At 41.1% G+C, this 72,089-nt stretch overlaps 4 protein-coding genes and 1 long non-coding RNA gene across 6 annotated transcripts; 1 reads left to right on the forward strand and 4 right to left on the reverse strand.

The window, feature by feature from the left end:
• Positions 1-16,474: 16,474 nt before the first annotated feature.
• faslg (Fas ligand (TNF superfamily, member 6)) lies at positions 16,475-19,071 on the reverse strand. The gene is made up of 4 exons (XM_051377212.1): positions 18,779-19,071; positions 18,114-18,156; positions 17,942-18,004; positions 16,475-17,486 (listed from the first exon to the last, which is right to left on the reverse strand). The coding sequence occupies exons 1-4, from the start codon at positions 19,055-19,057 to the stop codon at positions 17,068-17,070; spliced, it is 804 nt and encodes a 267-aa protein (XP_051233172.1). The 5' UTR covers positions 19,058-19,071; the 3' UTR covers positions 16,475-17,067.
• On the reverse strand, positions 18,989-24,381 carry si:dkey-86e18.1 (uncharacterized protein LOC557342 homolog). The gene is made up of 6 exons (XM_051377211.1): positions 24,219-24,381; positions 23,962-24,002; positions 23,684-23,758; positions 22,908-23,097; positions 21,422-21,982; positions 18,989-19,645 (listed from the first exon to the last, which is right to left on the reverse strand). Exons 1-5 carry the CDS (start codon positions 24,283-24,285, stop codon positions 21,423-21,425), a joined length of 933 nt encoding a protein of 310 aa, XP_051233171.1. The 5' UTR covers positions 24,286-24,381; the 3' UTR covers positions 18,989-19,645; position 21,422.
• Positions 24,382-27,589: 3,208 nt separating this feature from the next.
• caiap (CARD- and ANK-containing Inflammasome Adaptor Protein) lies at positions 27,590-34,103 on the reverse strand. Its single transcript, XM_051376863.1, has 4 exons — positions 32,505-34,103; positions 32,211-32,394; positions 30,271-30,493; positions 27,590-30,194 (listed from the first exon to the last, which is right to left on the reverse strand). Exons 1-4 carry the CDS (start codon positions 33,676-33,678, stop codon positions 29,445-29,447), a joined length of 2,331 nt encoding a protein of 776 aa, XP_051232823.1. The 5' UTR covers positions 33,679-34,103; the 3' UTR covers positions 27,590-29,444.
• A 1,112-nt stretch (positions 34,104-35,215) lies between these two features.
• LOC127350349 (uncharacterized) lies at positions 35,216-40,381 on the forward strand. Its single transcript, XR_007880552.1, has 2 exons — positions 35,216-35,251; positions 40,116-40,381. It is a non-coding gene; the product is annotated as an uncharacterized LOC127350349 (long non-coding RNA).
• jun (Jun proto-oncogene, AP-1 transcription factor subunit) lies at positions 36,269-38,391 on the reverse strand. Of its 2 annotated transcripts, XM_051376865.1 has the most exons (2): positions 38,198-38,391; positions 36,269-37,936 (listed from the first exon to the last, which is right to left on the reverse strand). In XM_051376865.1, the coding sequence occupies exon 2, from the start codon at positions 37,883-37,885 to the stop codon at positions 37,010-37,012; it is 876 nt and encodes a 291-aa protein (XP_051232825.1). In that variant the 5' UTR covers positions 37,886-37,936; positions 38,198-38,391; the 3' UTR covers positions 36,269-37,009. The 2 variants fall into 2 exon arrangements, with proteins under 2 accessions (XP_051232825.1, XP_051232824.1); XM_051376864.1 differs by having other exon boundaries at positions 36,269-38,391.
• Positions 40,382-72,089: the final 31,708 nt, after the last annotated feature.

Genomic DNA, 72,089 nt, shown 5'->3' on the forward strand with positions numbered 1-72,089 from the left:
GACAATCCTATAATGACCATTGCATTTTAAACTCAGAAAAGCATGGGAAAAAACACAAGCACAGACATCTCTCATGTAAAATAACTAAAACTGTTATATATTTGCCAGATAATAATGTTTTCCTTTAGAAGCACATTGTTCATGTTAACACGCTGATGGCAAATACATTGGCATATGTTAGCTACTGTCACTTAAGACATTAAGCACAGGTTATCATGAGTATCCTATTATTATTCTCTCTAACCACCAGGGAAATATATTCAACATAACCTTTTAAAGGAGCTATAAGAATTGGCCACCTGTCAAATTCCAACTCAAAACAAATTGGGAGCAGCCTTATTCCAGAAAATTGGGTTGTCCACCTATATCATATCCCAAAGGTCTTCCTTCTTTCAACAAACTTAGTAAATATAATAACACTGTCAGTTATACAAGCTACCTTTATATAGCTAAATAGCCAATGTTAGCATTAATAGCTGTTTACTTACCAGTCTAGAAGACTTTTTCTCCAGTGGTAGAAAGCAACGTAATGTTAACTCTTGTTTTGCTTCTGTGTCTATCGGTTCTTTCTTTGCTGCCATACGTGTTTTTTCTCTTTGGGGCAGCGTTACTACAGTGACTACATTTACATGCACACTCATTTTCCACCATTACTCCAAATATGGCACTATTTCATATTTGTATATGTTGTAAGCAACCTAATTAGGCCATATTTCAAATGGAGCATTTTCTGATTAGGACGAGTGAGATAAGCCAATATTATTCAGCTTTTAGGAGCTATCTTTGGCATGTATATGGCACATTTGGCTTATGCTTCTCATTTGGGGGTTTTACCGCAGTTTGCCTCTTTAAGGTCAGCTCTGTGCGTTGTAAACAAACGAACTAGGCAAAAGGAGAAACATATATACTTTTAAACATGATAACAGACTTAGATATCAACAGGTCTCCAGATATGTACAAATACTGCAACGCCAACCTTTGCAAGAAGTTGGTTGAACAAATGAAAGAGGCAGGCTGTGTTTGCATGGTCGAACAAGTACGCAACTGGTCAAAAACTCTGAAATTAATAAAGGCAAAATGTCCCAATGAGCTCCAGTTCCTCCACAGGACGTCCAAGTATGCCATTAACAGTTAAGTTAATCAAAGTATGCACAGCAGCTTTTAAACAGGAATATCAGTGGAATATTCATTTTCATTTGCCATGTAAACAGCTTAGTAGGAATATTGTCTTTTTCAAAATAAAAAAGGGCAAAAACTGGAATATTTCGTGTGTGTAAACATCGTCATTGACTCGGACAAACAAAACATTGGCTCTAGATAGCGCTGTTCATGTTTCATTGCAACCCTAGTTTCAAAACTTTACAGATTTTCAAACTTGGGTAGAAATAATATAATAGAAATCACCAATCGTCTTGGTTATTCTTTACACTGTTCCAACAATCACCAACTCTGGCTTGGTCAGAATAAAACCTTAATCCCCAAAGTTAGATGTGTCTTCTACTGTTTTCTCGCTGCCTCTCTCTGCCTGCTGGTCTCTTTGTGCTATTGGCTTTCGCTCGCTCAACAGTTGCTGGTCTATGCTGCCTTGATACACAGCAAGTAACAGCTTAATGTTTACTGGCAGAAAGGGAAGGAAAACAGTATTACAAATATAGTGTATGCTTTTTTTATGTGGCCCTTTTCAGGTGGCAAAATAGGCCTATGTTTTGCTGCTGAATCCTGTCTTGAGGGAGATGTCAATCAAAACGTTATCTGCCACGCTAACAGAGTCTCGATAAATGGCCTAAACAGCAAAATTTGCAGTTTCTTTAAACTAGATTTTATAGTTATGAACTATTTTTACTTACATTTGTGTTGATGCTTAATGAGATGACTTTGATATCATATATGGATTTTTACTGTTTAAAGCCACATTTCCAGAGGCTTTAAACATTTGAGAGCTGCTGGCTCACACCGCTGGTAAACTGGTAAGCCTAAGACCATCTCTATTATAAACCCTGTTGTGTCATGTTGCAAAGATTTCCCAGATAGTCCGTTTTCACTTCAATAGCAGCACCCTCTTCCTGTTATAGTACATTAAGCAGAACTAGGAAATATAGCATGTGTGGCGTGGTCTGGTTGTTTATGGTAATTATGCCACAGACAGATATATCTTTAACATAACATCACGTTGGAAGTTTGCAGTGATCTTGCTTTGCAACAAGCTGGACCAAAAAGTAAAAACTGCTTAGTTATTTGCAGAAATGATTGTTTATATAATCTAATGATCTGCAACCTACATTTCTGGTAAATTCATACTTTCCATTTCATTCACACAGGGAGAAGATGGGCACATTTCTTGGACAATACACCCACACTTTTTGGTACTGTGCTCCCAGAACAGCAAGTGTGATGGCTGTGGGGAGTGGAGAGCAGTGTGGAACAGGTTTCTACTGCTGGTTGAGTCATTATGAACCCGTTTATGCATCAGAGAGGACAGTGTCAGAGGGACACTGAGAGTGAGTGTGTGTGTGTGTGTGTGTGTGTGTGAGAGAGAGAGAGAGAGAGAGAGAGAGAGAGAGAGAGAGAGAGAGAGAGAGAGAGAGAGAGAGAGAGAGAGAGAGAAAGAGACCTAGATAAACATCTTGCACCTTTCTATGGAAAATCAAAAAGTGTTGTGTGTGCATGTGGCAGGGGTGAGATGAAACTGCAGAGAGGATGCTACCATAGGCATCGAAATTGAGAGAGAGACAAAGAAAGAAAGAAATAAAGAAAAGGAGAGAGGGGGGAAGAGTCACAGACAGAGAGAGAAACAGCCAGACACCCAGAGACAATCGGAGACACAGAGAGAGAGATAAGATTTCCCAATGTATGGACAGGGACTCCCCCAGGCTTACTTGTCCCACCTCCACACTGGGCTGGATAGGCCTTATCTCGCATCATGAGTGGGCTTTTGTCAAAGCTGTTTGTCTACCGCTGGCCGTGTTTATCGTCGCCTTCCCTAAACAGACTCAGAGACCTTCATGATGGCATGGGGAATCCCCCCTGCTGCTCTCTGCCAGTTATCTGTGCACTTCTCCAGCTGCATTAAGCTTCATAGACATGCTATAGGCATTTGTGAGCAATTTATAGAGATTATAGTTTAATGCATACTGTACAATTCCAGGAACCCTTCTGCTGACTAAAACAATAAATACTGGTGGACCCCCTTAGTGATGTGTATTGGTACACAGTCAGAAAAAAGGTACATTCCCCGTAACAATTGGATGCTGTTATGTGCCTTTTATTTGGGAAAGTGTGGTCTCATTTTCACATAAGAGATTTAATCCAGTCTATGAGTGCTGTCTTGATAATAAATTAAGTAGACTTTGAAAGAACCACATTAGATCACATGACAGTAATAGAGGTCAGAACCTCTATTGTTTGCAATACTGGTAACAGGACAGTAAAGGATATAAAAAACAAACAGAATACAACAATCAATTTACTATAAAATCTTGGACATTATATACCAAATCCATGAATATGAGCGGCATGGCTGGCTCTTTCTACATTGTATTCAATACATAATATTGTATATATACTGCTTAATGCCCTTTTCATTGTACACATACACTGTTGGCCTTGTCATCATTTTCATAACTTTTTTGCATCTTATCTTCTGGATACACATCCAGTCCCTCTCTAAACTTGGCATGTTAAATTTACTTTTAGGGTTTTAACATCAGTTTTCTACATTTTCCACAAATCTATTGAGGCAGTCACAGCCAGACCTTTACACATTAAGTACACAGGCCCAACAATTGCAAAGTTAAAGACAGTTTTCCTGTTTTCAGCAGCTAAAACATTGTCTTTCTGGTTTCAAAGTCTCATTCTCTCTACCAGATTAATCCAGTATGAATGTATTATTTTTACTACATGTCAAGTGTAATATATCACCACAAAGGACCCACAATGCTCAGTAGGTCAAGATATCAAAAATCCCATTTTCCCTCTTGGATAAACACTAGCAATGTAGTATTCCTGTAGGTGGCTGTGATATCAGATCTTTATAACTCTACTTACATGTACCTCTGTTTCTGATTTTGTTCCATATTACCCCAACAATACTTCATAATAACCCAAAGACTAACACTGAGGTTGATGCAAGTAGTGCTCATAACCCCTGGACTTTAAAATCAAAGCTTACTAAACAAAAAAAATAGAAATCAAGAAAAAACCAAAATCAGTTGAGCGCTTACATTGATCAGCCATAACATTATGACCCCTTGGGCACCCTGGTGGTCATAATGTTCTGCAGCCCCATACAACAAACTGTGATGCACTGTGTGTTCTGACACCTTTCTATTAGAACCAGCATTAACTTCTTCAGCAGTTTGAGCTACAGTAGCTAGTCTGTTGGATCAAACCAGATAGGCCAGCCTTCACCCCCCACGTTCATCAATGAGCTTTTCCTTCCTTGGACCACTTTTGATAGGTATTGACCACTGCAGACTGAGAACACCCCACAAGAGCTGCAGAGAGTCGTCAAGCCATCACAATTTGGCCCTTGTCAAAGTCGCTCAAATCCTCAGGTTGCCCATTTTTCATGCTTCTAACACATCAACTTAAGGACAAAATGTTCACTTGCTGCCTAATATATCCCACCCACTGAGAGCTGCCGTGATAACCAGATAATCAGTGTTATTCACTTCATCTGTCAGTGCTCACAATGTTATGGCTGATCGGTGTATATTCAGATCTACTATTTTATTTAAAAAAAAAAAAAAAGATCCTTGTGCCCAACCAACCTTACAAAGCCTCACTTATACAGTATTGCATTAACCAAGGGCTTGGTTTCTGAGCATCACCTGGTCACCTTTTCTTATAGCAGCTCTTAGTGATGTCATCTCTTTAATGACATACAGCACAGGGGACAAGAACTCAAAAACACTATATACTATAGGTTACACTCTGATTTTCTATGTATCAATCTAAAGGCATGAATGATTGTTTTTCTGTCTGTGGGCAAAGCAATGGTCTTGCTGTGTGAGTTTGGTTGTTTGTTACTGTGAAGACAAGGCAAGACCACGTGTCACTCACACTGTTATGAAACTCATATTAACTGTGTTTGTGGAAATTTATTACCTAGCCCTGAGAGAAATGCTCTCCTACTCAGGATGCATGAATCACTCACTCACCTAATGGATAATCTTTTTTTTTTAGCATCACAATCCACACAAAAAGACAAATAACAGTATCAGAATTGTTCATTGTTCATCATCAAAATTTGGAAAGTCTAGAAAAGCTACACGATTAAATTATTTTATCCGATTCATGTTAGCGGAAGGCTAAACCAGAAGTTAGCAGGCTCGGCTGACAGAAGTCTCTGGTGTGTATGATGTGTGGGTGCTGGGGCTGGTGGGGGATTCACCAAGCTCTGCGTGACTGACTTGGTGACTTGAGTGACTTGAAAAGTCAATTATATTTAGTGAGTGACTGTACAAACTCAAGTTAGGAACTAAAGTTGAACCTCCAATCACTAGTGAGGAAAGAGGAGTGTTGCAATCTCCCCCTAGTGGAGCCCTGAGGCATTATCAACAGGTTGATGCACCATTAACCCACACAGACCAGTCTCTTTATCATCTGCAATCCTATTTTTGCATCACTGACTTTATAGTCTTTGTACTATCTGTACCACAGTGACGCACAGAAACAGACAAAAATGAAGTCCTCAAAAAGGAATACTGTAATAACGGAGACAAGAATTAAAATGAGCTTTTCTCCAAATTCAATATTTTTGTTGTCTTTCACTTCTGCAGCATTGGCTTTCCCTCCCCATCTTCATTTTCATTTCAAGATGTCACTTGTTCACTACTTAGTACAAAAAGACTATATGTAAGACTAAATGTACTGCTGTCTGTCATTAATTATCCAAATGTTCACTTTTTGTAACAAGATAACTCTTCAATGAACTGAACAATATTGTGAATAATAAATTATTCTGGATATTGCCGTTGTCTGTTTCAACACCCACATGTCCGACACCAAGTAGGTGGCTGTGTAACCGACACGAATGACACTTGACATCCTAACAGCATTGTGGAGAGGTAATCGGAACAAAGTGTATCTCACAATTCATCAGTTCCTGCTGTCAGTTTATTGCTGGCAGTAATTCACCTGTAAGGTTGTTTGTGGACTAACAATAATCAACACCTCAACAACACAACACTTTACTACAATTCTAGACAATAACATCTATATTGATAAAAAAAATATTTATGACAAATACAGCTATTTCTAAATACATAAATTACCCCGGTGTCTCCCAAAGCTGAAGGAAACATAGAAAAGTAGACATGATGTGTGCTTCTGAAGAATGAGAAAGGAAAATGTTCTAGAAACAACATTCTAAGTGTGGGTTACATTTAGCTTCAGGAACCTCAGATCACACAAGAAAAAAATAGAATGAGCGTAAACACACATAAAAAGGGTAACAGTAAAATAATTCACTGCAAACAGTGGGTGCGCACTCTAAATAATTTTACACCTCAACCTCCATGTGCTTAGCATGTTAAGACATGTACTGACAAGACTGCAGATGTTTTTTTTGATCTTACAGTGGTTCCCACCCTGTGGGTGACCAAAGCCTCATAAGGGGTTGGGAAGCCTTCTTGATTTTAAGGGTGTAAAACAACTTTAAAAAACATACACAGTAGGCCTACAGTTGAAACCAGAAGTTTACATACACTATATAAAAAGACACATAATCTCTTTTTTCTCTCTGTCTGACATTAAATCAGATTAAACTTTTCCTGTTTTTACCAAAATTATTTCTACTTGCTAAATGCCAGAATAATGAGAGAGAATTTTTTCAGAAGTCAGAAGTTTACATACATTTCATTAGTATTTGGTACCATTGCCTTTAAACTGTATGACTTGGGTCAAACGTTTTGGATATCCTTCCACAAGCTTCTCACAATAGTTGGCAGGAATTTTGGCCCATTCCTCCTGACAGAACTGGTGTAACTGAGCCAAGTTTGTAGGCTGCCTTGCTCGCACATGCCATTTCAACTCACTTCAGTATTTCCACATAATGTGCTTTCCTCATGATGCCATCTATTTTGTGAAGTGCACCAGTCCCTCCTGCAGCAAAACAACCCCACAACATGATGCTGCCACCCCCGTATTTCACAGTTGGGATGGTGTTCTCAGGCTTGTAAGCTTCCCCCTTTTTCCTCCAAACGTAATGATGGTCATTATGGCCAAACAGTTTGATTTTAGTTTCATCAGACCACAGGACATGTCTCCAAAAATTAAGGTCTTTGTCCCTGTGTGCATTTGCAAACTGTAATCTGGCTTTTTTTGGTTTCTTTTGGAGTAATGGCTTCTTCCTGGCAGAGTGGCCTTTCAGCCCATGTCGGTACAGTACTCGTTTCACTGTGGATAATGACACACTCTTACCAGCTTCAGCCAGCATCTTCACAAGGTCTTTTGCTTTTTTTCTTTGGTTGATATGTACATTTCGGACCAAAGCACATTCAACTCTGGGACACAGAACCCGTCTCCTTCCTGAGCAGTATGATGGCTGGACATTCCATGGTGTTTATACTTGCGTATAATTGTTTGAACAGATGAACGTGGCACCTTCAGGCATCTGGAAACTGCACCCAAGGATGAACCAGGTCAAGTCCACAATTCTCTTCCTGATATCTTGGCTGATTTCTTTTGACTTTCCCATGATGTTAAACAAAGAAGCAGTGTGTTTCAGGTGTGCCTTAAAATACAAATTATTTTAAAAATACACAATACAGACAGAGAATTGTATAAAAAGCTCCCTAAGCAGGAAGTAATCTGCTCAAAATTCATCCAAATAATTTATTTTACCCAAACTTCTGGCAGTTACTGAGTTCACTATTTGGGTTCATTGTAGAGTTTTGAATATGATGTGAAATAAAATAATAGTCACTTAGTCAGGGGTCGTCAGTGTACTAAATGATAGAAAACAGGTCCCTTAAGGAAAAAGGTTGGAAAATCACTGCCTTATATAACTGTTAAATATATCTTTATTTGAAGACATACCTTGAGCTTGGGGAAATTATGCATTAAACTATTTTCTGATATTTTACAGACTGAACAACTAATTGGAAAAAAATAACCAACATAAGGAACTAACTATTTTTTCTGTTTTCTGGCCTGTATAAAGATTTTAAGTGCTTGTTGTCTTGGCTTTTGGGTCAAGCATGGACCTTCATCAAGTGCTGGTGTGTAGGTGATGTGCCAGGTGGAGTGTAATAGGTATAGATGATACTTTGGCCCTCTCTGGTGGCATAAAGATGAATTGACGCTTTGGTGCAACATTAGTGAGTCCCATACATGCAGTTCTGTGACATCGTTTCTCTAGTTTCGAGCTTAGCTCTGACCACCTCTGGTTGAAGATGCATAACGATCTTTTTTGATACCAATTAGTGAAGGTTTCCAAAGTAGGAAAGGTTTTAGATTTACATATGATTTGTCCTCCTTTTGCAGCATGTGTACTTCTGTTTATCAATACTGGAGTACAGTATGATAGGAACATTAGCACTAGTGCATGGAGGAGATACCAACTTGAATACTTTGCTCATCAATATGTGATTGAAATGTTGAACCTTAATTTTTTTGAGCAGTGAAAAAACACAAAACAGTTACAACTGAACTTCAGTCTGTTTCTCTGGTGTCTCCTCAAACAACAGGTTGTGAAAGTGAAAAAAAACATGCAAAACACACAGAAAAGCAGTTATCTAATAAGATGATCTGAGCTGAATAGAGACAGTTTAAATTCTTGGTATAAATGACATTTAGGTCTGGTCTGCAGTGCTGACTATAGAGGTTAATAATGGCTGATCAGAACATTTATTAGGAGGATTTAGTTCAGGTCAAAGGTTGTATATTTTTGCATTAGAGTGTGTACATACAAATGTGACAGGAGTGAATTTCAAAGGTCCAAAAGTTAAAATGACAAAGGTGATGGGCAGATAAAAGCTCCTTTTTACACGTTTCTCACAAAATACACAACAACTACTTGGTCACTGTTAATCAGATGATCTTTTATGCATTTTAAAAATACTGTTAGCAGACTGAAATATGATAGGACTGCATCACCTTGCGTTAAAATACCAGTGATCTCAGTCAAACCTTTTTGTGTCTTAATACTAAATATAAGACCAACAGAGATATGGAAGGTATAAATTATCCTGTCCAATATTTATTATAGAGAAAAGGGAGACTGCTGTGATATGTAAGTTTACTGTAAAGGAGCAGGAGGATATGACAGAACATCATGTGCAGTTGAAATAATTTCTCTAGTTTCGAGCTTAGCTCTGACCACCTCTGGTTGAAGATACAAAACTATCTTTTCTGATACCATCTAGAGAAGGTTACCAAAGTACGAAAAGTTTAAGATTATCATATGATTTGTCCTCCTTTCTGCAGCATGTGTGCTTCTGTTTAGCAGTACAGGAGTACAGTATGATACGTACATCAACATTAGTGCAGTCATTTTCCACTCCTGCCAAACTCATTTTGGATGGTGAACAAATCATACTGTATGGTGAGGTTGTAGCAGCTGAAGCCCTTTGTGATACCAAACATGTGACTGAGCCTGGTATTGAATCTATGGCTGAAGTGGTATCTGACTTACTGCTCAAATAAATGAAGGGAACACTCAATCATCCCACTATAACACCACATCAGTTAAACTTCAGGGATATTATCTGTCTATTTCAGAAGCACAAGTGACTGTGAATCAATTTCACCTGCTTTGGTGCTAATGAAAGTGACAACAGATGCAATGGAGAAGCAAAAGCAAGCCAACCCCCAAAAAGGGAATGGTTTTGCATGTAGTGGTGATAGATAATTGCTATTTCCTAGTCCTGCCTGATTCTTCTCTAGTTTTCTGTTTCTCTAGTGTCACAGTGTCACTACTGGTAGCATGAGGCGGTACCTGCAGCCCAGTCAGGTCGCACAGGTAGTCCAGCTCACTCCAGGATGGCACATCCATACGTGTGGTCACAAGAAGGTTAGCTATGTCTCCCAGCAAGGTCTCAAGAGCATGAAGGAGATACCAGGAGACCGGACTTTACACAAGGAGAGCTGGACATGGCCGTAGGAGGGCCACAGCAGGACCGGTACCTGCTCCTTTGTGCCAGGAGGAACAGGAGGGTCACTGCCAGAGCCCTACAAACTGACCTCCAGCAGGCTACTGGTGTGCATGTTTCTGTCAGAAACAGGATCCATGAGGGTGGCATGAGGGCCAAACATCCTCTACTGGGACCTGTGCTCACAGCCCAGCACTGTGCTGCATTCACCAACCGGTGCATCTGACGCCACCAAGAACCATCACAGACTGTCCAGAAGCTCACTGATACCCTGATCCAGGCCTGGGAGGAGATCCCCCACAGGACTGGACAGGAGTGCATACAGGCACACAGGGGCCACACACACACTACTGACTCACATTATGAGTTACCGTGATGAAATTCACGCAAGTTGGACCAGAATGCAATTAAACATTTGTATCCCTTTTTTTCGGTGGCATTTTGATACCAGCCTTCAATGGGTTAATCATTTAGGTTTCCACTGACTATTATTTCACCATTTTGTTTCTGAACAGTGTACATCAGTAAAGATTTTCAATTTGTTCATCAAGATGTGATTGAAATGTTGAACCTTCATTTTTTTGAGCAGTGAATAAACTCAAAACAGTCACAACTGAACTTCAGTCTGTTTCTCTGGTGTCTCCTCAAACAACAGGTTGTGAAAGTGAAAAAAACATGCAAAACACACAGAAAAGCAGTTATCTAATAAGATGATCTGAGCTGAACAGAGAAAGTTAAAATTCTTGGTATAAATGACATTTAGGTCTGGTCTGCAGTGCTGACTGTAGAGGTTACAGTTTTTCTCAGTCGCTTTGGTGCATTTCTCACATCACTATTTACATTTGCACAACAGTTAATGCATTTCTCAAAACAATTAGTACAAACTGCAAAATTTAGTTGATAACCTGCAAAAGCGTGTCACTCAAAATGGAGAGCTCATTCCTCAAAAGCAAATATTCATGTCAATGAAAGTGTCAGTGTCATCAAGATGAAAAGTCATGACACCATTGTTTATGAACAAGATAGTCAAATGGCTTTGACATGTTTTCATTATGACAGTTTACTCTGTAAATGTTTTCCAATGCAAGAAAGTCAGATCTTGGTGACACTACCTGAAAATGCTCAAGACAGCACTATATACTATTTGCACAGCCACTACAGTAAAGTTAGACATTACTCTATTTAGTGAGGTAACTGAGTACAAGACACTGAATATGTATGTTTCACATTTTTACTGCATATGCTCTTTGCAATTCTAATTTGTTCACAGCATTGTGCAAAAGAAAAAAATACAACCTTATTTACAACAAACATAAACTCCCTTTGGGTAAACATTATTGCAGTACATATTGGAACTGAACATACAACATACATAGTACTGTAAATCATTCATGCACATCTAGACGTTTCTCTCTGTCTGGCCACATAGTTTCGTCTACATCACAGCGAATATCATCTCTTGCAATGCAGCGAGGAAAGTATCTCCTCGAGTGGCGAATCCACCCTCTGCAGGACTCTGCTGTGATGTCATTACATGCTGCATCCATGGCCACTAGCAGGGCCATTTGGGTATGTGGATGCCGGTCATATACCTTCCACCTCCAGGAAGAAAAAAAATCCTCTATTGGATTTAGGAATGGTGAGTAGGGAGGGAAATATTCCACCAGCATCCTATCATGTGCTGCAAACCACTGTCTGACGACATCTGAGTGGTGAAAATGCACATTATCCCAAACAACAGCATGCTTATTCAGATGGTCTCCAGTTAGACCCCTCTCATTCTCAGGGATTATGTCCCTGTAAAGAGTGTCTAAAAAAGTCAGCAGATGTTGTGTGTTGTATGGACCAAGACCAGGGATATGGGTGAGGACGTTTTCTGAGATGGCTGCACACATAATAATATTCCCTCCTCGTTGGCCTGGGACATCAATGGTTGCTCTCTGTCCAATGCGATTCCTTCCACGTCTTCTACCTTTTGCCAGAATGAAACCCGCCTCATCAAGGTATATGAATGGGTGCAGCGGTTCCCTGGAATACAGCTCCAGTACACGCTTTATTACAGAAGAGGGAGCGAGAAAACAACAACTTTTCCTGTGTAACATAATGCATTTTGGACAACATATTGTACAGTATGCACTGTGAATACACATACACAGAACTGTCATGTAAGTGTAGTGCATGACACTACACAAAGTAAACAGTTTACAGCACTGAACATTAGAGTATGCATAGAACACATACATGTTTTACCTGTACATACTGGTGATGGATCTCCTTCACTCTGTCGCTGTTCCGTTCAAATGGCACATTGTACAATTGTTTCATGTGCATTTCATTTCTCCTGAGCACTCTGTCAATTGTAGCGATTGAAACAGATTCAATATTCCCAAAGACGTTGTCATCCTCTATAACAGCACTCTGTATCTCTCTCAACCTTATGGCATTGTTTGCAATCACCATTGCACAAATGGCTTGCTCTTGTTGCGGAGTAAAAAGGGGCCCTCTTCCACCTCTGCAAGGTTGTCTTGCAATCCTATGTGGTGCAGAGTAAAATTACAGTAAATATGGCAAATCTTTACTGTAACACTACTGTACACTACAATACACTAAATCTGTGATGCTGTAAAGCTGTAAGTCTAAATGTAAAATGAAAAAAGTGACAAGTTCTTGTCCCATTGCAATCTTCATGTATGACACAATGACAGTAGTGCAGTGCAGATTGTTTGGTGCTCAATTACTGTCCATTTATACACACCTGTTCTCCTGACGAAATGTTTGAATAATTGAATTTACAGTGGTTCTCCCAACATTTGGCTGCACCCTTCGACCAGCCTCAGCCATTGTGAGGCCATGATTGACAACATGATCCACAATTGTAGCCCTGATTTCATCAGGAATCCGCCTATGTACTTGGCCTCTTCTTCCTCTTCCCCTGTTTTGTCCCCGTCCCCTTCCCCTTCCTCCCCGCACCCTCACCCCTCTTCCATGAGGCTGACCTTCCATTTCTGTGTTACAGCATTGTAGAAATGGTACACACTATGTCCTGCTTGGTTCACATATGCTTGTGAAGTGGGGGTTTATGGGCTTCAGCTCTGAGTGATTGTAGAGAAGTGGCTTATCATTGGTTGCAACTAATGCTTCACACACCCCTTCTCATCAGTGGAAGCTGAGGTTCACCTGAGAGAAATTGTTCAATTTAGGAGACATTTTCAGGAAAAAAAAATTGGCTTGACAGATTTTGACAACTGGTTCAACATTTTTGTATGTACTGTCTCAAGCAATGAAATGAGGACTACTAGTTTTATATGGAATGACTATTCAGCATTCACAAGTATAGTTAATTTTGACTGACATGACTTAAGCAAATGATAATGTTATAAAACAGCAGAGAGTTGTATGAAAGCAATTGATGCATGTCCAAAAGCATTTGCAATTTGTTGGAAGGAATGAGAAACTGCTGCTCTGATGTGCTCAAAAGACTAAATGTTGTGGAGGTTGAACTAACTGTTGTGCAAATGTTAACAGTGATGTGAGAAATGCACCAAAGCGACTGAGAAAAACTGTAATAATGGCTGATCAGAACATTCATTAGGAGGATTTAGTCCAGTTCAAAGGGTGTATATTTTTGCATTAGAGTGTGTACATACAAATGTGACAGGTGGGATTTCAAAGGGTCCTTTTTACACATTTCTCACAAAATAAACAACAACTTCTTGGTCACTGTTAATCAGATGACATGTGATGTGACAGGAACTCTTCTTCTTTTATGCATTTTAATAGTACTGTTAGGAGACGGCACTGAAACACGACGGGACTGCATCATCTTGACTTAAAATACCAGTGATCTCAGTCAAACCTTTTAGTGTTTTAATACTAAATAAAAGACAGCCAGAGGTTAGGACAGTTGGAAGTTGGAATAATTGGTCTTTCAGATAAAACCTTTTTTTCTTCCTTTGTGTCTTACAGCTGTGGCCTTGCAGTTGTATTGAATGCAGTTCATTAAATATTTGATAGATGGTGCTAAAGAAAAGGTGGAGATGGTACTCAGCACGTGTCACTTGTCAATCTGAGAGACTCTTACTCACAAAAATATGTTACACCCATATGTGACTGTTGAACAGCTCATTTTGAGCCCACGGCACCAGGCCTGCTCCACTCGTCTAGTTTCAGGCTTTCCAGTACACGTTGCAACCTGGCTGCAGCATTAGTGGCTGAGCGATAAAGTCGTCTCTAAGTCTGCATTCCAGTTCTAGGTGCTGGATGGGGTTGAACTCAGTACAGGTGTTCAGGTGAAGGTACCAGTCAAGTTCTTTGTCTAAAACATCACAGTATGATGTCGCATTAAGATTCCCTTAAGAGCCTTGAAAGCGTATTTTCTCAATCACCTCCTTACTATGCGTCACTAAGATCCTACACAAACAGACTATATTCTGACAAGGTGTAGATATACGTTTGTCCTGTTTTCCATCAGAGATTTCAGTATTTCTGTTTTTTTTTCTGAGCTCGTCTCACTGGTTTCAAGTGGGTGGAGCTCAGTCATGTACTCCAATGCACAAAACAGAATTTGATGAAGAATCTGATGACAGTTGGTGGGTTGTTGGGTCCCTGCACCCAAATGTGATAAAACTCAACCACGCAGGCCTGGTGAAGCAGACTAACCAGCGTTAAACAATACTTTGATGTTATTCATTTCATCAGGAATATTTAATGTTGTAGAGAAATACTTAAGTTTGAAACCCAATTGTTGGGTAGTTTCAACTGAAACTAAGAAACTAACCAGGAACAAAAACCAGGCCCAGAGTACACAGATGTATCTAGAAAGGGGTGTCCACATACTTTTTCCACTACCATATAACTGGAGGCTTTGTGACATTTTACCAAGGCAAAAACTCTGAATTGTGTTTCCGTTGAATACAACAAGAGAACTAACTTTAAAGGATATGTTTAAACTTTCAAAGGTGCCTCAAAACAATACTCACATGCCCAAACACAGATCAGCCATATCATTTCATTATTATCAAAAGTGGTCCAAGGAAGGAAAAGCAGTGAACCGGAGACAGGGTCATTGCCGGCCAAGGCTCAGTGATGCACGTGGGGAGCAAAGGCAAGCTGCTGGAGGCTGTTTGATGCTTTGGGCAACGTTCTGCTGAGAAACCTTAGGGCAACACGTACTTTGGTGGCAAAAGGGGGACCAATATTAGGCAGGTGGTCATAATGTTATGGCTGATCAGTGTATGTACATTGAAGCAAATTTGGTTGCTGTCATTGTTTTCTACTCTCCATACTGGCTCAGTAGAGAGCCTATGGGTATCTTAGAAAGTTACAGTTTTTTCCAAATTAAAAAGTACAAATAGACTCTTTATTCTGTCATATTAGTTTTGTTGAACATTGGCGCAAAAAGGACCTTGAGCTCTTACATTGTATTAAGGAGGGATTGCTTCACAGCCAGTATGAACAGGGTGAACAATAACCATTTGACTGTGCATAGGCATGCCAGTGTTGTTTTTTAAACCTATACCCATTGAATCAGTGTTTCAAATCGATGTTTATGCGTATTATGAAAATGAGCCATGGCCCAGAGATTTTCTGCGAGACTTACTTTATTAAACTTTATGCAAATGTTGCAACAGTGTTGTTATGTTACATTTCATGTTCAGATGCTTTATGTGATTGCTTTGCAAAAATTATTTACCTTACATTTGGTGAAAACCGCAGCAAATATCTTGCAGCTATGTACAGGTATCTTATTGATCTAATTTTGTGGTATTAAACTTCAACAGGAAGCCTATTCAGTGTGGCTTTCACATATTATGGTCTGACTAAGCTCAGGCAAGTGAACTTATTTATCAAATGGATATTTGTGTAGTCTCAAAGGATTACAACATTAAACACAGTTCATCAAGATACAATTTAAAGCCCTCGCAGGTCATGAGACTAAAATGAACATTTAAATGAAAAGTTTATCACGTGAATAAAAAGAAGCACAGACTCTTTCACAAAAATCAACCTGCACACAGGCAGGACCCTCGCGATTTTCACACAGGAAGGAAACGCACGTCAAACCAGCTTCTGTTTTGTCCCCCCCCATCTGTGCCCAGCCTGCACATCTTCTCGCGTTCAACTAACGAATGTTTGTGGTGTACAGAAAAAGAAACAGTGCAATGAGGGTGTTAAACTGCAACATTGCAAGTGCACTGTCTTGTGGTCTGTAAACTCAATTAAACTTTTAATCAAGGAGAAAAAGTATTTTTCTTCCTGACATTTGAGCTACTTTTGAGAGTTTAACTACATCCACAAAAAAACAAATCAGGTTCTGTGTTAGACTTCTGCTGCACCTCAGTGGAATATATGGAAATCAGTTTCATTGTCAGGAGGAGAACCCCATTTGAGTAGGTGTCTTTATCTCAATACTTTCCAGTGGTCATGAACAAAACTCATGTAGGTGTTTATGGCATGACAGACTACTCAAAAATACAACACTTTCAGATTTAATCATGACCAAAAACATTTCCTTGTTTCACAAAATGAAAATCAACTTAAATTATCTCTTTATTTACTTAAAAACAACCACCATTTAACACCTTTTAACTTCATAAGCACACATTTAGACATCAGATCCACACTAGAATAAATATTTTTAAAGATGCTACCACTATATCATTGCATTAGTGTTAACTGACTCTCTCAACTTGTATAAAAGGCACAATATTTTTTTATGTATATGGGTGGACACTTCAATTCACTTCACCAAAGCTGGCAATAAAGCATGTATTTCTCTTGGCTTTGACATTACAGACCATTTCATATTATGATATTCAGTGCAGTTATTATATGACAGGAATCACATTCAACTTATAGTAATCATTTGGGTAAAGTGATGAGTAAGATTCTGCCTGAGACAGCAGTTTACATTCTTTCAGTGGAGTAAAATTAATATACACAAGCAAAAAAAAAGCCAATGACCCCCAACTCTTCAGACCTTGTAGAGACCAAAGAAGTTGGCATAATGTGCATGGCTAAGATAAATAGGGTGTGATACATTCACAAGGACTTTGTCGTATTTCTGCAGCTGCAGGGCAGAGCCGAGGTAACTCTCTGTGGTCCAGGCGTGTCCCAGCTGCTTGGAGCAGAAACCTGCTCTGTGGGCCTCCATCAGGGTCAGAGGTGAGGGACGCCCTTCTCTCCTCACAAACACTGTATGAACAAACGAGGATGTAGGGGAACAGTCCCTAAAGATCAACTCCACTCGTGAGTAAACGTGATAGAGACCGGTCTCATTGACTTGCAGAGCGCCATCTTCAAACCGGTAAGCCGCTCCTCCAGAGGTGAACGCCCGACCAGCCTGTGACTCCCATCGCAAAGTCTTGGAGAATCTGTCTTTTTCAATACGCCCTGCAAATGGACAGAAATTATATCGTTCAGTCTATTTTGAGACCACGGGTGCCACCTCAATTTGGTTAACACATTCATAAAGATGAATTTAAATTTTTTTTAAAGTGTTAAGTGTTAAAGAACAGGACTTAATGTATTGATCAGTAAAAAACAGGCTTAAGTTAAAATAACGGGAAAATATGTGAAGATTGGGAGATAAAACAATTTATTGATTTATGATGATAGATATTTTTATTCAACGCTTTTCTAATGTGCCACAATAATGTAATGTTTTTGAGTTGAAATATCCTTATTTGTGGGCTTTTCCAAGATATTTATATTTGTTGTTTGCCACCCCTTAAAGTCTCCAGGCCACCCTTGTGCCACCCCATGAATATTTCTCTAGTGCCAACCCTGTTATGTAGAATAGAGTATCTCACAGTATGGGTTATATTTTTATTATTATGTTAGGTTACCTATCACGTGCGCTGCAGGTCTGTCGTCCTTGTCTTCTTCTTTTGACTGAGGTTCATAGATACCTGAAACAACCGTCAGATTAGAGTCACATCACCTCCTCTTTTCCTTTATTGGGAACATTTTCTTTATGTTTGGAATAATTTGTGCGTGGGGAAACATGTTTACACTTACCAATTTGCTTCTGAGGCACACTAAAGTCCGTCTCAGGTTTCACCTTTAGTGAAAGAAAAGAGAAACAGAGGAATCTCAATACCACATCACACATCAGAAGCGGTGCAATCTTCTGCGAGCCCTCTCAGCACAAGTCAGAGAGAGAGAGGATATCCTGTCTCACTGGACTGGTGACCACAGATGGAACGATTTAGTCCTTGGTTTGCATTTTTAAATGTCAGAGCAGAGCTGAGGTATATGGACTCTTGTTGACTGATGGCAAAGTATCAAATTAATTATTAAACTTTGCAGTGCTGTGTTAACTTTCCAGCTTGGTTTTCCACTCTCCCACCTTACACCTCCCTAACACCCCCCAGCAAATGAGCAAGAAGTCACACCTTTTTTTTGTTGGCCCCATTAAAACCGTACATGAAGCAAGCATTTCACACAAAGTAAAACTATTAGTCTTGACATTATTATTTATTGGCATCCACTGCTCAATTATAACTTATTTTTTCAGTCATCACTAAATACTTCTTGACCTGCTTCTAATATTCTGCACCCTACTGTCACATCTGTTTTTAACCTCAATTCCTTTTCCACACTTCCATAGTCATTATTAGCTGATTAATTCAGTAGAGACTCACTGAATTCATCTCTGCCCATCACACCCAGTGGAACCTTACCTCTTTAATCTCTCTCAGTTCTTTCTGCATTTTGAAGATCTGGTAGGCTTCTAATCCCAGGGCCGCAAACACAAGCAGGAATAACATCAGCACGACCAGGGCTGCCCCGGGGCTAACTCCCATACAGCCCCGGCTCTTCCCACGGCTCCTCACCCTCTCCTGGGCAGGCGGGAAGGCCCAGCATGGTACAAGACTTGGTGGCTGGGCAGAGTGCTGTGGACCTCCGCCTCCATCCACAAGGAACACCTGTGGGAACGGGTAGCTCTGGTCACAGCTCATGGTGCAGGTCCTGCCGTGAGACAAATGGTTTGTGCATCTGTTGCCTCTGCACGAAGGAGGTGTCTACTTTTTGTACCTCTGACTTAAAAAACCAAGCTTCAGCTGTCAAGACTAACCACCCACAGGTTCCTCCCACATCATACCGTGGACTGCAGACAAGTTACTTATCATAAACTCACACAAGAAACTATCTACCCATCCATCTATCACTCTCTTCTGATCTGCACTGCTGCATGGCATTTATTTATAACTACAGAACTTTATTACACTTTGGCTTTTTTTTAAAGTTCAACATTGTCTTTGCACTGTGGACTACACACCTTACAAAACTGCAGCTATGTCTAAAGGAAGAGGTTTCAGCTGACCCAACCTCACTCACCACCATCATGTCATCCACAGTGAGAGACCTTTTCACAAATTCCACAAAAGGAAAAGACTGAGTAATAACAAATACAGTCACCTGCAGCTTTTGAGATGACTCTATACAACCTGACATGTGGCCCACTAAGATACTTTTTAATGTTTCACAACGCAATTTCTTCTTTCATTCTGGGGTGTCACAGTGCCTCTTCAAATCTGGACCACCTCCTGAAAAAAAAAAAAAAAAATAACTATATATATATATATATACACACACACTACTCACAAAAAGTTAGGGATATTCCACTTTTGGGTGAAATTTATGGAAAATGTAAAAAGTTGATGCTACAGTGATATTATATCATGAAAGTAGGGCATTTAAGTAGAAGGTCAAATGAAGATCACCTGGAAAGGTTATAGTGCATTTTATGTACATTCTGAAATTTCATCCGAAAGCCGAATATCCCTAGCTTTTTGTGAGTAGTGTATATATATTTATCTTTAGTATTCAAACAGGTCAAAACTGCTTTATTATTCAAATGTATTATTGTTGCATATTAGTCTTTATGAGGCACAGCGTGTTAGTAAACAGTGATACAGCAGTTTCAATAGCACATAGCGTATTCTTAGTGGGAAGATGCTGTTGCCACATGAAAAGAACATATGTGTCTGCTTTCCTGCTGGCTGCTTGTGAAGAAGTTGGTAGCGAGAGACAGCGATACTTTACAGGGGTGAGAATTAACCCTAACCGATACCTCAGAAATGAGCTTACAGGAAAGCCGAACATGCTCACCGCTTTCCTGACAGCTTGGTGAGGAGCTAATTTCATTGTGGTCTTTTTTTTGACACATTTGGTTTGTTTCCTAGGATACAGAGCAATTACACTCCTCCTTCATTGTGGTTCAACAGTTTCCAGACATCATAAGCTTAATCAAGATAGAGATATGTTTAATATTATTTGGCACTGTTAAGTGGGCTTTGGTAGTTTTTGATAAAGGGCAGCTTTCCAACCGCATAGAAAGATGCCCTTGGAAAGGAGTTGCAAGAAATAACCAGCTGTACAGCTGAGCGGGCTGCTGTAGTGCCATATCATGCAGTAAGACTTTGGCAAACAGCTTCTTTGTGAAGCTAAGTCAGTGTTGTATATTGCTGTAAATTGCAATGGTAATTTAGGGTTTTGTGTGTATTTTGGTAAATGCAAAGGCCTCGGCTCCGTCCACTATTGTATAAGTTTCGTTTTGGTTCTCCAGGCCCCTGCAGAGGCAAAGGGAAACACACCTTGCAGTGTGCATTCAGAGCTCTAACTAAAAGGGTAACTGCGTCAAAGTTAACCAAAAACTGCGCATGGTGTCTGCACTCTACAAGCTGATGTGTCTGTTTCCCAGAAGTGTCATGCTGAAAGCGGTCCTCGCAGCAGCAGTGGCAGTACAGAGTAGGTTAAGTGGGAGGGTGGGGTTTTGGGGTCTAACCAGGCTATGTTCAGTGTTGCTGCTCTAGTTAATGTAATGAGACTAAAATGAATCACTGACTCAGCAAGTATCTCTACCAATAACTGTCTGTTTCTCACACAGTCTCCCTGCTTTCTGTTGCATAATGGAGGTAGTTGTGGTCATGATGACTGATTGCACAAATAGAGTAGTGCCTGAAAATTACATTGAATTTCTGATTACTCAAGCCTTTCTTGCAAACATAGCTTTTCCCTTATGTAGCTCAAAGTGGGGCTTCAATTCAATATCAAACCTGAGTTTCCCTCAATGACATAATGACAAATCATGATTCACAGTCCTTGTGTCGGGAAGAATAAGTTGCATTTTTTACAAAAATCTGTCACATCTTAAATATTACAGAAATTGTAGGCCTCATTATACTAATATGCTGCGCTAACAATTTTCTGTCCATATGACCGTCCACCACAGGAAGCTTCTGAATGAACACCAAGCAATGAGAGGATCCATAAAGCATTTCATTGTTATGCGTTATATTTATATAGTTATATCAAAATACATCATGTGTCACACTCCTCATCAGAAGAAGAATAACAGTCTAGTCCCAGGACATGACCCGTCCTCCCCTCTGTTGTCCCAGTGTTGAATGATTTCCCAGGTATCCTCTCTGCTGCTTTACAGTCTGACTTGCGGTCTTGGGCGGGGCTTTTCTGTCCAACGACACATCCCATTGCTGCCTTGTCATCCTTCTCTGTGTCTGTGCTCTGGGTTGAAAATGTTTTCCTTAATGAAGCGTTAACGAGGTTTGGCAGGCCAGACTGCAGCACCCTGGCTAGGCTCTGTGTTTGAGAGGACCCTGTCTGAGTGGACGGCCCCCTGAACGCAGCAGCGGCCACCGCCAGCCTTGTATGATCGAAGGAGAGGGGCTGGTCCTGGTCTGTACAGACTCTCTCTGAGGTTCCTGAGATGTGGGGGAAGGGGCTTTGAAACCTGGTCTGTGAAATGCTGAGAGGTCTCTCTGAGGTTTTGCGACATCCTGTCCAACTGCAGGCCCACTCACTTTCACCATCTCTGCACTGACTGCTACTATCAGGCGACTCATAGGGCCGAGGGTTTTTCGCTGTAAGTGAGAGTGAAGATACACAAAGAGATGAAATGTCGGCGACTGGTGTCTTTAAGGAACAGTTCATCCAAAATGAAACAGAAACATATAATAGGACATTAGAAGTAATTAATTAAGGTTATACAGTTGTATAATGTTTTCTTATAAGTATTTTCTTCTGGACGTTCCCAAAATTATTTGGAAAAAAAATATTATATAAAATATTTTGTGTACAGGCAGTGCTCTGAAGTTCTGGATTATTAATAAAACCATAAAACTACTCCGAACAGTGCTCTCAATAAACATTGGATCCAATAGTTAATCAATTTTATGCACTCCCAAGGCTCTCCTGCTTCAGTTATCTGACAGACGAGTCTACTGCCTTCATGCGTGTCTTGGAAACTCTAAATAAATTACTGTAAATACAAATTGTTGCATTTCCAAAAAGAAAAAAAAATTGTTTTTTGGTCAGTTTCTAGGATCAGGTGGAACAGAGCTGCTGGCGGAATGAAGAGAATTTCCCAAAACCAGGGCCCAATAAAAATGAAATATCCAAATACATAGTGAATCTGAAATTGATATTTTGAGAAGAATTTAATTTACTGGCTTGAAGATGTTATCTAATATCCCCTCTGTGTGTGCCAATGTCACATCTTGCTGTCATCCAATATTCCCAACATTCCCATTACCCGTTCCCATTTGTTTCTACCTCTTCATTGGAATATTTAACTACGCTAAACATGAAGCCACTTGTAATTCTGGTAACTTGCAATGTGTGATCCTGGCACACAACCATCACCTGTATACTGACTAATATTTATGTTGATTAAAAAGATTCTTGATTATGATTCTTTAAAAGAGAGTCCAAACAGGACGATGTTGGCTAACACATGTTTTTACTGTCTGTATGACATTAGGTACAACATTAATCAAACACACTGACCGATACTTGGAGACTCTTGTGTGTCTGCTCTCCTCTTGCAGTATGCCCGAGGAGTCCATGGGTTATGTTTACAGGAGGGGTCGAGGACTCGTAGTTTGGCGATGAAGCTTTTGTACTCTCTCTCTAAAGCCTCAATGTGTAGCTGGAACTCTGCGATCTTCCTCTCTGGGTAATGAGACAGCTGCGACTGCTAAGAGGGAAAAGACAAAAACAGATATCATTAAACATTAAGCAGGGGGTTTATTATCACTGGAAACCATCTAGAACAGCGGTTCCCAACCTTTTTTCTTAAAGGACCCCTTTACTATAATTAAGTTAAAACTGACTAAGTGACATATTTTATGTATATTTCATATTCAATGCATAACAATAACAGTAAGGAACAACTGATAAACTAAACAATGAACACAAAAACTGCAGAAAGTTTGTGTATAATGAGCAATTCGGATGAATGAATCTGAATGAGCAGATTATTTCCTGTTTTCCTGATATTTTTAGAAACTTTTTCTGTCTACATACATTCATTGTTTTATTAGCTCTTAAAGATCTTAAATAATAATCTAAAACTTTAAAAATAGCAATTTAATTTAATTTTCTTCACATAAATGAACAGATTGCTGAGATATAGACCTACTGTTTCTAAGTTGTAAGTTAACTTAAAATCAAGAAGGCCTCGCGACCCCCTGTGAAGCTCTGGCGACCCCTACTGGGGGTCCCGACCCATTGGTTGGGAACCACTGATCTAGAATATCCATTTTACACATTAAGTCACTTACCTGCAAGTAATACTCAATTTCATTCTTGATGCTGGGGATCCACTTTTTCACAGAGGAAGTTGAATTAAGAGTAGACTGTGAAGACAAATGTTGGCTGTAACAAGCTGGTCCGAGTGGCACTGAACGTTAAGTGACATAATGACAACAATTATAACGTTGTTTATTACCAGCTTTAATGACAACAATTATAACGTTGTTTATTACCAGCTTTAATGACAACAATTATAACGTTGTTTATTACCAGCTTTAATGACAACAATTATAACGTTGTTTATTACCAGCTTGGGTCTCCGCTCATGTATGTCTTTGAGCCGTCCCTCTGTACATGAAACATTGAAAGAAAACATTAGTTCAAGGTGCATTGAAGAGCTTAGTTTCTAGAGATTTTCTCATTTCAACCAGTGTTACTATAACAACTATGAGTTAGCATCGCTGCGGCTAACAGCTAGTTAGCTGTGTGTGCAGGCAGCAGAGTGTTTTTATCGGACAAACATTAATTCAACGACAGTGTATGTTGTGGCTACGAGCTGCGTACCCTCTCTCTCCTTCTGAAGCCACAGTCTGTTCAGTCTCCCCTGCTGCTTCTCCTCGTTTCTAGCCATTTCACCTTTACTCCACAGAAAGAGAGACAGGAACAAGCCCCGCGCAGGCAAAACAATGTCACGTGACACATAGTAGTAGCCGCCACGTGAAGTTAAGCTACCGCGAGATCCGGACGTCATCTACAGTCCACTTAAACACGTGGGAAAGTTTTTTTCTTTTTTCTGCTTTCTATGTAGAAATAACTCAAAGCAGTTATAAACAATGAAATTAAAGCTGCAAGCAGCGTTGAGCGGGACCTCGCACCCCACCCAACTCGGGGCATGCTGCGGCCGCATCGCGTGCCGTCGTAACACTTGGGGACCACAACATGAAAATGTCACGTAAATCAGCTCAAAATCGCCACACAGCGCTTACCACCTGTTGCCGGAAGGTGGCGCTATCACTATGTCTTAATATTGTCATGTAGACAAGTTCAGGGCGGGACTGTTGTAACACACGTGAAGTTTCATTGAGATTGGACCACGTACGCTGAAGTGATGAGGACGTGTTCAGGGCGAGACTGTTACAGAATATATGAAGTTCACTGGAGATTGGACATTGCACACTGAAGTTATGAGTGGCATTTCATGGCGAATCCGCTGAATTTGACAAGTCGTCACTGGCACGGTCATTTCACGTAACGCAGCACAAAATCGCCATGCAGCGCTTACCACCTGTTGCCAGAAGGTGGCGCTATCACTATGTCTGAATATTGTCATGTAGACAAGTTCAGGGTGGGACTGTTGTCAAACACGTGAAGTTTCATTGAGATTGGATCATGTACGCTGAAGTTATGAGGACGTGTTCAGGGTGGGACTGTACACTGAAGTTGAGTACTATCTGTTTATGGTGAATGGTCGAAATTCAACGCAACGCCACGGGTACGCCGTTTGACGGAATGTCGCAAATAGCACAACTTTTAATCATGAATGTCTTTAGATTGCGCTGATTAAATTGGAAGTTGATCCGATAAATTCCCTAGGAGGAGTTCGTTCAAATACAAGGCAAAAAATCACAGAAAATGAGCACGGAATGAAAAATGGCTGACTTTGATGCCAAGCCACGGACACGCCGTTTGACGGAATGTCGTAATTAGCACAACTTTTAATCATGAATGACTTTAGATTGTGCTGATTAAATTTGAAGTAGATCCGATAAATTCCCTAGGAGGAGTTCGTTCAAATAAAACGCGAAAAGTTCACCGAAAGTGAAACTTTAAATCAAAATGGCCGACTTCCTGTGGGGTTTCGGGTATGAGTCCAAGAGGCTTTTTTGTACGTCCTGGCATGTTACACGTGGCTACCGAGTTTCATACATATCGGTGAAATGTGGCACTGGGGCTGCTGTTTTTTTATCCTGTAGGGGGCGCTACACACACGACAAACACGATTTTTGGTATGTGAGCTTCCAGCACTACTCTACACGTGCCCTGTGAATTTCATATTCATAACTATTACGGTCTCCGCACAGTGATTTATCCTGCCACCAGAGCGCCACCCAGTGGCCTGATTTTTTTTCCTTTTTTGGTGAGCCTCAGGGAGCCATGGGCAAGCATCCTACCAAGTTTCATTTTAATCACACGTGCCGTTGCAGAGATATAAACTTCTTCATTTTAAAGAGCGCTACCTAGTGGTAATGGTCTGAAATTGTGCACGGTGCCTAAGGAGGACATGTGGAACTATGCACCCAAGTTTGGTGTCAATCGAACATACCAATGTTAAGAAATGGTCCTCTTCCTTTTTTGACGAAAAATCCACAGGAAGTGCTAATGTTATAGCGTGCTTATTGTTTGAAATTTCAAAAATGTTAAAATTACTTTTTTTGCCAGGGCGGTCCCCAGGTGCTAGGTGAAAAAATTTGTGTTAATCGGACAAAGCGTGTCGGAGGAACACGAAAAAGTAGTTTAAGGACATTTCGTGCTCTAACAAAAAAAAATTCTAGGCGGAAGTGGGCGGGGCCTATATGGAGGGATTCAGCTCCATTCACCGAACGCGTGGATACCAGTTTTTTGAATGTGCGACAAACTATGCAGAAGTTATTAGCCTAAACGCATTTTTTATGATAGTAGCGCCACCTACTGGCCAACCCGAAAGCGACGCATAGAATATAAAATTTTTCACCAGGCCTGACCACTTTGCCAAATAAAATTGACTTTTCGTATATGTTCAGGGGGGCAAAAACGCAATCAAAAGTGCTAAAAATAATAATAAGTAAGAAGAAACATAGCAAAAACAATAGGGACCTCCAGCGGTCGCTTGCGAGGTCCCTAATAAAATGACATATAGTTTTAAAGGTTTGCCTCTCATGTAGCCTTTTATCATTACTGCACTCACATTACATAATGAAGCGTTTTAGCTATCAGCTATTCATTCAGTCATTGTGGGCCAGACTCAGTTTTTAGAGCCACGGTAATCTGACCTCATGTTACCTTACATAAAAGCAATTCCAGTGAGTTAATTGCATTACATGTGTTAATCTGATGCTTTTGTCCAAAGGGATTTACAATAAGTAGACACCCCCAAAATTGCAAGAATCTTGCAAGTAGCCTACATCAACTCCCTCAAATATGCTGAACTGTGCTAAGTACTGAAGTGCTACATGTAGAAGATAATAAGTCAATAAGAGTTATTTATTTATTCATTTATGTTTTTTTTATGGACCAGGGAGCTTTGGGCCATTTCTTCCTCTTCGCCATGATTTGTTCCTGTTGCAAATTGAATCGTCATTGTTCTGCAAAGCGTAACTGTCAGAATTTTAAAATGCTGGAATTGATTGAAACACAGAATTAGTTGAATGTCATCTACATAGCTGTGGTAGGAAAAGCCATATGAGTGAATGACAGAGCTAAGTGACTTGGACCACGTCCGATCCGGCCCCTGCACCTTGCCCCTTCCCACTCTCACTTTGTGTGTTTGCATCGATGCAGCTACAAACTGCAAAGTGCATCACTTCTGATGTGTCCGGGTCGAAAGAAACGCCTACATACCAACAATTTGTGCCATGTGGTTATTTCCAAAGAATAACTGATACGTTGCTTTACCTGAAACAGACGTTTAATAGATTATTTTGTGGCGGAGGTGTTTTGGGGAATAAACATGCAGTTGTGGATGCGAAAAAACAGTTGTTGCTTTTATATACAAATTAAGTTATTATTATTGTCATTAATAACAACCGTATTATTATTAATAATAATCATGATATTAATAATGATAATACCATATCATTATTATTTGACTTGATTGCTTATGTTGTGCAGTTTCATGGAGCATGGAAAAATCAAGGATCCAATCAGTTCAAGAACATCAAATTAAAAATGCAGTCAAATAAGAGTGGGAGTGAGGTTTTATTTATTTATGTGACTTGAAACAAACTAGCTGAAGTCTGAAATCTTTACCAGAATCAGAATCAGAATCAGATTTATTGCCAGGTAGGTTTTTACACATACGAGGAATTCGTCTTGGTGCAGTGGAGCATAAAATATACAATCACACAAAAATATACAAATCACACAACAATCACACACAAAAAATAGTACCTCTAAAATGTGAATAAATAAAGATAAGAAACTGTACAGAAAACAGGAGTGCATTAATGCAATGCATATATACAGGGTGGGTTTAAGAGTCAGTGTCAGTGAGGGATCTCACAATGTGTGTGTGTGTGTGTGTGTGTTTTCTAACATTATTAAATAGCCGTTACCACTCATACCTAAAACCAATGTTAATCAAGTGATTAATCAAATTTGAGTTTAAATTTGTAAAATATGTTTAAGAAATGATGATCAAATTGCTCACTGTCACTAACTAAATTGATTAATTTTATTTTTATGTAGTTTCATCATTAAAATCCAAAACTAATCATTTAATTTATTGATAACTGACCACTGAAAAGGTATTTCCATGACACCCTCTCATGTCAATACAATGGAATCTGACAGCAATGTCTAGGAAAATCATGGCGTTTTGGTTTTTGATCTTTCTGAGGTACTTATATGGTATTTCTTTCTGCGTAATGTTTTTTGCATTCCTTTAAAACATGTTTTATATAATATGAAGCATTTTCTGATGCCAGACATTGATTCAGAACATAACAGACATGGAAAGTAATGAGGGGGATGCAAAATAATTCAGAGGAACTGCAAATGTTGCCTGCGTGAAGAAACACAAAACTAGATGCCAAAAAAAGTCCCACGTGGTCTTCTCAGGGTAGCCAGTGGTTTTGGTTTTGGTGTCAGTTGATTTCTGTTCGGTCTTTTTATCAACAATCAGAGAGGAAGAAACACATCATAGGAACGGCAGATACACATCTCCAGCAGATCTGCCTGATCAGCACATTGCATTATTTTTTGCTGATAACGGGTATGTGAAATAAAGAATAAGATCTCTTTATAAGCATATTTTTTAACCACTGGGCAATGACACATGGCAACTACAGCAAAGCCAGAAAACACAGCACCGAACATCACAACATTGTACATGTGAATATATGCAAAGTGTAAATAAACAAAATTAAATGTACTCAACACGAAGTGACATTGTTGACCCTGTTGTATCACCAAAATCATAAGAATTCATAAACTGGAGATCATGACTGTCTGTGCATAACTTCACGGTAACCCATCCAACGGTTATTGAGAGATTTCAGTGTGGACCAACCAACTGACTAATAGACTAAACTTAAAATGAATATACTAAATATAATCTTTTAGACTGAAAGTGGCCATCATGCAGCAGTGTAGTGGTGCCTGGAGAAGTGGGTATTCTCTTAATTTATGCCCTAGTTTTTGAAGTGGTCCATCATGTGTATACAGAGTTTTTCTTTTGCTATAAGATTCATGGCTACTTTGTATGAAGAGGACAGTGTGATACTGACCCAAAAAAAATAAATCTTCTTTCTCCATTCAACCCTTTCATTGAGATCTGTTTCCGAACTTTTATCTGCTTCACTGTTCACGAACACTAGGATAGTTTTGGACATTACTACATACTTGCTTCATTACCCGAAAGATAAAAGACCTCAACACCAAATATTGCTCTCTATGCTAATGTCCAAACAAGAATAATGTATTTCATGCAATTGTTTCTGTTATTTACCTTTATTTATTTTACCTTTCACATATGTTGCAAGGTTTGAGATGTGATATTAGTTCCTGTTATTTACTCTCTTGACTTTTCTCCCTTTATTTGATAAGAAACATCTTTCTCATGAGTAAAGTTACAATGTCCTCATGTTCTGGTGTATCTCCACTCTGTGCCACCTGCAGTGGTGTTTTCCCCACATTATTGGTAGCTTGCAGATTCACTTTTTTCCGCCGTCCCATGTGCCCAGCCTGGCCCCAGTTTACAAGCCTCCTCACTACCTCCTGGTGTCCGCCTCGCACAGCACAGTGCAGAGGAGTGTCTTTATTGTGATCTGTGCTGTTGATCTTTGCCCCGGCCTCCAGCAGCAGCACCGTCACACCATCGTGGCCTTTCTCAGCTGCAGCATGAAGTGACGTTTTCCTCCATGCATTCCTCTCGTCTATCCCCTTGTTGTTGAGTAACTGTAGAAGTGCTGAAACCACGCTGGTGTGCCCACCAGCAGCTGCGTAATGGAGAGGCGTGGAGCCATCCATGTCTTTAGCCCCTCCCTTTGCCTTGTTGGACAACAGTGAAGTGACAGCATCCACTTTCCCCTCCATGGCAGCCAGGTGGAGGGCAGCTTTTTTCTCATTATCAGTGGTGTTTGGGTTGGCTTTGGCCGACAGCAGTAAGTCTACCACACAGCTTTCTCCCTTGGAAGAGGCTGCCCAGTGCAAGGCTGTCCTCCCCAGCTTGTCTTTGACCCCTGGGTCTGCTTTGCCTTGAAGAAGCTGGGTCACTGTGTCTGCATGGCCCTGCTGACTGGCTATATGCAGTGGGGTTAACCCATCCTGGGCTACTGCATTTACCTAAAGAAATGACACACAATCCTCAGTCTCTACAAACATGAACATCTACGAAATGACCAGCTAGTTTGACGATTACCTGTGCTCCAGCTCTTAACAGCAGATCCACTAATTCGGGCCTATTGTACTGAGCTGCCAGGTGTAGAGGGATTTGGGCTTTAGGTCCAGTAATGTTGGGGTCTATTCCCTTTTCCAGCAATGTCTGCACTATGGACACACTGCCACTGTGGACAGCCAGGTGCAACGCTGAGGAGAGGTCGGATAAAGTAGCATCCAGTTTGGCCTGTTTTACTACTAGCACTCTGAAATGACAAAGAGGTCATTATTTAAGATGAACTGGACAACACAGAAAAAAGGCTGACTCAAAGTAAATACGATAAATTGAGCAAGCAGCTTATGCTATCCAACAAAATCATATTGGACAAGGTAAATTGTGGACACATATAAAGACAAACATGATCATAATCTGCAGTAATGGACATATAGAATATCTGACACTAAGAAGGATATGGCCATTATACCCACCATATTTGTGTCATTGTGTCATTGTACTGTACGTTCTGTTCCTCCTGGGACCCAGCCCACTGACTTGTGTCCTCTGTAGTGGACATTTGGTTCATATGAATAACCTTATACTCTTTTGAGCTATTGATCCCTGTTGCACTGTAAAGAGGATATCCTGGGCTTTCCTGTGATATGTCATTTGATAGGCTGGGATGCTGGGAACTTTCTCTTTCTTTCTCTTCAATTGGACGGCACATTTTATTAAAAGAGGAGAGGTGAATCCACTATTTTTGCAATGATAATCACATATATATTTTCTTGTTTATTATCATGTCAGGATATATATTCTGTTCTTAAAGCAATTAAATTATTTTTGTTTTGAAATAATAGCCCTTTTGTGAATATTAACTGTAGTGAACACCAGGACCATCTTTATTAACTTAATGACTCCACATTATTGGAACTGAAGCAGACATGAATGTTTACAAGATAACTGAGGGCGATCCAGATTTGAAACTGTCAGATGACGACAGAGATGGGGATGAGTTTGAACCTGTGAGAGATTTTGAAGAAGAAGAGGAAGAAGAAGAGACACAGAAGAGAAACAGACAGGGACAAGCAAGCAAAACCTTGTCCTCTGTGGACCAGGAGTAGCACATTTTTTTTATTCAGATCTAGTGGTTAGCCACTGTTGATATTCATGGTAAAAGAAAAATACTACATGTTTTGTTTCACAAACCCCTTCGAGGTTAATTATGCGTCAGTGACTCTTAAATTTTAAATATTTAAGTTTGGATTTTTTCACACTAAACTGGTCCTGAGGTCCACTGCGGTGGGTATGCAATAAAATTTAAAATAAATAAAATAAAAACAAAAATTGTAAGATGTTTTTTTAACCAACAAAAGGTAGGAAATCACAAAAAAGAGAAATTGGATGAAACTTCTTTGGTTCCCAGTAGGACATGTCATGGTTTGTTGCTGTCTGCTAAAATCAAATCAAACAGTGTGTAACATTTAACAATATATCAAACCAGTGCCCCCTGGTGGTTATTTAAAAAGAACACTGACTTGCATAACCCTGTCGTGTATGCAAGGCTAAAAAATTACATATTTATTCTTATATATTCACATATAGACTTTAAATTCTGCCATCAAATATGTGTGGTTGCTTTTTTCTGTCTTGTCTATTTTTATTTTTTGATTTTTTTGTCATATTTGTTACTCATATTTGGGACCTTGATGGGTTGGTTATGTGCTTTCAACAGAAGGCCTATGTTTATGTCTTAAAGTGTATTGAGTCGGTAGAAATGTTCTTTTTATTTTATTTGTGTAATTGGTCTTTATGTATCTAACTCTCTTTAATTTATTAATAATATAATAATAATTAAATAAATGATAAAATAATAATAATATATTTTTCAAACATTAGAAGATAATAATAATAACCTGTGGCTATCAGATTCCCTCTATATGATTGTTTAGAAGAGCAACATTCAGCCCTAGTTGCACAGCTACCTGAAGACGTCAGTGTGCCCCAGCTCAGCTGACAGTAGGAGAGGAGTGTACCCCTGTTTGTCTAACATGTTCACATTTGCACCGCTGTCTATGAGAACGGTCGCCACTCCACTGTGGTTCTGTTTAACAGCTGAGAAGAGTGCAGGACCCAGTGCTTCTTCACTCAGAGCTCCTCTGGCATTACCTGTGGTTTAAACAAAATAAGCTGTGAGCTTGTATGTTTGTAGCTTCAGGCCTCATTTATGTTCTCATAAAAGAAATCTTATATGAGCAAGATGTTAAATAAAGACTCACCAAGCAGCAGGCGGAGAATTGATTCATCATTGAGCTTAATGGCTTCATTTATAACATCACAGTCAACTTTAGCCCCTGCGTTTAGAAGGACAGTCACTGTTTTCTCATTGTTCCGGGAAACTGCATAAAACAGAGCTGTTTTTTTATGGTGGTTTCTTGCATCAGGAGCGGCCCCGCCTTGCAGCAGCATCTCAGCTAGCCTCCAGTTATCTTCCATGGCTGCCATGTGAAGAAACATGTCCTTTGTGTGGCTCTCAGACTGCTTGGCCTCCTCCTTCGCCAGGACTTTCACAGAATTCAGGTGGTCATTTTCTGATGACAGGTGAACAGAGGTTTTGCCTTGTAGATCCAGAGTGTAGATGGGGGCCCCGGCTTGTATGAGGGCCTTGACTATCTCTGTGTGACCTCTGCTGGCGGCTCTATGTAGAGCTGTATGACCTTTATTATCCTGTAGGTCCAGTCTGGCTCCTTTACGGACCAAGAGCTCAATGATGGACAGGTGACCGTACTCAGCAGCTACATGTAACAGAGTCTCACTGGAGGAGTTGACTGAGTTGATATCAGTGTCCTCTAACAGCTCCTCCAGCAGTATTACCTCCCCACCTGTGGCAATCATGTGGATGAGATTATCTGCTTTACTTTGCGTTGGTTTATGCTTCTCTGATTTTGGCACAATGCTTCTGTCTTCCTTTTCAGGGATAGATTTCTTAGTTTTGTTGGTGGCAAATAAAGTATGTGTCCCCTGAGTGACCACTCTGTCAATTATTTTGTCCATCCCCTCCTGGTCCCTCTCCAGCAAATATCCAATCAGCTGTCTCCTGGAGTCTCGAATACGTTTGTTCACACCACCCAAATAGGTCTTGATTTGTTGATAGAGGTCAGGTTCTGCCAGCATAAGACATGGATGGAAGAACTTCCGGCATGCCCTTTCACCTCTGGCCTCTAGGATGTCCAGCACCCTGGAGTTTTGATCTTTGCGAGTCCTCATGGTTAAGACGATGGATCTCTTTGCTGCTGTAACGACCCCCTCTGTGACAAGAAGATCCAGGAGCTCCTCGGTATGGGAGATCCCATAAACTAGATCCCTTCTCTTTTCCCGGATTACATCCACAGCATAAGGGTTGATATAGTTTGATGCTGCCTGAGCATCAAAACCCTTGAGTATTTTAATCATTTTAAATATTCCGAGAAACTAAAGGTTTTGTTTAGCCTTCACACCTAGCAAGTCATTGTTGTAACTTGTGGTTCTGTTTGTGTGTGTGGTTTCTACCTCATTGTGAAACACCTCGCCCTGGCAACAAAATGCAGACAGAAACCATTCAGATCTGTTCAGGGCAACCTGCCCTTTGTCAGATTATGTGACCAACTAACATTTTTAGTTTTCTTTGAATGCAGCATGGGAGTTATGACAGAAGTACTTTTTTGTTATTAAACTTTGTCATTAAAATAATGACAATGTTTCTTCTGAGCTTGTCTTGTTTTACGTCATTTTAGTTTTATTTATTTATTAATTTGAATCTTATTTTGTAAACAGTGTTTTTTACAACAGTATTATCAGGAGAGGTGAACACTTGAAATGTAGTTGTTTCAAGATAACCTTAACCTAAAGCAATTGTATTTTATCAATTTGATTGATAAAATTGTAATATTGAATTATATTATTTAATTGCTATTACTAATATCTATTTGTAGTTAGTTGAGGTAAAGATAGTCCTGGTCCTAACTTTGGGTAGTTTAATCTGTAACACTGCATTATATTTTACAAGATGGTAATATAGGCTATTATGTATGTAACATAGTAGAATGAAGTAGAATAAGTAGCATAGAAAGGAATTATTCAAGTAAAGTACAGGTTGCTACCTCAAAAACCTACAATTACAGTGATGTAGTCTTGACAACTGATTTATATTAAATTTATTTTAATGTCAGATTAGATAGATTTAGACATTAGGAGTTCATTGCTGTTTTTCAGTGTATATATATACCAATTCAATTCGAATCTGTTCTGTTTTATTTAATTTTTTACATCCAATAGGATTTGTTTTGTTGCCGCTGTAATCCTTTCATTGATTTGCCCTTGGTAAAGTCTCCTTATTAATGCAGAGATTATAGAGTCGATTCACTTCCCGTAATACACGCCTCCTCAGTCGTGACGTAGATCTTCCGAGCGTTCCCTCTCCTAATATGGTAGTGAAGGACTCCGCTTTCCGGAATGATGTCATGCTGCCCCTAGTTTGAGAAATCAGAACAGGTTAAAGCAGATCATAATTAAACATAACTAAAGAATAAGGACAAAGCTAAACCCACATCATCAATTTCATTAATTGGTTTATCATCAAAAATCAAAAATTAAATAATGGATATCGAATTAATTTAATTTCATTGTTTATGAATTTATATTTAGAAAAAAAGATATATTTATGTGTCAAACTATGTTGGAAAAATCTTCCATATTGGTTTATAAAAAAAGATAAAGACAAACACAAAAAATGAAACAAAGAAAACGAACAAAGAGAAGGGAAAAGAAAGAAAATGTTCTACTTAGAATAGGATTAAAAGGCACGTCTGTTTCACTTTTAGACTTTCTTGTGTATCATAGTCAGACTACAAATATACTTCAAACACTCATAATTAATAACCTGTTCTGTTTCTTTGGCACTACATCAATCGCTAGTGACAGGTCTACAACCGATGAGCCAACCTACAGTGGAGGCATGAAGGCAGCAACGTTTCATTTCATCTTCCAGGTAAATTAGTCTGTGTCGCCCTCTAGTGTTTCCCTGTAGGCAGTACAGGTGGCTGAAGAGTGTTCAATACTATATAACCAGTATTCCATATCTGACCTGTCCCGCCACATTCACTTGCTGTCATTAGTGTCTATGCAGGAATGAAGCTTATCACGTTTGTTGGGTTCACTGGTGATAAGTGCTGTTGTACACAGGTTGTGTTTCATAATTGTATTAATTATTTATGTGACTGAATATATTATATATGTCTGGTGTTGGTGTTTGTTTATTTATTTGTTAATTGTTTGTTCCTATAAGCTACTTTTTTTGGCATACTTATTAAAGGTGGGACAATATGATAAGTAGCCTATATAATAATGTATCCAGAATACTCTCTCACAAACCACAGTGGGCTACTTTTAATGAGTTAACATTCAGTGACGTGTTATGATGTAGCCTACATCTATCCATAATATAGGACTCATGACTTAATTTGAACTTGTTTTGACATTCTGGCATTTTTATTCACAACAGGACAGGAAGTAATGTTGAATAACTGAATGATGAAACAGCATGGAGGATGGCCTGTTATTTTCCTGTTAGCTATTATGTGTCAAATCACCTTTGATTTCTTCAGTTCAGATTGATTGCTTACTTCAACATGTTGTAATTGTAACAGTGCTATAGTTACAGTGACTCACTTGTAGTGTCACATCACCTGAAAACAATGTGAGGTTTTGTATAATATTCATACTCTTCAGGCAGGTCTGTGTGCTGAGACATAAAGTGGAGATCTTAAGCTCTACAAGCCCAATTTGCAGAACTGGCCTACATCAGTAGTAAGTGATCCTGGTCTGTCAGCTGAGACACAATCACTTAGCCTGGATCGATACCAGCACTAATGGAATTTACCTTGAGGTATTGGGATCTAGCAGCTCTTGCAACATGTTGCAACATGTTTTATTGTTTGAGCTCCAGACATGGCACACCCACTTTTCTTTCTGTCACACACTTACAAGAACACAGAGGCAATGTTGCTACATTTTATCTGGTTTATTTTCTTAAATATCGATTAGTTTCTGAAGTGCTCAGAAGACAAAACATAAAAAAATTATACAGTATTCTTATTACAAATGGTAAACATAAGTACTCCAAGTTGATCTTATATACATATAACAATGAGTGAAACCCCATTAAACAACTTTAGAAAAAAACAAGTAAATCTTGAAGCTTTTCTAACTTAATTTCTTACAATTAAGAAAAAAGTACATTGTACTGTAACTCAGAAGTCAGGCAGCTTTAGTTACAACTTTTCAGCCGTTTAGAGTTGGCCAACACAACCAAGTTTGAGGCCATTATGGCTACAGCAAGAAAAGTCTCTATTGCAGGTTCTTAAATCCTCTAATACTGAATTTCCCCTTTGATGGTCATGATAAGGTCCATGCAGAGCTGGGAGTAAATCAAGAAAACTTCAGTCCTGTCCAGTTCTGTAAAAAAAAACAGCACGAAACAGAGACAGAAGGGTATCCTGCTTGTTGCCATATCCCCTTCTGGTTCATGGCTACTGTCACTGTCCCGAGCCCCTCTCTGGGACGCGCCAATGGGGGAGCGCATGGCACTCAGCAACTTTTAGCGCGGTCCCCGGTCCTGGCAGTGTCGCGCCACATCATCCCAAATCCCGTCACGATTTCGGGAGATACAGCCACTCACTATCACAGGATGCGTCCGTTTCGTTCAACTACAGTCTTTTTCTCTCTCTCCGCCGCCGCTGACACCACCTCAGAAGGTCTGGAGCTGCTGCGTTAACATGAGCTGGCACCCGCTGTTGACGTGGTTCATCACCTTCTGCTTCAGCTGGGCCACCTGCTCTCGCAGCATGTTGGCGGTGGACGCGAGCTCCGAGTTCTGGGACTTGAGGTTCTTCACTTTGTCCTCCAGCCTTGAGATGCGCTCCAGCTTCCTCTTCCGGCATTTGGAGGCAGCGATGCGGTTCCTCATCCGCTTTCTCTCAGCCTTGATGCGCTCCTGGCTCTCCATGTCGATTGGGGAGAGAGGAGGGGTCTCCCCCGGCATCTCGGGCACCGTTTGGGGCTCCTCTTTGAGCGCCGCGAGCCGGGGGATCTGAGCGGAGGATGGCTGCCCGTAGATGGGAAGCTGAGGCGGGGCAGCAGGGAAGGACATAGTCGGGGCTGAGGTGGTGTAGTTGGGCGCAGAGACGGTGCTGATGGCCGGGTTGAAAGTGTTCAAGTCCTCATACACCGGCGAGTCGGAGCGCATGGCGGCGTTGTTGTTGTAAACGGTGGCACCGGCAACAGATGAGACCGGAGGCAGGGCAGTGTTGACACTGGTCTGGGCAGCTGAGGTGACACTCACATTGGCTGTGCCCGGCATGTGTTGGTGGTGCAGCTCGGCCAGGGCTCGGACAAACCCCTCTGCGAAGCCCTCCTGCTCGTCGGTGACATTCTTGGGGCACAGGAACTGGGTCGGGGTCGGGGTGGTGGTGATGAGTCCGTTGCTGGACTGGATGATGAGCCGCTCCAGCTCCGGGGAGGCCAGCTTCAGCAAGCCCACATCAGGAGAGGTGAGGATGTCTCCGGCTTTGGGCCGGAGGTGAGGTTTCAGAGTGCCCGTCGGGTCGGAGAGGTTCAGTGTCATGTTGTGTTTCAGCGCTTTGGGGTTGCTGTACCCGTAGCCGGCGTTGTCGTGCTGGGAGAAAGCGTTGAGTGAGTCGTCATAGAAAGTAGTTTCCATCTTGGTATACATAGAAGAGAACCCGAAAACAATGCACTATAAAGTCTTCTAGGCTACAAAACAACTCTTCGTCCCCCCTGTTCGCTTCTTCCTGCTTTATCAGTCGAGAAGAAAAGAAAAGAAAAAAAAACACTGGTTTCCAAACGTCCTCTCTCTGTGCGTAAAAACTTCCAAACTTTGAGTGCGCACTTTGTTGACACAGGAATCAGGACTTACTTCTTTTCAGCCAGCGACGGTCGATTGCTCAGTGCTGAGTTGTAACAGTTCACAAGGCTTTGAGCAAAGTATCCACACTTGTATTGAGCCCGCGAATGAAAGGCGCTCTTAACTTTTCTCGTCAGACAGCAGCAGCGTGTGTCTGCGGTGCTCCCTCTGCCTGGCTGTGTGTATACTCTGAGCGGTACAGCGTGGAGGCAAACCTTATCTGCTGCCGCTGCCTCTCTAAAAATAGCCATGATGTCATGACGGGGCTCTCCCATTGGCTGGAGGGCGTGTCGTGCTGCCGGGCCCAGCCCTCAGATAAGGCGCGTTGCCTTGACGACCACCCAGAAGATTCTTAATCTCGCGGTGGATTGTGGGATGAGGTAATGCTGAGAGGAGAGCGTAAGCGCGGTGCATTGTGGGATGACGTATTGTTTTTGAATATCTGGTTACCCGCTTTACTGTCAGTGGCGGGACAGACAGCGTCCAGGACAGCAGCCCCTGAAACAGCGCTGTAACACCTTCTGTCTAATATAAGAGCTCGTGTCTTCTATTCATTACACCTTATCTGTTTACTTAAAGTGTTTTTGTACACACTGAAGCCTCCAGTTTACCCTCGAAGAAGCCCGTTTAGGTAGCGTACAGCTGAGAATTAGAGTTATAGCCTAAAATAATACTGCATTTACTTCATAAAATTATTTTGAAAAAATCATGAAATCTATAGTATTCATCCTTGTGTTTATATATTAAAATAACTCCTGCCATGCTCTTGTATTATTACTTATGTTTATGAAATTATCTGATTTATATATAACATCCGCAAATTAAAATGATAGGCCTATACTATTCTGTTCTATTCTGCCATTTAAGTTTAATATTGCCTATCTGGATATTTTCTTATATATTAAATGACTTGACAAAATTATATTCTAGTCTTCCATTCAAGTTTATCTGGCTTCAAAATGGCCATTATTATGATATAACCTAATAAATGAAAAACACCCTCACAAATTCTAGTCTGTCATTTAAGAGACTTCTAAACACCACCTTAAAAGTAAATGTCTCATACAAATTCTGTTCTTACTTTATTTTGCAAATCTGGTTTATTTACTTTTAACCAGCTTCAAAATAGCCATATTATATGATATGATATAAAAAAAAAAGCCCCACAAATTTCTATTCCACTGTTTGGCAAATATTTACATTGTCGCTGAAATCAGAGCTCTAATTTCTGCGGGTTACAACTGGAGAAAGCTGTGAGCTCAAAAAACTAGGAAAAAATGAATGAAAACCATTATGTGAAAACAAATTATATATTTTTCCATGCGTGTATGCACTCATGGTGGAAAGTCCTCTTGTCCTGTCATTTTGCTTCTCAGTCTGGGATATCATGGTGGTCTGTGGTTGGTGGTCCCCTATAAATTGTCCTATATAGCACACATACACAAAACATCCCCACATTTAGTTTTGACTACACTGATCATGCTGAGGGAGTTAAAATTTGACACCTGGGCAGGTTAATATAAACACAGACATATTTACATACATAAGAAATGCATTAAAGCTCAGTTAGTTACAGAAGAGAAGAGCCAAGTCCATCTTATTGACTCATGTACTTTCATACCTACCTGTGTTTCCTTCCCTTCAGTCATTAGGAGGCAGCTTTAATAGGACCTTTATGCTGTTAACTGCATAGACCACGCTGCTGAAAAGCTGCATTTAAGACCTTTTATTTCTGCTACATGTACAAATTCTTAAAGATAGATATACAGATGTCTGTTCATGCTCATAAAGAGCAAGTACATTTCCTATTATCCGTGTCATGGTCTGTAATTAGTGTAGTGCAGTCCATTGTCCCCTGGCCCTTGGTCAGAAATCAACGCTGGTTTAATGGCAGGAGGTTAACCGGTGTGTCTTACGTGTTCCCCTCTAGTCCTCCACACTCCCACTGTCTGGGTCATCTTCTGCCCTGCCAGCTTTACTGCCTACTATCTCCAGCGCACCAAGTCTAAATATGTCCCCCTTGTGTGACAAGTAAATCAGTCCCCTGGCGCTGGCTGGCTCAGAGAGGCACCTAAGGAGGATGAACTGGATCATAAAACACCACCACAGTCTGACTTTTTATGGCTGCTAATGCTGTCTTTATGTACTGTTGTATATGTCAAACCGTCGAAATCAATAAAGTCAAATTTAATCTGATCTAGTTGTTTGACTTAACCAATCTTGTGCAGTTTCTTTTTCTTTGGTTTAAATGTGTTAGTGGAGATTGCTTCATGGTCATGCACACACAAAAGGAAAGGGTAAGGTATCTTAAGGTACATATACGTTCTTGGGACTGTAACAAACCTCTTTACTATCATTCATTTTCCTTTGTTTTTTTTAGATGAAGGTTTACACATTGCTGTAACTCAAAATGTTGTAGACAAACTCATACTCTCTTATTCTCTCATTTTCTGTTAGTTTTGTCATACTTTTGTAAGTATCACTCTGGGGATGTAAGAATAAGCGGAAGCAGAATAAGGATAAATTGTTTACTCGCCACGTTCTGAAATATTTATCCACTTTGGCTTATTCATCTATTCATGACTGCTTTTCTTCTGAATTAAAGCACATGAAAAAATCATAAGTAGGTGGTCTCATGCCCACCACCTGACAGCAGGGATCCTCATGTATGACTTCACCCATTGTCCCAAATAGATTAATTAGGTTAGGGTAAAACATATGATGTCATTTAAAGTTATTATCTTATTTAAATTAGAGCTTGTTTCAGAGTCAAATCCCATGGCAAAAAGTCAGACCTTGGTACATTCTTTTATATACTTTCAAATACTGTTTAATACTGAACCCTTAAATGTTTCAATATGGTCAGAGCACTGGATGAATTGAGTCTGCTTTTCTTCCCTGGTCGCCATGCGTAAAGTTATAAAGGGGTAACCACAGCATGGTAGTTTGCCAAAGTAATTTTCTGTGTAGGAATGTATGGGAAAATTAGCATGGAGAAACCCTACTGCTTAAGTGACTATTCAACATGAGGCTGGGATATCCTGCTGCTGCCTTGGTTCAGAGCCTGGACATTTGGTCACTTGTGGTCACATTCAGTGCTTCTTCAGTATTGTCCTCGCATGTAGCAGGATAGAGGCCTACGAGGGGAGAAGCCAACTGTCAACAGTATGTTGCCAAAAAGTAGCCACATCCAACTTATATTAGTTATAAGTATTAAAATACAATTATTTAATTGTAATGTGTATTTTTGTAATAAATTTGTCTCATATAAACGATTTACAGACAGCAGACCATATTTTACTGGTTTTAGCTGATTCACAGTGAAACAGGGACTCCCTTATGAAAACATCTTATTTGTCGGACTAACTAGAGAATTGGTGTTATTAAATTATTTCTGTTTGTCAGAGCTAACTACTGGCTCTCAGGACATTGGGAAGTGAGCTTTCAGTATTGTGGAAAGAACAGACTACCGCAAGATAGATGAATAGGTAGCAGGATAACTTTAAAAATTGTGCTGCTTTCCATCTGTGGAAAATCCAGAATCAACAATAATAATACGGCCTAAATGCTGCACTTCTGAAATGAATGAACAGAAGCTGCGTCTGTACCACTGTGTGTGAATGTGTGTACCAAATTTCAGAGCAATCCATCCAATAGTTATTGAGACTTTTCACTTAAAACCACAGAGGAAAACCTCAGAGGAAAATCTGGGAACCAGCCACCCAGTAGCTGCTAAGATATCTTACTCTGGACCAGTGGTGGGACAAACTACTAGCATCTCCAGAAATATGAGAAAATGTTTCCAGTCAATATATTTAAGTTAACAGACAGCAAAAAGTGAGATTGTCATAGGAACAATTAATCCAGCGACAACAATATCTACCAACTACTATCTATCTATCTATCTACCTATCTATCTATCTATCTATCTATCTATCTATCTATCTATCTATCTATCTATCTATCTATCTATCTATCTATCTATCTATCTATCTATCTATCTATCTATCTATCTATCTATCTAACTAAAGCTGCCGCATGTGTAAATGTACTCCACATTGGTCTTGCTAACTGGCTTTATATATATACATATTTTCTTTTTTTTGTATTTTACACTTTCCAATCAGTGGTGATTAATCTCTTTTTCACTTTCCTTTCTCTGCATCCGTTTCATTTTCATTTTATCTTACTGTGATAATGAATTGACTCTCACAGTACTCTTTCAAGTGCTGTGTTCCTGCTCATCTGCATCCTGACATCCTGACCTAGGGTGGTACAACTGGGCACTCTGAGTTGTCTAGTCTTCAGCCTTTTCTCCCATTATTCCCTGCTTCTTGTGGAACTTTCCTCCCCCTCTCTCCTAACTCACCTCTTTCACTCCCTCCATCCTGACCGTACCCCTGCAGTGTTTTACCCTCTGAAATGTCTTCCACTTATACACACACACACACACACACACACACACACACACACACACACACACACACACACACACACACTTTTTCTTATCTTCTCCCCCTCCTCCTCTCTCTGTCTAGTCCCTCTCATCTTACTCCTATCAGTGGCCGTCCAGGCAGCAGGATTTCCCCTGTGATGGAAACAGGCTGTGGCCCAGTTGTATTGTTTCAGTGGTTGGTTTCAGTAAAATCTCTGAGTGTGCTCTGTGTTTGTGTTGGTATCATTTAAAGTTAAACCAGTGCACTGGCCAAAGCATTACACAGAACGAGGCACAAGCACAAGAGAAAAGACACTGCAACCTTTGGTCTTTACGTCAAACTGAACATCCCCTGAGGTTTGCAGATGAGTGAGAGACAGGGAGACAGACTGTTGAAGCTATTGAGACAGTGCACTCACAGTGGTCTTACCCTGTGAGAACAATTGTTGTTTCAGCTGTTATGTGAAGGGAAAAAAGCACCCAACTGTGTAACTTCTGTGTCGGACTGGCCTGTAAGCAAGTTAGCAGGCTCGGATGTGTATGTGTGTACACGTCTGGGTCTGCCTTTAATGTCACTGCATTTAGAAAGCGTGAATTGTCTACATCAGTGTTTCCCAACCAGGGGTATTTGTATCCCAGGACATATGTGGAAAGACTATGGAGTAGCTCAACTAATCTGATCAAATACTATTAATGATTTGATTAAAAATGCATATATATTCACATACTGAGTCAATTATAACACCTGAATACCACTTAAAAAAAAAAAAAGGCTGTAAAACCTAGTAGTGAGCATGTGAGCATTTAATGAATTGAACTGACTTGAATTGAATAAATAAGTTGTAGTAGTTAATGCAAACATAACCAAAACAATCTAAGCAGTTCATTTGCATGAAAAATACTTTATATCCTAAATCTACTTTCATATAATCAAGAGTTAAATGATATCCACTTTAAAATTGGAACATTCGAAACATGATGGGTGGTGTGGATGAAGAGGCCAGTATGAGTTCATCTGACATAACTGTGGGAGTAAATCTGACAAAAAAGGTTTAGAAACACTGGTCAACATGATGAAGAAAGAATGGGAATGTGGACTGAATTATCTTCCTCCACAGTGAGCTGTAAGAAGAGAATAAGTAGCCTGTGGTTGGATTCAGTCTCCTGGACAAAAACAATGATATCGATGCACCGTTCAATAGCAATTTCTGGTTTTTGTCAGTCAAAACTGCATGTTACTCCACTCCCCGTCCTCCTTTTCTTTTGTTCTTTTCTTCTTCCTTATGCTGCAACACATCTTTCATTCTCCCTGATTGATCTTCACCTAAATTACAGTACACACACACACACACACACGCCCATCCTCACACAGTAATAAGACACAGTGGCAGCCATTTTTTAATGAAAAAGGAAAGACGCAGCTAAATGACAAATGTCCCTCTTCTCTTCTGGATTTACAACTTGGTGTAAAGGAGGAATCATTGCGTTTACTACACACACACAAACACACACACACACACACACATACACACACACACACACACACACACACACACACACACACACACACACACACACACACACTGAATCTCCTTGAGTGATGTCTCATTGTTCCGTCCTTTACCAAGTGTAGAATGAGTGTTTGATGTCCGTCTTAATTAATTTGCTCATAAAATGAACCATGATTTCCAGCAGCCTCTCTGGCACCCTCAACCACAGGAGACTTTATTAGCTTTGACAATTAATCGTCGCTAACTACCTAGACTAATCACATCTTAGATTTATTGGTCAGAATCATATGGAATATCGATCGGCTCTCCCTCATTTTGACCCTTTCAGTGCACCGTAACTCACTCGGGCAAGTGTACAATGACATCATTGGGTAAGGGTGGGCACACTGCAGGTTCTTTGACTTGACTTTTCCTTTTTAGGCTACAGATGTTTTTTTTCATCGTTGCTAAGAAAAGAGAACAACTTTACTTAAAGGGTTACATAGACTGGGATTTGTATGTTTGTGAGGCTTGTCGGCATGCGTTTTTATTTGTTGTCTCAGCGTAATTTAATCTATGAGAGTGGGTCTGGGCCTCATTATGTAAATTAAATAACCTCATCTAAAAAGACAGGCAGAGTGAGCCACAGCAGGACTCTCTCACACACACACAGAGGCACACAGAAGCACTAACACACACATACAGGCTGGCATAGTAAATGGCCTTTTTGACACTGTAGGTTGTGTGTGTGTGTGTATACACACTCAAAGACCTATATGAGTCCTCAGCTGGCTCTGTTCAGCCTGTAACAGGGAGGCGAGTGTGTGAGTGTGTCACAAGGGAGAATGATCGATAGCTATTAAAACCCACCAGTGCCTCAGTCCAGATGGAGGACTATTTTTGTGTGTCTGTGTGTGTGTGTTTAGCAATGATCAAGCACTCTGTTTGTACAGGTGGGACACTATATGGCAGCAATGCTAACCTGTTCCACTCCATTTACCTCTGCAAGCCGGGGGGACTGTGCCAACCGCACAAGGTGTGTGTGTATGTATAAGTGTGTTTTCGTTCTAGTATGTCTCAGGCTGCATCTGTGTGTTTGTGTTGTTTGTGTGTGTGCTAGGAGGTTGTCAATGTGTGTTTGGACTTGCTGGTTATTCTAGCCTGGCTTTTCAGAGGCAATAAAAAAGGAAAGGGTGAAGAAGAAGGTAGGGAGAGAGGGGAGGGAGAGAGAGAAGGAAGTGAGGGGAAAGAGGGGAGCAGGGGTGACAGGACTGAGCGATTGTTTTAAGTCGAGCAGAAGTTTCAGTCTGTGGTTAAGAGAGACCGAAAGCAGGAAGAATGGAAGATGGTTCTTTTTCATTTACTGACAGAATTTACTGCCAGAGAGAGTGAGAGAAAGAAAGAGGGAGAGAGAGAGAGAGAGAGAGAGAGAGAGAGAAAGAGAGAAAGAGGGAGAGAGAGAGAGAGAGAAAGAGAGAAAGAGGGAGAGAGAGAGAGAGAGAGAGAAAGAAAGAGGCAGAGAGAGAGGGAGAGAGAGAGAGAGAGAAAGAAAGAGGGAGAGAGAGAGAGAGAGAGAGAGAGAGAGGGAGAGGGAGAGAGAGAAAGAGGGAGAGAGAGAGAGAGAGAGAGAGAGAGAGAGAGAGAGAGAGAGAGAGGGAGGGAGAGAAAGAAAGAGGGAGAGAGAGAGAGAGAGAGAGAGAGAGAGAGAGAGGCTTTTACAAATAATACATGACTCAGGGCTTTGTGAATATTTATTAAATTATACTCAGGCTTTATAGGATATATGATAAGTATAAGTGAACTTGATCTTGCAGAATGCAGTCCTATGAAACAAGAGACATACAACTGTAAAAAAAAAAAAAAAAAAAACAGACTCTTGTCTCTCTGCTCTTTTCTTTCTGGCCCTCTCTATCTCTGTCTCTTTCTCATGCACACATGTATGCGCACTGTACACCCTCACAAACACAGATCATCCTCACCACCCTCCTCTGAGACAGCTATGAAACCTGATCATGGATCAATATTGAGTGGTGTTATGGTTGTAGGGGAGGGGGCTCAGACTTTGGTGATTGCCCGGCTGTGTGGGGGAGGGATATCATGCCACTTTATACTGTATTAAGACCATGGAAAATAGTTATTTCTGATTGGGTGGCAGGTGTTAATTAAAATGACATACCAGGAGGACTCAGACATTGTTCATATAAGAGTTTAATTGCTTGTTTAAGTTTCAAGTTTTTTTTAAATCAACCTTTTGAAACTTTTGCTGAACAGCCGCCAATGTGGCCACAAGTGACAATTACAGAATAATGTCTTAGTAATGTCAGTTTCACAGCTGTACCTACCTAAAGTTTGCTTACATTAATCACCATAAGCTACCAGTCATACCAGACCAAGTAAGGCTGTAGCTGCAAAACCCCTGAGTCCATTATGGTGTGTTTCATTACTTATGAATTCAATGTTTTATTTGTAAGAGGAAAAGTGTGATATTTCTTCTTACAAAAGTTACAGACTCACTTCAAGTGTAAATAGGAGCCAGTGTATAAGAACACCAGTAACCATAGCAACACAACTGAATGAACAGTAAAGGTTAAACTAATTTGTGGTTAAATCAAAGGTACACACTTTGTCTGAAGAACCTGAAAATGATTTCTTTGTTTCTTTTTTTGCTTTGGTAAGTTGCCATGGTGTGTCCCAATCCTGGAAAATACTGGACTCATGTCAGAGAGCATGGACATGTTGTTGTGCATATTATCATATGCTGTATATTAACGCCAGAGACCCATGAGACCTTCTGTGGGTGTGTGTGTGTGTGTGTGTGTGTGTGTGTGTGTGTGTTTGTTGTTTACCCCCGTCAACAATGAACCTCACAGTTACTCTCATTACTCTTATTGTTCAACCCATTTCTTTGTTTAAATGATATATTTTTGTCCCATATCACAATCCTCATTCTTTCACTGTGGGTGTTTCCTCTTTCAGACTCTCTGGTATCATTGTAAGGATTTGCTAATAAACATGTTGGTTGTCCTGTTGCCGTGTCAACCAAGCAACAAATATTTGGAGCTATGTGGCACCTTCCACCAACATTCCAGGGTCTGCTGTTTTGGAAAGTCGTCTTTCTCTCCTCCTTCCTTCAATCTCCATCCAACTTTCAGCCCTCCCTCCCTCCCTCCTCTCTCTCTCTCTCTCTCTCTCTCTGTGTCTCTCCGTCACCCTTCACTGTCTCTCCCCTCCTCTTCTCTGCCTCCCTCTAGATAAATGGACTCTTTGTCTCTGAGTAAAATGAACTTGAAAACAGTAGTTGGGACAAGTGGTTCTGTCTAACAGCAGGAACACACACAATAACTGTGCACTAATGCAGATCAGCAATAGTAACTGCTTTGTCATTAGAACTGGTAAAATTGAGTTTTGGCATGCCCAGAGCTTTACTACTCATAGTATATATACGGTTAAGCTGTACACTTAGTATAGCTTGAGAATGATAAAGATACTGCATTCAACCATGACTGGATAGCTCTTAATTTAATCCGGTTGAGGTCATGCAAACAATCATTTATAACATGGTGTCAGTGTATTGTGCAGTATATACAGTATGAACACGCAATGAATGCAATAACAGTAGAAGTCTCTGACCCGTGGAAAGTCACTGCATATAACCAATTTATTTATGAAGTATTTGCATTGTTGGCTACTTTAATATACAAACAACAGGTCCTCCAACTTAAATGAAAAACACAGCGTTCGTCCATGCCCTCTACGACACATAGTGTTCTATGTGTTTTCTCAGATTAGTTATGAATCACTGTGAGAAAAATGTGTTTTATGGTGCAACAACACAAGGGTTAGGTTTACGGAAAGATTGTGGTTTGGTTCAGATAACTAGTACCTAGTTATGGTTAGGAGGACATTGTTGTCTGGGTTAAATGTTCGGGGACCTTTTTCATCATGGTTACTGTTGACTAAAATCTTGATTGCAAGACTTTTTCTATACTAGAGTATTTTTACATTGTGATATTGCTAATTTTACTTGAGTAAATGATGTGACTACTTCTCCTTCCTCTGTCTCTGACACAGACTTAAAAACTGTGCCTGAGCCATAAGAATGAGGTGACAGATAAGAACTTCCCCTAATTGATGTGCTGCTTCGATTTCATTTCAAGTTTTCCTTCCTGTTCGTGCTTTGTGAGTCTAAAACAGTAATCGGTGAATCCTCAGTTAATCATCAGATTAAGTTATGACTTTGCTGAGTTATTGCTGGGCTGTTGAAAGGCGATCAATTCTTTTTAGCGTGAAATGCGAAACGTCTGACAAATGATATACAAGTGGTGCCTGGGAATGTGCCTGCCTAAGAATTTACGTGCAGGCTTGCACAGACATACTGTGCACACACACAAAGTCAGATTCAGTTTGAGTGCTACAGTAGGGGCAGCAGCAGTGAAACTGATGTAACGTGCAGTCCTGCAGCACGTCTGCATGCTGCTGGAAACCAGGAGCTCTGTGAGGCATCCAGCTCATCTGGTCCATCTTGTACAATTTATCTTCAGGGTTTACAACATGATGTGACAAATATGTAGGTAGATATATCTCCACAGTATAAAGCACAATTCATTATCTGTTTAGTTTACTTTGGTTTCTGCTTCATTGATTACTGTGCAAACAAAAAGTGTAGCCTGAACTTGCCAAGAGAGACGGACTGGACTATTGTTGTAAACTGAGCTTTATGAGATCAATGCTGGTATACAGAGTCTGATTTACTATCATTGCCCTTATCTGATGTACAATTCCTTGTAATCTAATGTGTCCTTTGTGTTTTGCTATGTGCAGGTTTAGGTGACCTTTATATAGACTTAAATCAGTAGGAGTGTGTCGTTGAGTAAACCATGTGTACAAACTACACCAGTAAGTGTGCTAAATTTCTGCTTAATTTCTTACTCAGAAAAGATAGTGATCTTTCAATCTTTCAGCATGTGTGTGTGTGTGTGTGTGTGTGTGTGTGTGTGTGTGTGTGTGTGTGTGTGTGTGTGTGTGTGTGTGTGTGTACATCATTTGAGTTTGAAGTGGTTGCAATCAGTGGCTAACTCTGTGGAATGCACTTCCGCCCTCTCAACCAATCATTAATCTGTATTTACTCAGTGTAGCTTGGGGCACACTGGCCGTGAGAAATCTTTCCCAAATCACCTCTCTCCTGTAGCACACTTGCATATGTGTGTGTCTTTGTGTGCAGTCAGACTGGTTTGTCAGAGAGGAATAGAAAAAAGTCTCAGCCGAAACTGACTCCGGTACATGCACACATAGGCACATGCTGTCCGTGTTTCACATGCAAACACACACCAGTGATTGAAAGAGCAGTTGGAATTCTGTCTGCACTTAAAGCCTCTATCTGAGAAGGTTAAGGGCTACAGCTCTTATCACACACTGAGACTATGTGTGCACATACATTAGCATGCTTGTATGAGTGTGTTTGTGTAACCCTGTACACCTTGTGTGTGTGTGTGTGTGTGTGTGTGTGTGTGTGTGTGTGTGTGTGTGTGTGTGTGTGTGTGTGTGTGTGTGTGTGTGTGTGTGTGTGTTTGCATGTGTGTGCACATTTGAGAAAACACAGACTGGCTCATGGGACTGCTCAGGCTGTGTGTTTTGGCTCTGTCAGGCAGACCATTACTATGGCGTCGAAGGTCAGGTGGTCCGACCAGAAGGCCCAGATATATTTGTATGTTTGAACTGGGTATGCAGTCCTGATGAATAACCTGTCTGGGAAGTTGATAGTTGATGTGCAGTTCCCAGTGGGTTTTGTGGCATTCTCAAGACACTTCAGAAGATTGTTCTGTATGTCTTTGTGCGACTGAAATAAAGTATCCTTGAGCAACACTTTGATCACTTACCTGTGTCAAAAAGATTACAAGCAGCTGTAGAAATGCATTAAAATATGAACACATCCCATATGTTCTCAAGCCAGGACCTGGTAGCTATTATTGACTATAGAAACATGTTCAAGCAGTGTAGGGTCGCATGATGATTGGGCAAATGTTATATATAAAATAACAATATTAAAGTACAAACATTCATGATTGAATGAGAAGAGATTCAGTGACTCATGCCAAACTTTAGTCATACTAATGGAAACACACAACAGTCCTACCACCACAATCAAAACCAAAACTAATACTAAAAGTCATACCAACACTAATACTAATAATAATACTATTACTATTAATAGAAACTCTTCACTCATATTGAGATAGAAGATAATGAAAGCTCTATTTTCACTCAAGACCAACAGATATCTGTGATTGGCAGACAGTAGAAAGTTGTCCAGGGAACCATTTTGCAGACCCCACATATCCAGGTAACCTAAGGTCAACATGCGGCCAGGCTGACCCTCTATCTCGCCTCTTCTCCTGTCACTGTCTCATCCTGCTCCTCAGTGCCACTTCCTCTGTCTTTCTGTCAGGTGCCGTCATGCATTTTAGCTGGCTGTTTTAATAATGAATGTCCAGAGGACTGTGTTTCTTTCTTTTTGTTTCTCTTTCTTTGAATCCAGGTCAACAATCATGTAAATCTAACAAATTCCTCAGTGGTTCTCCACAACCCTGGTCGTCTGCCTGGCTTCTGCACGCAAAGGTAATTTGTAAAGAAATTTCTCATGTCTTCAACTTTACTGGGCCATTTGGATCTGTTTGGTCTGAAAAATTGTCCCTTTTTTGTGTCCTAATGGTCACGTTTCCATTTGCCACTGTAAACTATTAAAGCAATAGTTCAACATGTGGGAAATACCCTTATTAGCTTTCTTGCTGAGAGTTAGATGAGCACATTGATATCATGGTCACATCTGTACAGTAATTACGAAACTACAAAGAGCAGATGTTATCTCATCTTAACGCAAGCACTGGGAACAATGAGCTTTAGAGGTAATGGCAGGTAGTATTTGGCTACTTTATAGCCAACTGTTTCCCACTGTTTCCAGTCATTATGCTAAGCTACAGCTGCTGGCTCTATCTATATATATATTTACTGATGCATAAATGCAGATTTTACTTTATAAAACTATTCATTCATTCACTCATTCCGTACATAAATAAGAGTGGCATTTATCTAACTTCCCTCCAGAATATTTCTCAAAATATTGAACAATTTCTTTAAATGGAGGTTAAATCACAAAATAATCAAAGAAAACACAAACTGAAATGCTGGAACCCCTCACAGAACAGCTGTCATTAATACGGTTGTATTTAACCATGTGTGCAGATTTAAATGAGTTGCTGAGGTTGCAGGTGTATGAAATAAATGATGTGTCTGTCAGGACTTCTCAGCTCTTATTTGTGGATAAATTAAAGCCAGTAGCGGTAAGTGAAATGCACCTGATTGATAAATGTACTTTAATTGCTTAATTGTGTCTGTCAAGCCCACATATCTAAATGACATTTCCAGACTGACGTGCATTCAAACGGGCAGTGGAGGAAGTCGTTTTGGCTTAATAGCGATAAATGAGTGGGATAACTGGCGCTAATTACCCATTGTGCATATGTGTGTGTCAGAGTGTGTGAGTCTTTGACAGGCCGGGTAGAGACACCTACGATAACACAGCTGTGTCTTATCCCCCTGGGTCTGGGAGTGATTATATTGGAACTGAATGACTCCCTTTTTATTATTGTTTTTCCCCATTTCTTTATATATTTGTCTTAGATTTCAGCTTTGCGTCTGCTCATTTTCTGCCCATTGTGTTCCTTCTCTCTAGTGTGTGGGAAGAAGAAATGGAGAGACAGACGGAGAGAATGGACAGACGTCACTGTCAGTCGATGTAGGAGCTCTCAGACACTCACACACTTTCATTCAGCTCATCACAAACACCCCGCTGTCTTTATCTGTCTGGTTGCCATGCCGGTTAGCAGTGGGCGCGTGACGTTATAGGGGAGTAGGATTCCATTGTTTGCTTTTGACGTACGTCCGCCCTCAGCCGTGTGTGTGTGCATTTGTGTGTCGACTTGGTTTTGTGAGGGGATGTATTTGTAAGTGTGGTTTTGCACAGCAGAGAAGTGAAACTAGTGTAGCCTCAGAGGCAGCCATTCTCTCTCTTTCAACCATAATGTGAAATTCAGAGATCGAAACGGTCCCGTCTCACGTACAGCTGCCTCACAGGCACCAGTGTCTGTGTGATGAGTGTGTTTTATTTTGTGGCAACAGTTACACTCTTGCACTAGTAGCAGATATTACAATCATCTTTATGGATTGAATGCTGACAGTGACATTTAGTTATTGCACATGAAGAACATAAAACATGTAAGGAATTCACTGCTACCCAGGAGGCTAACCTGTTTGGGCAACAGACCATCACAGTGGCATTTCACAGTCATATGCCAGTTTTGAGTGCCATTTTGCCAATATACTCCTACAGTACATTCAAGCTGTGACTGTGCCCAGTTAGATATATATTGTAGGTGACTGATGTAAACAAAGCCCTGACACAAGGTCAGGCCTCAGTGGAGCATGGGTTGTACCTTTCAAGAGCGACAGGAAGGTCTTACAATAAAACTACTCAGGCTGTTTCCTTTCTGTGCAGACGCACTGAAAAGGAGGCACAGTGCCAGTTTCTCCTCCTCTAGCCTGAGGTGGGGTTTTTATAGAGAACTGCTCAAGAGTTTGGGAACATGCAGAGCAAATAGTTTGATGGGCTGCTGACGGATTGATTGATGACTTTGTTTGTCAAGGTGTTGCAAAAGCTGTTCAGGTGTTACATTAACACATATTAAAAACACACCACGTTATTTTGCGGCTGTTTTGTCATATACCCAGTGCACAACCTTGTTGAACGCACGTTTTTTTTCTTTGCATGCACCATGCCATCTTGTAAGAAATAGGGAAAGGCGCTGATGCATACACTCGGGTCATTGTGCTTGTGCACCTGAAAGCTGTGTTTATTTTCCCCGCTTCTGCACATGCAAGCTCTGTTTTGTACATTGGTCCTGAGAGCTACTTCCTGAGGTTCTCTCCAAGCTTCCTGTCTGAGAAGTCAGAGGTTATCTGAAAACCCGGCCCCTTTCAACCCACACAGGTCCATGCAGCTGTTTCCTCCAATGATAATGTATGACATTGAAACACACAGACACATATACACATGTGCTGGGATTTCAGGATGCCACAAAAAATGGAAAAAGCTACTGGAAGAATAGTTAAGTTTCTGCGAAGTTTCCTTTCTTGCTCGGGGGATGCTTGTCTGATGTGTTCCCTAACTTCTCTTTTTTTTACACCAGAGTGACTTTGTTTGTGTGTGTAAAAGGGGTGTGGTCTCAGTTCTAGGACAGGAACTGTACTCTAAACGTGCATGCTTGGGTCAGTGCGTATTTATGTGTGTGTTTTTTGAACATCTGCTCCTTGTTGGCTTTGTTTTCCCTCCCCTACATGGGCCACCCCTGTCGTGGGTGTTGGACTCCTTAGCTCTTCTGCTGAAAAGGAGGAAGACGGAGATGAAGTGAGAGAACATTTCTGCAGCCGTTTCAGTTTCAGCTGAATTTTATCTCATTGTCAAGGGATTAGCATCAGTCAGTTTTTGCACGGCCTCTGTTCCCACTTCTCTTATCCCCTCTTCCCACTTTGTTTTCATTTGCTCTTCTTTTCCTTCCCCCTCAGCATTTCTCTTGTGGCCTTGCTCGCTCCATCCACCTCCCTCAAGGCAGCAGATGTTAGGTCTGTGTCCAGATGTTTTGTGTTTTTCTCCAATCACATCTTTAACAAACTCTCATACAGTAAACATTTACAGAGGCGCCTCCACTCCTCTGCTGCCACACTGCACAGGAACACGCCATTATATACTGAAAGAAAGAAAAGGCTGGGACAGAAACACAGAGTATGAAATCCAGTGCCACCAATGCATTCACCTACTTGTTGCAGAGAGCGACAGCTATTCTTCTTCTCCTCTGTTTGTTAGACAAACACACCACACTGCACTGACACACGCACACATGAAAATAGACTCAGGTATGTACGCACTTCATAGTTTTTGTACTGGTATGAGTACAACACCTTCTCTGCTGACAGTGTTGACTTAACAGCAAAGACAGCGTTCTGTCATTCGCGTGCAGCTCCAACTCCAACACAAAAGGAAGTCTTCAGATCTGCTTTTACACTCACTACAGAAATCACTCAGTCTTCAGAAGCAATGCTTACATAGCGACATTTTTTTTTCTTTTAAACCAGCCTTCTTCTGACCTCTCTGTTGTTTCATATCTGTCATCCACCGAGATGATCCCGCGAGGGATTTTTATCGATTTGTATTTTACATTCGACCGAGACGTAATAATTCTGTCCCCGCTGCTTTCTCACACGCTGCCACGAAGGGAAGCAACGGCTATTAATATTAAGCAACTCAACAGTGAGATACCAATAACAAGTCCATAAATAACTCTTTCTGCTGTTCACCTGGCTTGTTCTGGCTTGGCAGTTTGATAGAATAGGCAGAGAGACAAGAGTACATACCAGCACATAAACATGCAGATAAACGCCCATGCATGTTTACACACCTTCGTACATTTATATTATAAATGTGTCTGTGTGTGTGCAATCAGGGTGTGAATTTTGTGTGGATGTCAGACTCTTGTTTTGAAAAGTTTGGAAAAAGCTCAGAATATACGTGCACCTCTAGTCTTGATCAATGACATAACAAAGATTGTTTCAGGAATTTCATTTGTTTTCAGCTAACAGATGAAGCTCATACTCAAGTTCAGGTTCAAGTTCAAGTTTAGTACATGATGTACGTGTAAGGAGTTTTGTTATGTTTTTAACACAGACACTGTTAAATAATATAAGTAATAGTAACAGGGAGTCAGACAGACAGGTCAGTGTCACGAGGCTAAAGGAAAGGCAGACTGTCAGACAGCCAGAGCCACAGCAGCTGATGCTCCACTGAGTGACAATGCTGAACCTCAGGTCACTGAACTTGACCGCAGGCCCAGACTCTGGCACAGAGGTGTGACCCTCAGCTTGATGATATGGCACCCTGCTGCCAATAAGGAGTCCCCCCCCCCACGCTCCTCTCCTCTCTTTCACTTTTCCTATCTCATTCACTTCTGGCTAAACATGTTTTCTACCTGTTCTGTGATATATCTAGCTGATTGATGGACTACTGTAGATCAGAGTTTATTACTTCCTCAGGCTTTTTGGACATGGGCACAACTCACCCTGCACCAACCTCCTCGTCCTGCTCCTGCCTTCCTCCTCTTGGCTTAGACATTAAAACCCCACTGTATCTTGCCTGCTTCACTCCCTGTGGTTTCTCCTCCTCCTGTTGCTCTCAGCTCTGCTTCTCCCACCCGCATCACTTATCCAGGTGATGACATCCATCTCTTGTCACGGCGGGCATGCCGCTCTGTGTGATGTCCAGGTGCTTAATCCTTCACTTATATCCAGTTAGCCACTGTTATCCCTCTGACACGCTGTGCTGGGGACGTGGAGCCAGAGCCATCAGACAGACAGCTGCTGCTCTGGGGTGACAGCCCAACCTCCCCTACCCTCCCTCTTCTCCCCTACACACACATACCCACTTCACTCTACCCTATAAACAGACGAGGGCCTTTCATTGATTCCCTCACCTTGTTCTCTCATCCTTAAACATCCTGTAAAAACACATTCACAGTTTATGAGAATAACTGTACACACATTGAGTGATTCTAGCGCTGACTGAGTGGCAGGAAATACAGTGATAGCTGACAAACAGGAGAAAATTAAGACCATGCCAGCTGGGGTTTTGCATACTTTGGTTTAATATTTTTTATATAGAAGTCCATCTAGGACAGTAGCAGTGCATTTAGTCTGTCAACCAATATCAAGAACAATTCATAAGTCACAGACAATGGTGATGTTTTGGTCTCCATGCTAGCTGTTGTACTTGGCTCATTTGTCCAAAATTTATAGCAGATTTCTGGTTGAGCCTTTTTCTGCTGAGTGACTGGAAATAGTAAGTGGTGACTTTCCTTCTCGCACATTTACAATGGTGCTGGCAACATCCTTGCATCTGCCTGTATATGCCAGGACATAGCAAAGAGTTTAGTCTAAATGCTTTTTGGAGGAAATGTACCCAAATGTGTGTTTATGGTTGATAAAGCAGCAGTGCTAGTAAGAAGCACTGTGAATCTGTATGCTTGCATAAAGAAGAAGACGCACGCACACACACACACACACACACACACACACACACACACTGAGACACACTTATTCATTCCACTTAGTGGTTCGGAGAAGGAGCAAAGCCATAAAATACTGAGTCATGAGTATGGCACAGAATTCAATCATCGTTTTCCCTCCGGTCTCTGAGCTTGATTCCCATCAGGCGCACACACATGCACGGTACATTTTCCCATCAACACATCACTATTATCCAGTGCTGTTTAGTGGCTAATGAATTTACATGCCCACCTCTTCTTTACCACTTGTATAAAACACAAGGCCTGAGTGCACGTTGGACAGGTGTGTGTGTGTGTGTGTGTGTGTGTGTGTGTGTGTGTGTGTGTGTGTTTGTGTGTGTGTGTGTGTGTGTGCACTTGGGTATATCAGTAATGAAATAAAAAAGCTGATTTCATGGTAATTGCTTACAGTACAAATCCAATCCCATAAATTGGCCATCTTCTCTAGTTTATTGTTTTAAATGGCTGGAGTGGAAAGAAATAGAAGAACACAATCTAGAGATTAGATTGGAAGGAGAGAAGAAAGGTTTAGTGGAGGAGGAAGAGCGGTTGATGGATAGATAAGAGGAGCAACCTGGGTCACACTTATTTGTTATAAATCACCAGGGAATTAAGTCACTTGCATAACTTAATGCTTAATCCTGGTTTGGTAGAGGACAAGCAAAGCAAAAGCCAAGCATTAGTTTCAGACATAATCTACCCCAACTATGGTTTGATCTGATGAAACCAGTTGGGTTGAAAGTGAGAGGAGAGACAGAAAAGCGAGAGGAGAGACAGAAAAGCGAGAGGAGGAAGAAGGTGCATTGGTACAAGATGCGGGGTGTGTTTCACATCAGGGGAGGAGGATGATGAGGAGCGGGGCGAGATGCAGGAGTGAAGGGAGGGGAAATCCCTCAGGGAGGTTCATCTGTCCACATACGTAATGAAAAGATAGTCATCCATGTACCCGCCTAATGCAGTGTATCGCTAACAGCCTTTCTCTTTCTCTCTCTCTCTCTCTCTCTCTCTCTCTCTCTCTCTCTCTCTCTCTCTCTCTCTCTCTCTCTCTCTCACTCTCTCTCTCTAATCACTTGTGTTTGCAGCGAGGTTACAGCGTTGTTGAGGTCTCCCTGCCTGGAGGCAAACCAAAGCCTTTCAACCTCATGACTTGTGGACCACCCTACCCCACACTGGTATGCACTCTATCCCCCTCTATCCCCGACTCTGTAGCAGAGGTCAGAGGTCAGGATCTGGCAGGTGATTGGATGTTGTTGTGGTAAGGGAATACTGGGCCGCTAAGTGCTGCAAAAACACCAACTGTCTCTGATATTACTGGCCACAGGCTTTTCGCCTGCCAGTGTGTGTGTGTGTGTGTGTGTGTGTGTGTGTGTGTGTGTTTAATATGTGTGTGTGTAGAGGTCAAAAAGGGACAAGGACCAGATTTTTGTCTTGAACTAGACCTTCTGAACACACAGTGCACCTGGAAATTAACAGGATCCATGTGTCTGTGTGAGCACGAGTCTGTCTGTGTGTATGCTTTTAAAAAGCCACATTGCTCGTTGCCATATTTAAAAATATCTTCAGATCATATCTGCCATTAAAATAAGTTATAGTTAGAGCATTAAACAGACAGACAGTAACAGTTGGACAGGCACCCACATTCAGAAAGTTTAGGTGCTGGAGAAGTTAAGTCAGGGGAATGCAGACAGACTCTCCAGTAATGTTTTTGATGAGCCGGCAGCGGCCACCACATATGGCTGGAAGAGCAGTGTGTCGGAGGAGAGTGAGAAAACAGGCGGGAAGTAGTAAAGGAGTAGAGGAGAAAGTTTTTTTTTCAAACAAATAAAAAAGCATTGCATTTTCTGACAAAAACTTACATGTGCTGCCTGTCTGAGCGAAATTGTCTTGCTTATTCTTTCAAGTTTTAACATTTTACTTGTTAAGACATTGCTACATTGTTAAGATGTCACTAGATGGTTGCTGGTACTTCAGAAGATGGATGTTAAGTGCTAAAAGGTTAGAAGTTGGTTGCTAAGCGGCTGCTAGGGTTTTACTTGGAAGTTGCTATGTGGTTTTCTGGGTGGTTGCTAAGATTGTACAACAGCATAAGTACATCTCAAAAATAATAACAACAGACTTTTAAAGTTAGGTAAAAGGTTGGCAAAAAAAGTGTTTTATGAATTTCATATGTCATACTGCTGCAAAAGGTCACAGCACACTTTTCCTCCACTGGTCGTATATAATTATTACAGGTGGGCATAGTAGGATACAGAAAAATTAAACAATTGTGTGCATTCCAAGCAATGAATAGAAAGGGTGTGAAGAAAAGGTACGCCCTTGCCTTTCTTGTCTCTTAAACCGATCAGCTTTTGAGGCATTGAGGTTTTGTTTGTGTGTGTGTGTGTGTGTGTGTGTGTCAGCGTATTTCATAAAGGCGGCTGCTCACAGATGACACGTGACATTTGTAGAGCATGTTCGAAGGTTTTTTAGATCTGACTCAGAGTTTGGTAGACAGATGAATGAGACACACACACACACACACACACACACACACACACACACACACACACACACACACACACAATCAGTATTTTCAGCTGAAGGTTGCGGACTGAGAGGATTCACTAGTAATTATGGGTCTATTCTCATCACTCTTCATTTGAAGGCTAAAGTGCTCTCTTGGCGCTCCCTTCTCCACTTTAGTTTGATTGAAAAGACTCTCAAGTAGACACAGTTTCCAACATGGGTTAGCTGAAAACACATACATACACACACGCACATACATATTAGTATGCAAGTGCACAAAACACACATGCAAATACACACCACAGCTGTTGTATAATATTTTTTATGAGCACACAATGCTCTCTTGGCAGTGCCTCAGCTCCCCAAAGTTCAAGCACCCTATAGTTGATATTCTGGGTTAATGCCATACACACACACACACACACACACACACACACACACACACACACACACACACACACACACACACACACACACACACACACACACACTCACCCGTACACAGCCCCAAAGCTTTGATTGTTCAGTGCCCTTGCCAAATGTTTCACTGCAATGGGGAACTGACTGCAGCCATTTCTCATGTAAGCTCACTCTTTCTCTCACCTCTTCTCCACTTCTGCGTGCAATAAATAATCACAAAGTGAAGCCCAATAATTAGCTGGCACGGGTGTGAGAGGGCTATCGAGATGAGGAAATGCCCACAGGAATGAGATGATATAGAGGGAAGGAGTGGAGAATAAAAGGGTAGACCGAATGGAGTAAAAGATTAAAAGGTGATGGAGTCGTGCAGACACGGCAGCTATCGGAGCAGCCAAACAAACCCAGTGACCCCTCTCCTCGCCCCAGTGCTTTCCCTCTCTGATGTTCTCCTCCTCTGGCAGCAACAAGACATCTCCATTCCAGCCAGGCCCTGCCCATCCTCTCCTAGCCTCACCTAGCATACCAAATCACGGTCCAGCCTAGCAGAGCAGCGTGAGCCAGCCCCGCCCGTCCACTCACCCATCCCTGCAGGAGGCAAAGTGTGGAACCTCCACTGCTCATATGAAGCACTGGAAAACTTTTATAGCTCCATAATATTTAAACCTTTCCCCTCAGCTCCATTTTTTCCTCCTCATATGAAGCAGTCACATTCTTTCGGCATGTGCCACAGATGTTCTGACTTTATTGTAGTACTGTCACTGCTATCTTATTCTTATTCTCCCCCCTCTATCTCTCACCCCTTCTTTGCTGTCTCTTTTCTCCATCTTCACCCCTCACACCCACTCCACCACAACCTCCACCACGCACTGCCTCCTCGTCTCGCTGGCTTGCTGTAACAAAATCAGGGGCTTAGAGAGCAGTCAGCGCAGAGATCCTCTACAATGCAAAGCAGATGTGTGACACACACACACACACACACACACACACACACACACACACACACACACACACACACACACACACACACACACACACACACTAACACACGTGGAAGAGCAGCCTGGAGCATTTTGGGCCAGAGGGTGGAGAGAGAAGTAAGCAGAAACAGCTCTGTTGCTAGGATACAGCCAAAATAAAACAGACTTAGGGAGCTGCAGTCTCTAGCTGAAACAGGCGGTTTGTTTCACACACACACTACTAACTGTCAAGACTGGAAAACAATGTTTTGAGAAAGTCCTGGGAAAATGGACGGGTTGAACCTGTACACTCTCATAAACTGTGTTGTCTCAGATTTCTTGTACTCTCATGTTCAGCTCGAGTTTGTTCACAATCAAGTAAAAAGATGCAAATTGTGGGCAATCTGTTGCTGATTATGTTTCAGTGTAGGATGAGTGTATGTGAGGTTGGGAGTGTGTGCATTTGTGTGTGTGTGTGAGGAGAGTTGAGGAGTTCAGGCTTGCTGGTACATGCAGGTGTGTGTGTTGTGTTCAACAGAGGAAATCTCTTACTGATTGAACTGTTTTCCAGGGTGCTTATCGTCGTCAAAGGTCTGCTGTTTTCCTGATGGAGAGAGTGGAAGCGGCGGGTGTTTGTGTGTGTGTGTGTGTGTGTGTGTGTGTGTGTGTGTGTGTGTGTGTGCGTGTGTGAGAGCGAGAGAGAGAGAGAGAGAGAGAGAGAAAAGAAAAGGCTGTGGTTGTCTGTCAGTATTTGACAGCTTGTCCATCCAATTTATCTGTCTTTTGTCTCCCCCTCTCTTTATCTGTCTGTCTCTCTGGTATTTTGGCCTCTTTGGCTTTAGCCGTGTTATTTACATGGTTGTTAAATATCTGTATGTGAACAATTCCTCAGAGATGTGTGCGTCCTAACCCTCTGCATTTTCAAGGTCTGCAGGAATGTTTATTTCCATGAACAGGTGCTATCTTCTTGGAAATCTCCTGATGACTGTAAGCACCCCCCCCCACACACACACACACACACACACTCACAATCATATACACACACCAAGCCAAGGGGGATTCCTGGGACTAATGTTTAACAGGGAGAAATTTGGCTGCACCATCAATTGTAGCTCTTTGTGCAGACACTGTGGTTTACTCTAGATAGCCGGGCCAAGCCTCAGAGATAAGACGACTCTCGGCCCGCCTGTGGGAAAGATGAAAGCATTCTCTTTCAAGCTGACTCTCTGTCTCTTTTCCCTCCCTCTTTTGCTGTATATAGTATAGTAAGTGTACTATGTGTGAATGCATAATGTGAGAGAGCAAGACCGTGGGAACAGTTATGCGTCACAAAGTTTTTTATTACGTGGTTTCCAAAGCATTAGCATTACACTCATCGTGTATATCAAAAACACAACACTCTCTGCAGTAATAATAAAACTTGTTTACATATGCTTCTAAATATGTGCCATTTTGTAGATTAAATACATAAACCTTCATACGTGATGAAAACCTGTGTTACCTGACTTGGCGACAGCTTTAGGTTGTGCAACATTATCATGTTTTCCATATTTGCTCATGTTATGCATTACCAGCGACTTACAGAATGCACAATATCTGTTGAAGTCAGCATGTCTGCAGACAAATCGGAGGTATGTTTCAAAAGGAAATGTGGTGGTTAATCTGTTAATCTACAACTTGCCTTGCCAACCAAGACACGCACACACACACACACACACACACACACACACACACACACACACACACACACACACACACACACACACACACACACACACACACACACACACACACACTCATCTACACTCATACACAAACAGACCCACCATGGTGAGTGCTGTGAGTGAGTAACTGTAGATTACAGAGCTGTCAAACTGGATGCTGGAAGGAGGCAATTAGATCAGGGGATGTCTTGCTAATGGGTTGCCTGACCCCCAGAAACACACACACACACTAGACACACACACACACACACACAAGCAGATACTGAATTTCTCCGTTACCCTTCTGAACCTTGCCCCACACAAAAGCAGAGTATTGCTGAATGTAGGCTGCCTTTAGGCTCTGAGGACTGTACCTCACACATATACACGCAGACCAGGAGTGCAGGATATGCAGAGGCATGCACCACACTAAGCCCTGACACACAGGTATGAAAAAGATTCCACTGGAAAACCACTGGAATACTGTACCGTTTCTCAGGATCTCCTGACTATTAGTAAACACTGTGTGTGTTGTGTGTGGCCATGTGAGAATCTATGTGGGTTTGTAAGGATATATATATATTTGTGTGTGTGTGTGTGTGTGTGTGTGTGTGTGTGTGTGTGTGTGTGTGTGTGTGTGTGTGTGTGTGTGTGTGAACAAGTGTGTGTGTGTGTGTGTGTGTGTGTGTGTGTGTGTGTGAACAAGTGGGTGTGTGCCTTTGCACACATTTTCGGCAGACAGAGGATTCATTGTGATATGGTTGTGTCCCTCAAGGCGCTGGAATCTGGCACATTGTCTTTGTCGGAAACTCAAACCATTTACAACTCTCGACTTGTTTTGATCCTTTCAGAAAATTCCATTTCCTGCGGTCGTTTGGGGAGTGACTGTAGAGAAGCCTCTGGAAGGAAAAGTCTCATTATGGTTTCAGCGTGAGTTGGAAGACTTGACTTGAGGGTCAGTGCCAGCCTCACCGCTATAGTTTCCCTGTGTGAGAATGAATTGTGGATGAAAAGGTGACCCTTAGATAAGAAGAAGAAAACCAAGCGAGTGGTTGTTTGGTACTGGACGGGCAAACACAACCTGTTGAGAGGGATGCTTCTTTAAGCCTCACTTGTTTGATCATGGTGATGATTTGGTTATTCATTTATATATTAAATCAAAATGTGATTTAACTGTAGTGGGAAGGAATAAAGACTAAACCACCTGTTTTGGGGATTTTCTTGATCCTTCCATGCACAGGCCTTTTCCAACTGTTTCCCAATCCCTTGCCTCGCCCTGCTGGTCAATCCAGCTTCAGTTTTCAGTCAGACATTGGAAGAGACCAACCCAACCTAGTTGAAAAAAGAAGAAGAAAAGAAACGTAATGTAACCTCCTGTCCTCTGCACAAATGACATGCTCTTATCCCAAGTAACTCAGAGAGTGCTCCTACCGTCCACAAGCATGTGAATGTGTAAATGTGTGTTGTTGTATGTGATGTAATGTCTGAAGGAGCCACTCTGCTCACTGCCAGAGCACCACTGCTCCAGAAATACAACCAGTGTCACATCAACTGATGCACACTTCATGGACAGTGTGACTCAAGGAGCTAGAGCGGAGTAGGGTAAAGAGATAGAGTTTAAGAGAGAGAGGGGGGTAGGGAGAAAAGCATGGCCAAAAGAATCTGGACCCTGTTCACATAGAGTATTTTTGCATGCTTTTTGTCAGTGGCTGTTCTTCATGGTGTGGGTCAGGCCTTGAAGCTCCAGTGAAGGGAAATGTACAGCATTCAATGACATTTGACACAATAGTGTGCATCCAACAGTTTGAGAATGGTTATTTCCTGTTTCAATTTGACAATACCCCAGTGAAAAAAAGTGAAGTTTCTCAGTTTGGGGTAAAAGAACTTTACTGGCCTGCACAGAGCGCTGATCTTAGCCCAATCCAACACCTTTAGGATGAACTGAATCATTGTCCGAACTCATTAACCCCTGTTTGTTTGACATTTGCTTTGGGGTCTCATAGTCAGCAACGCTGTATGTGTAAAATCATCCTCTTAATACTTTTTCTCTTTTCCTCCAACCTTACTCTTCCTATGTTGGAAAGCACTGAAGTGTTAACTCTTCTTTGGTAATGTTTTATGAAGGCTTGAAAATGCAGAAATTAGCGTCAATTCTCATAAAATTAGTGTTTAGTAGTAATATTAGTTAGTAATTAGGCTGATGCACAATGTTTTTGAAGCTGGTTCAACAGTATATTTCTATATTTATAGAGTGAGATGTTCAACAATCACATATGCCCACATGCTCAAATAGACTCATATTTAAACCCTTGTGTTTGCACACACATACACACACGTTGTCTGGCTCCGATGGAGGTGAACAGGTCTGCTGAAGGGGATTCTCCACGCGGGTCATCTGTCAGAATGTGGAATGGATCACCCGCTTAGCTCAGACATGGTTTTCCAGCTTACTCCTGTGCAATGTCTATGAATGGGTGCCGTGCATATGTGCATGCACATGTGAACGCTAGGTTTGTTGTAAAAAGAAACAGAAAGATACACAAGAGAGAGACAAAGAGAGAGAGAGAGAGAGGTTATTTGTGTGTGACAGAGGGTAGCCTGTATCTCTAGCGTGTGACACACAGTGCTCTCTCTGCAGCAGCCGGGCCACAGTTTTAGGGACTTGTGCCAAGGGACAGAATAGCCTGTCTGTTTCGTGCCTCTTACTGAACCCTGATTGACAGCAGGGCTTCTTTGTGTGTGTGAATCTATGTGTATGTGCAACTTCTCTGTTTTGTTGTGTGTGTGTGTGTGTGTGTGTGTGTGTGTATATATCAAACTGACAGATTGACAGAAACACACCACACATCGCATAAAGGGGGATGTAAAGAAGTTGCCATCTCCACAGAGAGAAAAAACCCCCAGCTCCTGTCAAATTGTCACTTATTTAACAGTGCGTTTATCTCGTCTTTTTGTTAATTTCACACACACACACACACACACACACACACACACACACACACACACACACACACACACACACACACACACACACACACACACACACAAACACTGTGGGGAACACATGCACACAATTCACACACATTCTCACAAAACCAGTCCATTTTAAATAAACATTTTCTCCACAGAACATACTGCGGTTTATTTATTCAAAGTGTCAAATCGCGCACACTGACACACAGATGCATACGTGCACAAACACACATCCTGGGCTCAGCTGTCATGTTTCTGGGGTGTCAGGTTGTGAAGAGCAGGAGTAGCTGCCTCACCTCTGACCTCTCTGCGGTCCCTGGAGGTCACAAGGACTGTAGACACACAAAATATATCTGAGATTTCAGCATTCAGACAGAGATCAATGTAGGAAGGGTTAGAGTGAGTTGATGGAGGTCATGGTGTCTGCAGAGGAGATAAAGAACAGGTAACGATAAAAACATGTTTACATACAGGAACAGAGTTAAGAATGTGGCTGAAGAATAGCAGAAGTTATGATAGGTGTTACTGGAGTCTGTTGACCACATCATTTGAACTGCAGAAGAGCCTTTGTCAGCGTGGCTGTAATAAATGTCCTAAGTACAAGCACATAAGAAGAAATCAAATGAAAATGATCTATTATTGATGGACTGGTTGACTTATATTACTAACTAGAGATTAACTGATAAGTATTGGAAAACTGATACAAGACTCAGAGATTTGGCTACATAGAAGCACAGATTTAACCCAATTAAAATTTGGAAGTTGCTATTGGCCACTGTGCACTACACTTTATTTTTTACATTACATTAACAGTCATATAAATGCATAGCAGTATCATAAAATATGTAGCTGGCACCATAAACCTAAGCCACAAATTTAACTTAAAATGAAGAGCAGTCAATACAAGGCAAGTAATGCTAGCATTACCATTTATTGCTTCTTCAAAAGCATATTTGCCCCAGCTTGAAGATGAAACTGTTGCTGAATACATACTGTTTTATTTACAGGGACATGCATTGCTGTATTGGGGTCATGGATTGTCTGTCTAGATCTGTATCAAGTCGTCTAAGAGGGAGCGATACACACCCCCACTGATAACCGATGAACCCTGGGGTTCACCCTCAGGTTAGGTGGGTCAGATTGCAAAAAATTACAAAGGAAGATTCAGGGATAAAGTAGTAAAATCAAACACACGTTATTCTGGTCTGGCATGATTTAGTAAACATACTATCATCAAGCTTAATATGCATACAATTTAATTAATAGTGGCTTATGTATCGTTGCCTACTATCTCAGTTACACATGAGGATGATACAGACACAGACTATCCAAGAATGATATCTGTTATGATGGCTTTACTTGTCTGTGGTAAGTATACAGGGTTAGAAAAGTAGAAGCACCATGCTGCTAAGCTGCTAAATCTACATGATGTAAGTAAGGGATTGTTTGAAATGAGTCAGAAAAACAGTCCAGCATGCCCATCTTTTTAAATTGATGGTGCAACAGGCCAAAGGACAGAGACAAACTATTAACACTGTATGTTGAAAAGATACATCAATAAAGAAATTAATTACCCCTTGTTGTTTAGGCAACTGATGTGGTTTTATATTAAAAGACAAGATATGACAGACATGGAAGACAGCGGGTAAACAGACTGTAAAGTGGGCACATACTGTATTTGGTGCAGCTCAAGGTGTGGTTTATGTGTTTTCATTAAGACTAAATGAAAGATGAGAGAGGAGAAAAGAAGTGGAGACATAAACTATAAACAACAGAAATTAGACACATCATCGAGGGCAATTGATAGTGCCGCCTCGAATCTCCCAGCAGGCCCGCCCGCTCCCTGCAGTGAGCCCCCAGACATTCACAGAAGGACTAAACAGGAATCCCCCACAGCCCCACGACAGACTGACTGACTCTGCATGGTCTAGATCACACACACACACACACACACACACACACACACACACACACACACACACCTAAACACTTAATTTACACACTCAAATACCCATGACATTACAGAAATAGCCCCAGTCTGGGGTATTACCATACACACACTATCTCTTCCACTTATATCACACTGCTAAACTATATTGCTTTACCACATGCAGTCATTTATATAGAAAGGGCGCGCTCGTTACTTCTGAATTACTTTTCCCTCTGATATATTTACCACAATCATCTTCATTTCAACTTTCAACATTTACTCACTCTGTCATCTAACATTTGATCCTTTTCATTGTTTTTAATTTGCTCTCTCTTCATCTGTTTTATTTTCTCTTTCACTCTCTCTCACACACAGGCATTTACATACAAATCCATATGATATGTTTCCTCAAAGCACTTTTCTCACTGTGCGTTTCATCAGTTTACATTGTCTGAGCCCTCCCACATTTCACGTCGACACTGGGTGATGCACAGATGTCTGAGTGACAGAAAGTGCAGATGAAAGGAAAGGTCAGGAGTTCCTCAGCCTCTAGTTCCTGACATTGTATCACCTCCCACAGCAGTGCCGAGATGCTTTGGTTCCCCTCAGTGTTCACTGAAGCACCACAGTAACGGGGGGGGGGCTTTCTTCCACCCTTTCCCCTCAACATTTGCATGGCACTCACTATTAGGGTTTTCCCTCAAACACAAAATACCACACAAATTGACACACAAAGGAAACGTATGGTCTCTTGAAGCCGGAGATTGGAGCACTACATCTTAACTGTCAAAAATGATCAAGTCCTGAGTGTCTTCACAGGCACTGATCAGGGGGAGGTGGCAGGGCTTATTTGGGAAAACACCTGCAGGACTTTTTAGAGTGTATTTCCTGATTTAGGATTCAACACTTCATCAGAACAGAGATTGTAAAAAGGTACCCAAGTTCCCAAATAATCCCCATGATATATTATTGTCATACTAAGATGTCTGCTGTATCCAGAACGCTGCAGCTGCTTATGTGTTTCCTGTGAATGTGGCTGTTCTCAAACAATCATAATCTGTGAAACCCAGCACTCTTTAAAGCAACTCTTCATCGAGTCCTGTAGAGATTAAACTAAATTCTTAAAACTTGAACTACAGATATTGTTGAATATCTACTCAATCTAATCTGATTATCCTCTGCAAGTTTTGCTCCATTTAGTACGTTGTGATAAATCATTTCCTGCCTCTGCAAGTGTCCTCATCTGAGGATGATTCAGTGGTTTCGATCAGTACACAGTTACTCAAGCATTAAAGAGCTTTATATAAAGCAGTGTTTTGGCTGCAGCAATGAAACTGCTGTGTTCAGTAGATATTGAGTATGGCTCTAACACAAGACTCACATTTAGTGGCACTCTGAAATAGCTTGACAAAACAAACAAACAAACAAAAAACCCTCATAAAACGACCAACAGTTGTTTTCACACTATGTTTTTAGTATGAATTAAGGGCCTGGTAGGCGGATTTTGCTACTTTCCTACAGAGCCAGGCTAGCTGTTACCCCGTTTCTAGTCTATATGCTAAGCTAAGCTAACCTTCCTTCATATAATTTGAGAGAGGTATTGATCTTTTCGTCTAACTCTCGGCAACAAAGCGATTACGCGTTTGCGTCAAGATGTTTAACTATTTCTTTACCACAGTAACAACTTAGGTGTGTCTCTGTTATTGACAGTGCAGGCTGAGGCTCAGTTCAGCATGAGGCTGCGGGCAGATTTGCTATGTCATGATGGCTGACCAGGACACATGATCCTCCCCACCGCATGCACCCTGCTAGTTTCTGTATCGGGTCAAGCTTGCCGCCAAGAATGCTGTCTATTTCCAGTTGACCTGCCCTGACAGCTAGTTATATACCTGGGTTATGCGATTAAGGCTGCCAGAGTGGAGGAAGAGGAGGATGAGGAAGATGAGTGTGGGGTTTCCTGGGAAGCTCCCAGTCAGACATCTGCTGCCATCACTCTATCATCCTCCCCCTACCTCCCTCACACTCTGCCATAACACTGTCTATCTGCTATTTGCCCTCTTTCTGTCACAGTGTCTCAGATATGGCTCTTTGTGGCGAGCAGCAGCCACTCTGCTGAATAATTCAAAGAGCCAGCAGGGACAGACAGTGGATTAGAGGAGGATAGAGGAGGAGAAGGGAGAGGGATGAAGAGGGTGGACAGTGGGGATTTTACCCCAATAGACACAAGGAGCTGACGGGAAATTCATTGTTGAGGCAGCGGGGTGGGCAGCAGCGTTAAATCAGCAGGGTGGAAAGAAGGGGATGCTGTCAGAAGTGAAAATGAAAGGGAGGTGTGGAGAAAGAGAGTGAGAGAGAAAGAGTGAGAGAGAGAGAGAGAGAGAGAGAGAGAGAGAGAGAGAGAGAGAGAGAGAGAGCGGGCAGCGCGTCACATGACCATCGGGAGATCCCTGAGCAGAGCTGGTCACATGACTGACTGGAAATGCACCCTGCTGCCTGAGAATGATTCCCAGAAGTTACGTCTGTGAGCGTGAAACCATGCCTCTTGTCCTTGTCCTTAATACAGATTCCAATATATAGCAGCTGAGACAGTCGTGAATGTGTGTGGCATTAATACATCATATCGTGGGATTCTGACATTAAAAAATTATAAATCATATGCAGAATTAAAACTAAAATTATGTTTCCTGAAAAACATTCAGTCAACTGTGACAGCATAAACCAAGCTCAAGATGCCCATCAGACGTCTGTCTGTGACGACAGCTGGCATGAAAAGAGGATTTTGCTGAAACAAAGCTGTGTGTTTTAAACATCAAAGGTGCACAGAGTGTTGAGTTAGTGTGACTGATCACAGCCTAAACCAGGGTAATTCTCTCTCTTCTTCTGCTGGTGGACTTTTGGGCCAGCTGTCTCACTCCCACTCAGTCACACACTAATGCACAATCTCACACACCAAAACAGCCAGAACGTCACTTACAGTTTAGAGCACTAGTTCAGAAAGTCAGGGGGATTTGATCAGTTTTCTTTCTTAGAAAACCAGTTATTGATTTAAAATCTCATTTAAAATCGAATTAAATGAGCTGTAAATTGAAATTGCTTTATTCGACTACATTCTCAGTTCCTCTTGAATGGTATAGGTTGGTTTGTAGGCCGAGGCTACTGTGGTGAGTGACTAACCATTCAGTGGTTATTTGTGGGCGTGGGATCAGGAGGGTTCAATCGGTCCCATTTCAAGTGTTTGTGTAGTATTTTGTGAGACTTTTTATGCTGCTGCCTGTTCTTACTTTCATATTTTAATTAAAAAAACAAAACTTCTCTTAAAACGTTTGTCTCTGTGGGCTGTGTAATGTAGTGTTGTATGTGTGTATGTGTGTATGTTCAGTGCAGTTTTGACAATTGGCATGTTTTATTATCTTTACATTTCTACTTGAAATGTAAATAAAATATTTTTTTAAATGAAGTGGTTAAAATCCTTCATCTTAACTTAAGGTCCAAGTTCAGGCTTTTTCTGAGGCTTTCACCAACATCTCCTGGTCTTCCTCAGCGGATGGAGTTGGATAATTTGTCATCATGTGACAGATCAAGGAGTCTGATGTCCTCCTTATAGTGCCATTGTCCTGAGGTGCTACTTTAATCACTGAATATGAATACACTGAATGACTATTGCCACAATTGCACAAATAGTATAAAAAATTGGGAAAATCAGAGGATTATGAGCTTGAAATGTTTTGTAAAAAAAATGAGGAAAGAACATTCTTGCTCAAGAATCTTTTAAAATGTAAGTTTCTATATCAGAAGCTAAAAAATCAAGGACATGATTGTGTGAACAGTAGTAATGGAGTACACAGTACCCTCATCGTAGACCATACCATCCTTTCCTATCAAGCAGTATGATGAGTAAGGCATTAGTAACAGAAGTTTGAAGGTTGAACAGACGTGAACTTTAATCATGCTTCATGGGAAGTTTTGTGCTGTGTCTTGCTCATACCCAGTAGACACAGTTTATGCTAAGGCTGGTCAAGCAGCATTCAAAGCCCTGTGCATTCTGGGAGTGTGACTAAATAAACACATTGCACCATAACTGCACAGTTCGTTGATGGACTTTATGGCCCTTCTCTGAGCGCAGCGCCTTCAGGCTTTGTAGCAGGGGCTGAAAAATGCACTCGGCATGAAAAGACTTTAAATACTTTCCATGCACACACGTTGGTTTGTGTTCCCTGGAGGACGTCCGCACGTTAGTTTACACGTCCCCGGTGGGAATCTGGTGTTTGCTTTAGTTCCGGTGGGTTGCACTCTGGGTTTGTGGGTCGGTGTTTTCGAGCCAGTAGCTCCAGAAACGGGACCGGGCAGGACTTCTTTGTTTTTAAGAGGAAGTAATGTAGCTGTTTCTGAGAATGAGAAGAAGAAGAAGAAGAAGAATGAGAATCATGAAAAAGTGCCCCGTGGTTTTAGGTAAATGTAGTTTAGGTAAATATGTAGAAATCTTTGAAGCTTACTGAAATACACGTAACCAGTGTTGGTTTCAGAGCGCCCACTCTTGTTTCAGAGCATCAATAATAAAGAGTCACTCCCCAAAACACTGGCCTGCTGTGAAAAATGTGGGTTAACATCCCTGCAATTAGCATAATAAAAGACAGAACAGCTCTGTTGTGTCCACCATCAGTCAGACAGGCACCTGACAGTGATTAATTTCTATTAAACTGTGGTGTATTTCAGTTTTATACCTGCTTTCCTCTGTCTCCTTCTCCATCTTCCTTCATCTCCATCCCTCTTTCGTTCCCTCTAACATAATTGAAGCGTTCTTCTCCTCTCCTATGTAACCCAATGCTTGTCCCACAGCACTGAAGTGTCGTTTGGGTAGAAGCTTAAGTACTCAGTGTGCTCTGTGCTGCGCTCTAACTCTTACAGATCAGCAGAAACCCAGATTAGACGAATGAATAATTCAGCTTATTGCCTTAAATGCAGTTTGTGGTAAAAGACAGTTATAAATCCTATTAGACTTCTGACCCTGTTCATTTCACTCTTATGACCTGAGGATCCTGCTGTGACCAAGGTGATGGCTGAAAGATGTTCAAAGCGTGAGCCAGTGGAAAGTACGAACCTGATTATCCTTTCTTCTTTTTCTTTCTTATCTTGTCTCTCACGCTCCCTTTTGAGGTTAATCTTTTGGACCAAATGAGAGATGACTCTTTATTATTCCTTCCAGGACTCAAGGACAATTGAGCAAATCTGGAGCCGCATAGATTTATACATGTATGGGTGTGTGTGTGTGTGTGTGTGTGTGTGTGTGTGTGTGTATACGTGTGTGTGTGCGTATACGTGTGAGTT

The sequence above is a fragment of the Dicentrarchus labrax genome, unplaced genomic scaffold (genome assembly GCF_905237075.1).
Source record: "Dicentrarchus labrax unplaced genomic scaffold, dlabrax2021, whole genome shotgun sequence".
NCBI classification, from domain to species: domain Eukaryota; kingdom Metazoa; phylum Chordata; class Actinopteri; family Moronidae; genus Dicentrarchus; species Dicentrarchus labrax.

Coding starts and splice junctions, on each gene's coding strand:
- faslg (XM_051377212.1), bottom strand. CDS start 19,057: ATGAGCTGTGACCAGAGCTACCCGTTCCCACAGGTGTTCCTTGTGGAT. Junction 18,157..18,778: donor AACTGAGAGAGATTAAAGAG/GTAAGGTTCCAC, acceptor CTTTCACTAAAG/GTGAAACCTGAGACGGACTT. Junction 17,487..17,941: donor ACCTGCAGCGCACGTGATAG/GTAACCTAACAT, acceptor GTCCATTTGCAG/GGCGTATTGAAAAAGACAGA.
- jun (XM_051376864.1), bottom strand. CDS start 37,993: ATGTATACCAAGATGGAAACTACTTTCTATGACGACTCACTCAACGCT.
- caiap (XM_051376863.1), bottom strand. CDS start 33,678: ATGATTAAAATACTCAAGGGTTTTGATGCTCAGGCAGCATCAAACTAT. Junction 32,395..32,504: donor AATTCTCCGCCTGCTGCTTG/GTGAGTCTTTAT, acceptor TTTAAACCACAG/GTAATGCCAGAGGAGCTCTG. Junction 30,494..32,210: donor GGGCACACTGACGTCTTCAG/GTAGCTGTGCAA, acceptor TTGTCATTTCAG/AGTGCTAGTAGTAAAACAGG.
- si:dkey-86e18.1 (XM_051377211.1), bottom strand. CDS start 24,285: ATGGCTAGAAACGAGGAGAAGCAGCAGGGGAGACTGAACAGACTGTGG. Junction 23,759..23,961: donor ATGAGCGGAGACCCAAGCTG/GTAATAAACAAC, acceptor TTGTCTTCACAG/TCTACTCTTAATTCAACTTC. Junction 23,098..23,683: donor AAATTGAGTATTACTTGCAG/GTAAGTGACTTA, acceptor TTTCCCTCTTAG/CAGTCGCAGCTGTCTCATTA.